The sequence below is a fragment of the Coptis chinensis genome, chromosome 3, assembly GCF_015680905.1.
Source record: "Coptis chinensis isolate HL-2020 chromosome 3, ASM1568090v1, whole genome shotgun sequence".
NCBI classification, from domain to species: Eukaryota; Viridiplantae; Streptophyta; class Magnoliopsida; order Ranunculales; family Ranunculaceae; genus Coptis; species Coptis chinensis.
The window spans coordinates 16,798,685-16,869,626 of NC_141458.1; the positions used below are offsets into that span (position 1 = coordinate 16,798,685).

Sequence of the window (70,942 nt, forward strand, 5' to 3'; positions counted from 1 at the left end):
AAAGTTTGGTTCCTCATTTACACTGAAGGTCATACTTTTTCCAAAGTTCACATGAAGCCTGGATACCGCTTCAAACCACATTAGAATTGCCCTCAAGTTCAATAATTGCTCATCCTTTGCATCAATGAAGATTAGAGTATCGTCTGCATATTGGAGGATTGGAATCGGAGAGCTAGAAGGTGATGCACTGATACCTGAGATCAAGTCCCTATCCTGAGCTCTCAAAACCATTCTAGTAAGAGCTTCAGCCACCAACACAAAGATGAGGGGAGATAGGGGATCACTTTGTCGCAAGCCCTTTGAGCTAGTGAAAAAGCCCACATGACTTCCATTGACGAGTACTGAAAAGTGGGCAGTAGAAAGATAAGCCCTGATCCACCCTCGCAATTTAGGCCCAAACCCATATCTCAGAAAAGATAATCTACAAAAGCCCAACTCACACTATCGAAGGTTTTCACAAAGTCTAGTTTGCAGACTATACCAGACATACCACTTCTTCTTCTAGAGTCGATCAATTCGTTTGCTACCAGGACACCATCTTGAATTTGACGATTTTCAAGTGATGACCCCTGATATTCTCCCACTAAAAGATGCATCACCTGTTTTAATCTGAGTGTTAAAGCTTTTGCCATGGTCTTGTAAATACCACCCAACAAGCTAATAGGACGTAGTCTGATAACGAGGATGCACCATCCATCTATGGGGCCAAAGTGATGTATGTCGTGTTATGCCGTCAATTGATGAATGAGTTGTTTTGCAATTCCTTGACCGCTGCCATGATCTCATCTTTCATGAAGTGCCAACATTTCTTGTAGACAATCATAGGAAAACCATCAAGTCCTGGTGACTTTTCCCCCGCCAATGAATCAAGTTCTGCCTTCACTTCATCTTCCCCTAAGTCCCTTTCCATCCATGTTGACAAATCTGTGCCAATGGTAGGAAATTCCAGTCCATCAAGAGTAGGCCTCTCAGTGTTTGTTTCCTTGTATGAGTTAGTGTAATATTCCACAATATGCTCCTCTATCACATGCTAATTCTTCACCCAGCTCCCATCAATTTTTAACTTAGCAATGAAGTTTTGCATGAAACCATGCATTTTCAATTCTGTGGAAATATGCCGTACATCTCTCCCCATCTTTGGACCATTCAGTCTTGCATCTTCGAAACCAATAATCCTCCTCCAAGTTTAACTGGTCATTCAACTTTGTACGAGTTTCAGCTTTCTTGTTAATCTCTTGTATTGGACAAATCTGTTTGTCCTCTTTATCTTCTAGACCCTTTAGAATTAGCTGGAGCTCTTTAATCTTAACATCAAATCTGCCGAAATGCATTTTGTTCCTATCCTTGAGTTGATGTTTAAGATGTTGGAGCTTTTTGAAAATAACGTGGCCTGCTCTGCCATTAGTACTTTCCTCATTCCACCAAGTTTCCATCAGACCAAGTAGTTCTTGTTTCTCCGTCCACATTAATTCAATTCAAAACGAAATGGCTGCGGTCCAGCCCCACTATTAACATTTTGTCAGAAAGATTATAACCTAAAGCAGTTTCGACATGATCGTCGAAAAACTCCATCCAAGTAGGTGTGACAAGGAACCTATCGTGGCTGCACACGATGATCTGAGTAAGTAATTTAACCCCATCAAAACAGAAGTTCATCAATCCAAAGCCACTGACAAAATCATCGAATCTAGTTTGTGCCTCTTTGGTTAGCTTGTGTGTGGGCGAAGAATTTTTTAGTTGACGATTTGGTAAAATCTAGTTTTTCTTGTTTGTGGTAATCAACATTTTATATATACATTAATATAGCAAAGATGTTACAAAAGATCTCTCTCTTTCTAATACATCCATTAGCCATGGTGGAGGTCTATCGACCGAGATTGAGTTACCTGTTCTTGACCCCCAATCAAAACTAAAAACATCGTAAGTAGTAAAATATACACCGCATCATCTAGTAATTCCAGGCCATGCTACCCTTATGCTGTTTTAGGTAAGTAATAGCAAACTTTGCATCCATTTGTACTTCTAGTTTGGTGTTACGAATTAGAGATTTTTATTTTATTAACCCCAAGCAGATAATTTGACTTCGTAGGCCTACTTCATTATTTTTTTCTTCAAAATCTACCCTGGGCTAGCCCTCTCCTGGGTCCGCCAGTTGGAAGTGACAGGGAAGCTATTGGAGACAAATAAAGGGGTGGAATTCGAGCTAATCGAGTCACTCCCTGTTTACAAAACGGTATTTTTTTTTATTACTACTTTAACCCCCTGGAACACGGCACCCTTTCCAAACCCTTGTATTATTAAAATAAAACCTTGACTCAGAATCACCGTCAAGTTGATCTTAAATCTTAAATTCTGTTAGTGTATTTTTTGCTCATATTACCAAAGAAATGAGTGACACTGAGGATGAGTATATTTGTATGAAAAATGACTCTGATTCCCTTTCGTGGTACGAAGTTGATCCACATAAATATTCATTCGGGGACGATGCGGCTACTTGCGTTATGCCGACAATACGTGAATGTGGTTTCCCAATGGGATATGATTATGTGGTTTTAGGTACAAAGATTTATATTATTGGTGGTATTCATTCGGGGACGATGCGGCTACTTGTGTGTCTCGGATGCCGACAATACGTGAATGTGGTTTCCCAATGGGATATGATTATGTGGTTTTAGGTACAAAGATTTATATTATTGGTGGTATTGAGAACATTATATGTGATTTCACATCCTCCCTAGTCATGAAACCTCTTCATTTTGTTCCATCTTCTAAAGTATTTGTATATGATATCCGTTTTCCTGAACTTGGTTGGACTTTGGAGGTTCCTATGATAGGTGGAAAGGCTGACCCAATAGTGGCTGCCATTGTTTGGCTCTAGTCATTCTTTTTGCTATACTGTGCACGGTTCGGGTTTTCACACATTTGATGTGAAAGACTATTCATGGACGTGTCACACTGCAGAAGCATAGGTCTGTTTATGAAAGATTTGATTCCTCTTCGACCGTGATTGTTGGAACAGTTGTATATATGTTTTGTGATAAAAGATTGTATGCTTGTCCTGTAGCTGCGTTTATGTCGTTAGACGCGTGTAGTGGAGCCACACGTGAGGTTCATGGTCTGGGGAGTAAAACAATGTCTATTGACGACAACTTCACCAAAGTCTTTCTCCTCCATTTAGGAAAGAAAGAGTTATGTCTTGTTTGGTCTGTGCAAGGTTTCCCTAAGATGAAACGAGTTTGTTGCTTAGCCTTTTGTGTTAGTACAGAGGAGGGTGGAAAATTGCAAGCTAAGGAACAAAAGTTTAGTTCCTATCCCGCTAAGGGTAAAGCACTTGTTGATTGTTTGGCAATGTAAGTGCACCTGTTCTTTTCTGTCTGCATATACATGCTTGTGTTTTTGTTTGCGCACATATGCTAATAATACTACTATATATAAATGGTGGCGATGTCTACTATCAAGCAGCTACTGTGCTCGTTTGCCTTTCACAACTTCCGTCATGTTCAGTGATTACGCTAACATTAGTAGATGTGTCCCATGAGGTAGTTGGGTTCTGTTCAACGGGCCATCACTATTCCTATTACCTAACGGATTTTAAGTTTATGCCAAAAACAATTTCTTACATGTTTTCATCCCTATTTTTTCCATTATTACCATACACATATTATGCCGTCCTCTTGACAGACTTATATGCCACGAAATCTCATATTAAGCCTGGTGTGTGCTGCTTAAGTTTTCTGCTTTGGTAAATTGTGGATCAGATAGTATAAATGGATATTAATAACATAACATTCATCCATATTGGTTTTTTTCGTATGAAAGAATGGTAAAAACTTATCCCTTGTCAATAAAATAAAATTAATTAGAAAATTGAGAGTAGATATTAAACAGAGTTTTTCATTATTCTCTACTACTTTAGATGGATGTTGTGATTTGTAGAATTCTATTGTGGTGTATCATGTATGAATCACAAAATGAGATTGATTATGGAAGTTTTGGAACATCAACATAGGCATTGGTGCATCTGTGCTCTAATGTAGTTTACCCTATGACATATTGGGATAAAAAGATAAAGAATATGAGTACCATATTGAGACATTCATATATTCCTTAAACGCCTGCTTTCATTGATTCTCAATGTATAACTGGTTGCATATGTATATCTTTACAGCAAATGGGCAAGTTGCAACAATGTTGAACCAGTGGGTACTAGCACAATATCTAGCTTTGTTGTTCCAGGTATGGACCAAAAACAACTTCTCTACTCTATCTGAACAAACTTCCTTATATTAGATGGTAATTGTGGGTATTCCTGTTCAATTACATTTTCTTGTACTGCTAGTCCGTTATAATTATTGCAATTTTTCATTCAGCTAAGGACTGTCTTTTGTTGGGTGTTTATGTCAATCGTAATTGGTAATGCTTGTATGTTATTAGTCTTGTGAATGTTGTATTGCATGTTGATCTTAAGACGATTTTTGTTTGTATTAAAAAAAAAAAATTTTACAGCTAACTTTTACAAAGTACAGAAAGGGAAAAATTGATAGGAAGCCCCTGGCTTAGTACAGGCAAATAGAAGCAAATTTAGAAAGTCTTGCCTTCCACTGGACAAGTAAAGGCTTTACATGTTTTCTTTTTTTGGTGCTTGGTTGAAAGCAAAGAAAAAAATTAATAAAAACTGAATGAGAAGGTTAACATTAGAGGTGATCAGGTGAATGATGTAGATTAGGCGAAAGGGGATTTGTGAATTAATGGAAATCTTTGGCAACAACAAAAGTTCTAAGGTGTGCTTTTGTATGCTATCTGGAGATGTAAAATTTGATTTGGGTGGAATGAACATGACGAAGCCGTTGTTTTCAGATTGTTTGGCATTCTGATTTTGGAAATTCAGTGAAAAGAAAGCTTCCTTGTCGTGTTGTGTGCTGTTTGTTCTGCAGTTACCGAATAATTTTCCGACTTTAGGTCGTGTCCTAGGGGCGAAAAAAAATAAAATGACTGTTTAACTACTTTTTTGCTTGTCCCAACTCTCAGCCTTTCTCCTTCCTCTTGTTCTCTCATCCTGAATCCTGCCTTTCCACCGAAAACCAACGGAAACAACCCCCCCTATCCCCCAAGTCTTCCTCTCGATCTCTCTATCCATCTATTTCACCTTCTCCTTCTTTTTCTTCGTCAATTCAAATGTCTTTTGTTATAGGTGCTCGACCTAACCTGGTCTCCATCTCTTTGGGGTCTACTAGTACTTTAATATTGCAATTAAGATTTCCATAGATGAAGGAGAAGACAAACGCCCTGGCTGAGCTTTGAGCATGTAAGATTTCCCTAGTTGGGAAACAAACTCCCTGGCCGAGCTTAGAGAGAGCTAATATGCACTAGATCAATTACTTCAAGAGTCTTTTAAATTTTGAGGGAAAGAGTGAGAGACCGAGAATGAAAAATTAAGTTGGGGCAGTCTTTTGCCATTAAAAAGGGATATAATTTTGCTTTTAAAGTTTTTGCAGAAAACTTTACCCAAAAACACTCACCCATGGAGGGGCCTGCACTGACCTTTATGGTTATTAACCCAACCACAGTAGGCAGCTTTTGTTGACTTATAAACCAAGTGTGATTAAGTTAATCACCCATAGGAAAACTGCACAACTCAAAGGTGTGGATCCATTGATGTTGCCATGTCAGAAGGAGGTAATCTAACTTGGGAGCAATTAGACATGGGAGCTTGTGAACTTGTTTCTGTCTAGGTAGGTTAAAATTTTCAGAAGAATCAAACTTGTAGATTTTGCTTATTTTCTCTTACCTATGAAGTAACTACTGTCATAGTGTCATCATACCAAACATTGTGGCATAACCGCCACTTTCATATAATGAGAGAGACAATTGAGAGTAACATATAGAATGGAGTGTGGTGAAGGTTTGGTTATCGAATGCTTTACCCTGGCGATTTATTTTATCCAACCTACCATTAGGGAGGTCTGTTCACATAGGGGGCACAGCGGGCTTGTTGATCTTGCATTTTCCCTCAAATTGCTCGTTCAAGTTCAAGAAATCAAATCCTCTCTCTCTCTCCCTCCCAAATCTTAAAACTCGGTTTTCCTTCACAAATTTTGCTTGCAGGCAACAATCACATTTGTGCGACTGACTGCCTGCCGGTCACACTGCTTGGATTTACTAGTATATAAATAATTAACAGTAATGAATTTACAATATAATCTAATATCATAATTATACGCACTTGTAGGTTGGTATTTTTTGTATCCAAAATCTTCAGCTAGAAAGGAAGTACAATCTGTTCAGATGCACGAACATTTGACACTTCAAAATAGAAAGACGAACATAAATAGAGGCATGACTGCACTATGACCCCTAGTGTAGATTTACGTTACCAATGGGTTCCAAACCTGAACTACTGTCAGTGTTTTTTGCCTTTAACTGAACTTTTGATGTATGTCTAGTCATCTAACATTTCCCTGGCATATGCAGTTGTGAAGTTCTGTAGTCCGTACTATCTTAAAGCTCCTATGATTTCTCAAACATCTTTAATTGTCTTTGGTTATGTTAAAATTTTGTATATGAGTATGTAAAACCAAATTATGAAGGTGGTATAAATTGGATTGTTAATGTTTAAATAAGTTTTTTGGTTTTCTGATTCCATCATGACGATGTCTTTTTAAATTTCAGGGACAAGACAAAACATGGTCCTATCTCCACAATTTCATTTTGCATTTTCAGACACGAGCCAAGTGATGATCCCGTATAGAACCCTTTTTTTCGATACAGTTAAAACAGGTGCTAATGCCCAAGCAGATTCACGTCTGTAATATGTTGCAGATTACTCATATATTTATTTTAGAACTTTTATCAACCAACACACTATAAGAAACTATTAAGCAATGCACTGATGAAGAGTAAGAAGCTTTTACGCCATATTTAAAATTTGTTTGGCCTCCATTCACGATGCACAAACAATTGAATAGATCTTTATTTGATTTTCGTGTGTCTTTCCAAATTTTTGTACAGGTTACGAGGCATGCACGTCGTGTCTATGTTGGTGACCTTCCTACTGGGGCAGATAGGCAGGTACTTTCCGTTGTTATTTTCCAGCAATTTATTCATGTTGTAAAAAAAAAAATCATGTCATCATATTTGTAAGATAAACTCTGATTGCATTGTTTAAGTTTCTTTGAGGTATGTCTTCTACATTTTTTTTGTTTTTTTTTTTTAAATAAAAAATCTTTAGTTGTAGGATGAGATAGCTACTACTATATGAAACCAAAAAGACATGCGAAATAAAAACAAAGACAATCTAAAGATAAAGCTACAACAAAGTAAGCCCCAATCCGTCCTGCCCTTCAAAGAGTCCACTTAAACACAACACGTTCATTTGGCAATTTCCTATTTTCCTCACAAATCTTTGACCTATGTAACATAAATCCTTCGATTGCAATAATAACCTCCATGAAAGCTAGTGATCTGCCCTCGATCTGTCTCTTGTTCCTTTCCTTCCAGAGACCTCACATAATTGCGAATAGTTTAACGTTCCACATTCTTTTATACTCCAGGGTATGAGCTATGATGATCCAATATGCTAAGAAATTCCTCACTAATTAGGGGGATACTCAAACAACCCCGGGTTGCAGGGGCGGATCCAGGGGGGCGGAGATGTGCTACAACACACCCAACTTTTCCGTCGAAAAAAAAAATAGTTATAATAGTGTATAATTCACCTAAAAAAAATATATTTGTAGTGTATGTTAGTTGTAGCAGCCCCCCTTGAGTAGCAATCTTGGATCCGCCCCTGCCTGGTTGATGGACAAAATAGCAACATACGTGCCAATAACACTTGGACTGAATGAGAGTGTGAATAACTGACTCTCCAAGAATCCATTAGACATACACGAAAGACAAAAATGCACAATGGTTTATTTCCTGTAATTACTTCCAGAAGTAATGTGTCTTGCCATCAATGCTTTCTCTCGGCATGTGCTCTCAGTTGTAACCAATGTCATTGTTTTAAGAGAGTGATGCTTGTAGTTATATGTTTTCTAGGAGAAGGGACAATTTAGCTATATTTATTTGTTTATCTTTTCTTTTTATACTTTAGAACCTGGACAAAGATGGATTTTCAATTACAATTGGGGTTTTTAGACTTTGGTCCTATGCATAGTTGGTTTATTAGACTTTGGTCCAGAAAAGTTTGAATATTAGGATTTAGTCCTAGTTCTATCAGTTAACGTGGTCAATATGCTTTTCTGACTGAGTTGACTGACAGTCAACTAACAGAACTAGGACTAAACCCTAATATTCAAACTTTTATGGACCAAAGTCTAATAAACCAATTATACATAGGACCAAAGTCTAAAAACCCCATTACAATTTCATTTGGAGCAACCTATTGTCGAACATTCTTATTAAGTGCCTGTCATTCTATATTTTAGAAACTGTAATTGAATTTGAAATGTTAATAATTTGGAAATATTATTAAGTTTTGGGACTGTCACGGTTAGAAAATAGTGTTAGTTCAAAAGAAAAATTGACTTGTCAAGAAATGTTGGAACGGTACTGGTTATATATATATAAATACAAGATTTGGAGTTGACCCGAAGAAGCCTTAATTTTAACCTTCTCTTGTTTTCCTTTTCTAAGACATTGATCTTCAAATTTATTTAGTCTATTTAATTAATCCTCTTTTTAAGCAGAAAATCGTATTCTTTTTCTGCGGTGTTATATCTGATATTGGGGCAGTTACAAATCCAGGTTTGTTAACATTCTCGTTGCATATTCTTTTATGGCCTACTGATGCGTTTAAACTTTCTTTTTGAAATAATCTTTTAATTGTATGTGTAGATCTTGCTGTAGTCGACATCCACATCAATCGAGAGAAGAACTTTGCTATTTTGGAAATGATATCCATGGCTCTAGCAATCAACATGATGGCGCTCGATGGCATTATCTTTAAGGTAAGCATAAAAAATTTTGTTACTTGACACATTATTTATCATGATTTCTTATGTTCTTTGCTTTATAATTCGCGTGTGACAGGTTGAGTGGGTTATGTAATTGCAAATATATCTGTAGAAGGAAATAAGATACTGATAGTGGATACAAAAGCGTTACAACCAAACTAAGAGCATCTCTAGGTGGTGGTAGCATACTCTTCAAATTTGAAGAATGCTACCACAGAATCTGATAGTAAATTTCGACCAACTCTAGGTGGTCGCAAATTCGTGGTCGCAAAATTCATTGGGGACCCACCTGCGCGACATTACCACTGTCGCCCCCAAATTCAAAAAAAAACTCACGCGCCAGTACTAATGTCGCACCATATTGAAAAAATTAAAAAAAATAACTTTGGCTGACGACATTAGTAGTAGTGGCCTACGCCATCAATCGGCTGGTGTTAGTCTAGTCAAAGTCAAAAAAAAACTTGGGGCGACATTTGCAATGGCGCGCGACATTACTAATGTCGCTCCGCATCCGCATCCAAATTGCCAAATTTGCGAACAAGAATGCGAACAAGCAGGTGATGCGACCACAAATGCGACCACCTAGAGTTGAAATTCCGGGAAATTCCGACGCATTTCTTCAAATTTGAAGAATGCGACTACGGATACGTCCACCTAGAGATGTTCTAACTAGTTTTCCCATTACCTTTTATTGTTGGAAATATATATATGTATTTGACTAGCAAATAGTAGACTTTGTTTCCCGGGTATGGATATGGGTACCAACTCTGGTACAAAGAGACGGGTATACGACTCTTTATTTCATTCATCTTTTAGTAGCTACAAGCCTACAACTTTATTCTTGTAATGCCTTAAAACCCAATTTTCTCGTTGGTGCTTTAGTGCTTAGTTATTTCTATATTTTTATAAGTTGTAAACCCGTAATATCCAAGAGTGCCTTTCTGTAACTGTTCATTTGAGGTGGTCACTTGACACGCATCACCGACTTTTCTGAATAACAATGAATTTAGGAAGAAGTTCAAAAAAAAAAGGAATTTCAATGTCAAAGAAATGAAATGTCTTTTATAAGAGCACAATAAAAGTTGATTAAATTTGGGTTGAGTGAGGAACCACTTCCATTGCTTGTCTTGAACAAGTATGACTAGAAAGACAATAATTTGATTTCCATCTCTTATTATGAAATACATACAACGTATATAGAAATTAAAGTGTGACTAACCAACTCCCAATCAGACAAACACAAAGGACAAAATTTATAATGATTTTCTTTCTTTTGGTAAGTTTGTCTATGGTTAGGATCTTATTTTGACACTTGACTGGGGATTTTCAATTTACAAATAAAAGTGCTAGGAGAATTAGTTAAGGTATCAACTTTCTTGGAAGGAAGGAGATCGGAGCAAAGAGTGAAAAAGACGGATTAGGAGCAGATTTTTCCTTGCCAATATTCCAAAGTTGGCAATCTCTACTAGCATTGTGGATCAAACTCCCTAATGGGGATTCAAGACTCGTAATATCCCATTCTGCCATGGCATTGTGGATGCCAAAATACCTAGGGGTGTGCACAAAACCGACCGAACCGAACCGGTCGGTTTTGGGTCGGTTATGTTTATTAGTCGGGTTTGGTTAAATATATATGAAAACCGACAGTTTAGTCCCAAACCCGACCCGAACCGACCTACCATATATAATATATATTAGAATATACATATTTTATTGATTTTATTTAAAAATATGTGAAACCAGTCGGTTTGGGTTGGTTAATATCGTTGGTTAAATCTTAACCTAGTCGGTTTGGTTCGGTTAGTATAACACATCCGGTTCAGTTCAATTCCAGAAAAGGATAAACCGATAGAGTCGGTTCGGTCGCCGGTTTAGTCCCAAACCCGACCCGAACTGACCCATGCACACCCCTAAAAGTACCAACCAAGATAACCACTATCAACCCACATAAAATCATTAATGGGTCAATTCTAAAAGATTGAGCTGGCAGCCTGGCATAGTCTCGGGAATTCTCAAAACAAAGTTCTATTCACCAACACATATCTTTTCAAAAATTAATCCTAGTACCATTACCTAGCTTAACACTATTTTTAGATTCTGAAACTCCACGAAAACCCTCTTAATATCTTTTCACATTCCAACTCACTATCCAATCCCGTAATGGGCAACCCACCCTAAAAGAATCACCAACTCCATATTCTAACCACTTCAACCCCATAAACATTTTTCCATCAACGCCAAATTTAAATGATGCATCCTCCTCAAGCTTAAATCTTTGTCTCTCTCTTAGACAAACGCACCATCTTCCAGTTAACCGGATGGTATCTATGATTCTCCTCAGAGTCATCCCATAAGAAATTCATCTCAATCTTCTTAGCCACGCTCATTTACATAAGGAAAATAGACTTGTAATAAATTTGGAGGTAAATCCACGAAAACCCTTTAATATCTTTTTTCAATTTTTTCTATCCAAAACACTTTTATGAAAAAAAAGTATTTATTCTAAAACAGTTTTTCCATAAACATGTTTGGTTGTCGAATTTTCATAAACATTTTTTATCAAATCCAAATTTAAATATGTTTCTCATCCTCCTCAAGGCAAAATCACTTTGTCTCATTTGCCTTTTAGACAAAAAGTGTTTCTTCCAAAGTTAACCGGTTTTTATCTAAAAATAAGTTTTACCTAATTATCATCCCAAAAGAAATTTTTGGGACCAAAAAGTCTTTTTAGATGAAAAACTATTTTTTTTTTTAATAGAAACCAAACACATTTATTTTTTCAAAAAAATGTTTTTCAAATAAACATTTGGAAATAAATAGGATCCAAACACCCCTAAGAGTTCTCTCTTAAGGTATATTTAATCCTATTGGAGGTACAATTCATTGTAGAAATGAACTCCATCAAATTTGTCTTCACTAGAAAGTTGCTCGCTGTTGATGTTGTTGTTGTTTCTCCTTTCTATGGTTTCATTGAAAAGTGATTTAATGTACATTGTTGCTCGTTGAGGTTGACCATGGGGGTTTTTGAAACTCTATGCACTTGAGTTTTGGTATGTATTTTGGAGTTGGAAACTTGGAATTCGGGTGTGTTGCTCAGAACTGGTTATAAAATGTCTACTTTAGAAGTAAAAGTCCTTACTTCTTAGTTCTTGAAGCATCATAGTTGATGATCCCGTGCCTGAGGTATGATCGACGACCTTAGAGTTTAATTGTTTTACACAATTGCATGTTCAATCCAACTGAAATGCTTAAGAATTTTGTTTGCATGGTTTGTTATACTTTTATCTGTATCCAATATTATTATGACATGCATGCATTGCATTTGGATGGGGTTCCATGGGTTTATCCATAATTATTGGAGTTGCTTAATGTACCCAAATTTTCATTTGATAAGGGAGCACCCCTAAGGATTCGAAGGCCTGGTGACTACAACCCTGGGCTAGCGGCGAATCTTGAACCTACCCAACCAAGTTGTTATCTCAAACTAGAGATTATCACTCGAAAGAAATTGTAAGTTTTATTTCTAGTTGTGTTATTTTTTTGAAAGGGCATTCAGTTGGTTACAAGTTTGTGACGAAAGAGAGATTTTAAACAGTAATACGAGTGAATGCCAAAAATGGTTTTTTTCTCTCTCTTAAAAAAGTTAGTCGTGTTGAATCTCTTTTATAAAATACTCATGTTGAATATACGTGGAGTTATGACTGCACATCTTAGTTTCTAATCTTCAGTTCAAAGAGATTGAAAGTGAACTAAACAAGTAAACTCAGTTAGCGAAGAAGAAGAGAGCAAATTGAGGGATTTGAAAATTGAATTGGGTACGTATAATATCCTAACCTGTTACATTGAAAAGGATTCTACTTTTTACATTTTACTGTATTCTTTCATGAGGAATAAATGGGTGGTGGTGCTAAGTGTGGTAAGGGATGGTTGAATGGAGGAAGAAGATACACAAGAACTGTTAGATTCACAACTTGGACGACCCGGATGATGACACAAGTTGATTTTTAGTTTCAAATCTTGTTAATCAGATTACGTTCATCTAGGTCCTCCAGATTAGGGCACATCTCTGCTAACTTAAGTGTAATGGACCACAACTTAGTGGCACTTTAGAAATTAAATGGTAAGGGAATTTCCATCAGACTACATAGGAGTCAATAATTAATTCGCTTACGGCAGTGTTAACTGTGGTCGGGTCTCTTTATTTTCAAAACACGAGGTATCTATAAAAAAATTGCGAACAAAGGTATCTTAAATTAAAGGAAAATTGTAATTTCTGGAGAATTATCATATGGCTGTGCTTATAAAAGAGCATCATTTATCTTACAGACATTTTATTTCTTTTTTTAATTGTGAAGTAGTGCGGCAAATGACCAAGATACCATGTTAAGACGGACAATGCAGGTAAATTATTTGATTGCCTTTTTATTTCTAATTCACATTCCATTTGTTTTTTCATACTTACAAGTTTTCTTTTTTAACCCCTAAACCCACTTCTCATACTTTGGCATTCATTGTGCATACTTCTGTTTACGAGACTGGTGACTTGTGATATTGCATGCAGGCATTAGCCTGGGAAGCAAGCATCCCATATTCAAATGGATTGGATGCTGGTCCATCTCGTGTTATCTGCTTGCTTGAGGTATTGTTACCTAAGCTAGAAATTGGTTCGAAACCATATTCACCAGCGTTTTGGTAGAATTTTAAAATGCCGCGTGGCACTTTCTTGTGTGGGGTATTGGGGTGACGAGAATATTTCTTGGTTGGAGCTTAAACTGCTGCAACATCTGAAGGAATTTGTCTCTGTATTTTGTATGCATATTTTGAAATGAATACTAACCTTGAGATATTTCTTTTTTCCACAAAGGCTGTATGTGCAAGTGCTCTGCTGTGTGACGAATACTATCAACATGTAAAGAAATTCTTCCAGGAAAAAGGAGAAAAATACGGTATGCACAACGGTGTCCTTTCAATCTTTTCATTGTTTGCTCTTCTGTTTACTTGTCTCATTGTCTGAGTATATGTCTCTTGTTCCTTTTAATAACTGTTTTATATGTTGGAATTTCAATGCATTTTTTCCTTGAAATGTTTTCAGTTCTGTGGGGCTGGATATATTTTTTTTTTTCTGATTCTGTAGACATTTTGGATTTAACTAATTTTTGTTGGATATTTCCGCCTCCCAAGATTTCTAACCCTGTCTAAAGTAACCTTGATTTATAAGTGAATAGAGACAAATAGACAATGTACGGTTCTTCAATTTGTAAACCAATATCGATTCGGGAGCTGATCAATGTGGTTAGATGATTTTATTCACGTATAATCATTAAATCAGATTGCAGCAAAATGTCTATGCATTTCAAACAACAATGAATATAAGCTTGCGTATAAATATCTGAGGAAACAAATGCCGACCTTTTACACATGCCTGTGTTGTGCATTCTAGCTAGATGTTGAATAAAAATCATGAAATGGCACACAAACCTGTAAAAGCTCGATTGTTGAGAACCCTGATATATGCACCAACAGAAACACTGGCAATTTAACTGGTGAGGGCGTCATATAGTTGCATAGTATGGCAGAAGTGATCATTATATGCATTCTCTTGGACTGAAGAATGTAGCTATTTTACTTTTGATTTATAGCCAACAAAAGATAGAAGTAGTCAAGATGTTATGGATGGGAAGAGAGGTACACCTATTTGGTACCACAAAGCATTGCAACCGTAACACAGGTGAGTTGTAGGAATTGTGGCAATTATTTTTTGTCAAGATTCACTGAACTCTAGACAAGTCGTTTCTACACTTGTGTAAAAAGTACTTCACAAATTGAAATTTCCAAAAGTAATAACATTAGATAAATTTATTAGTTAATACATGCTCAGATAACTAATTACTTAATTCCCCAATCACTATTTGAGCTTTATATGGAACTAAGTGGTTGAATCGGGGTTGATCAAAAAAAGAATATATGAATACTTGCTGATACTATCTAACATTGGTGGCAATGTAAAGTGTATCCGTTTGGTGTAACCAGTTTATGAACTTTACAATAACCAATGCATGTGCTATTGATTTAGTATATAGAAGAGAATCTTCTATCAAATACTTGACGCGGTGGTTCTTGGTACAGCAGTTGGCAAGAGTGATGTTGTCACTGGATCCTAAGTTCAAACCATCCTAAGGACTTCGTATCGATATTACGGCCTAGCTTGTGATTTTCATACGAGTTGGTCGTGAGTTTGAGTCTTATAGGTTCAGTGTTTTCTTTTTTCCTTTTACGAATCCGAAAATAAGGGAATTTCAATTGTTAAAGGGCTGTTGATGAAATGGTGCTGGGATGAGGCCATTCAACCATTTGAAGCAACGGGTCTTCAAATCCTTCCAACCTCACTTAAATTGTAACTGATAGAAGAGTCTACAAAAGCAGTCCCTTCCAACATAAACTCTCTTATCTAGGACCCACTTTTCATTTTAAGCAAACAAAAAATATGGCTGTATTATAAGAAAGAAAGGGCTGTATTGCCATTTTGACTTCACATTGAACCTGTGACCTTATCTGGTTGGAGAATGTTCTCAGGTGCTCTGTTAAAACTTTATGGTGGTCTGAACATTAGTTGGATCAGACAACCCCTTATCGTGGAAGATAATGAGACCAGATGATGATTTGTTTAAACATGCATTTAAATTGCAGTCTTACTACTCCTTTGAACGTCGGCTGTGTTTGAGGCAGTTTCTGGCACTCTGAACTTCAAATAAAAAAAAAACTGTTTGTCTTTTTTATATGTACTAGAACTGATTTATTTTTTTCTCCAGGAACTTTGTTTGTTTATATCCCGCGTCCAATGGGAAAAAAGATCTCGGCTGTTGGAAGGGTGGGTTATAAATTCTTAATGCTCAATCCGTCTTACAATATTCTCATGTTCTTGATTTTCAATAGTAAGTTGTTTTATGCATCTATGGTTAAACGATATCATCCTACATCTTCCCTTCATATGATTATGAAGGAAATTGCCGTGTTGCTCCCACAAATATTGTCATGCTGTTCATTAAAAAAACAAATATTTTCATGCTGCATACGTTGGACCTTAGGCTCAAGGATATGCTTGTGGATTTGGTCGAGGCAATATCAAAATTATGTTTCTAGATGTCAGCTACGTAAAAGGAAGGTATTGATTGGCATGCACATTTTATGGTGGAGGTTCTGTTGGATCATAAAATTATAGTGTAGAGGATGGAATGATTATTTGAGTCAGAAGTCTGAGCTAACGTGCGAGTTCCATAGACCATGTAGAGATTCCTGATTCATGGTAGTTGAGACTTGGGACCAGCCGTTAGATGCACATCATCTTGGATATGAAATATGTTCCCAAATGGCCAAATCAACTATTCTATTGAATCCTCAATAATAAAAGTAACACAGAATTAGAAAAAAAATGCCTAGATTGGTAACGAACTATACCTTTAATTAAACATTGGGGTTCAAACTTTTTTTTGAGCAAGTTTGGGTATCTATGTTTACCATGTTTTGTAACGTTTGGTTCTGTTTCATTTCCGTCCATTTTTTTTTTACATGTGGCATGCTATTTTTCATTTTCTCTAATTATTTTCTTATGTGGCTATGTAAAACTTGCCACATCGTTGCCACATGGCAGGGGGTGTTCATTCGGATCGGGGTCGGGCACTTTGTCGGTTTCGGTTTAGTTTCAGTTTCGGGTAACTTGATTAAAACCCAGTTCTTCAAGACCAAAAAAAAAACATATCTGATAAGAAGGTGGCGGCTTAAATAGTTATTCAAGATCTAAACTCCAAACATTTACCAATACTAACAAATCCAAATCCCAAACACTTAAAAGTTATTTCTTTCTTGATTCCTCTTTTCAAACTTATAGTTTGGACTTTGGAATCGGAAAATGAAAATTGAAAACCCAAATCTCTAATCGGAATCGGAAAAGTTTTGAGTTGATGATTTATTGTGGGTAGTGATAGCTTTTTCTAAACTAATCAACTTTTGTTATCGCCATGTTTTTTCTTTTTTTGATAGTGTATCGCATGTTTTTTCGGAAAATAATAAATTGAAAGCCAAAGATGGTGGGGCAGTTCAAACAATGAAGCCGCCACCTTAAACCGTCGTCAGTTCTCTTTCTGCCATTAGAGAAGCTTGAAGGATCGAAATAATGTTTTTTCTTCCCGAAATATCTACTAGGTTGCTATGGCGATATCTGCCGAATAATCGATATATGCCGATTTTGGAGGATTCTATATGTCTGCATACCACGGGGCAACTTTTACATAGCCACATAGGAAAATAATTTTATATATAAAAAAAAAGGTGTGCCACATGTGAAAAAAAGGAACGAAAGTGAAACAGAACCAAACGTTGCAAAACGTGGTAGACATGGATACCTAAACTTGTTCAAAAAAAAGTTTGAACCCCAATGTTTGATTAAGGATATAGTTCGTTACCCATCGATGCATTTTTTTCCACATAATTATAGATTGTGAGGAAATTGTGTCCCTCAATTCTTTTGGTTGGGAAGGATGATAGTTTCTTTTTTACTTTGTGTGCAGTCTCAGTTATATAAACTTTGATGCTTAACACAGCACTGTTTCAGGTATTCTTGGAGTATTCATCAATTGAGGAATCTGCCAAGGCAATGGAAGGGGTCATCCGGAAGGATTTTGGGTATTATAAGGTCATCCTTGCTTGCTATTATCCTGAAGACAAATATGATGAAAAGGACTTGAATTTTTTGGATGAATACATCAATTTGAAATGTACCTGAATGAGTAAGCTCGGTGGAAGATGGAGAGGCTCTTACATTGTAAATAGCAGTCAAATTGGCATGCCAGATTTTGATATGCGATATTATCTTGGAAGGGGATTGTGAATATCTGTAATTGGGACACCATGCCCCATTGGTCATTGAGAACCATTATCTGCTCTATTTTGCACCTCTTACTTGACAGTCGCAAACTACTAGACTTGCCTGATCATTGTTTACTTTCATTTATAAAGTTGACAAGAAAATCTGCTATTTATAAGGCAACATGGCCGCGTCGTAGTTTATAAAATCAAGGCGTGTGATTGAAATAAAATATTTGGTACCCTGAAGATCACACTATCAATCGGTTTGTCTCGAAGTATCTGTAAGGGTGAAATTCGAGCTAAACAAGCCGAGCTTTACCATGCTCAAGCTCGGCTCGCTAATTACACGAGCTTTAAATTGAGCTCGAGCTTTTATAAAACAAGAGCTCGAGCTCGGCTCAAACGATAGTTAAGCGAGTTATTTTACACTATAAATATGCTATTTAAACTAAACAAGCCGAGCTTCATCAAGCTTAAACGAGCCAGCTCAAGCTAATATAGCGAAAGAAGCTCAAGACACGCCCTCGGTTAAATTTTACACTCAATTATTTTGATAACATATGCTATTTAAACAAAACAAGCCGAATTTTTAATCGGTCAATCGGTTTTATATTATTATATAATTATACAATTATTTGTAGCTTCAAAATATAGAAATATAGAATAGCTTTTATAATTTAATTAGTGTTTGACACCCTACGAACCTACCCAATTGTCCTTTTTTTTACAACAAATTAAATTAAATAGATCCATAAAACAAACGCTCAAATCACAAAATGTGAAAAATAAACAAAGTTATCAGGATGAAGATAGACTTTTATCTCTAAACAAAAAGAATAACACCAGCTTTCATCAAGAACCAAGCAAAAGCAACAACTTCATCATGAGATTTAGTAACCCTCGGATTCACAAATTCCATCCAATCACTTTATCCCTTAAGTATCAATGACTTCTTCAATAGTTCTCAATTATTTTGATATATTACCTTTCATTCTTCTTCTTGTGAAGTAGAGAAGAAAGAAGGTGGACTTTTTGTGTAATAATCCTTTCCCTATGTTTTATTTTTGGATTTATTCTAAAAATGGAAGATTTTACCAATAGTGGAAATTTAAAAATCGGTGTTCTCGGCCGATATCCCCGATAAAGATAAGAAAACCAAAAATTCTCCATAAAAATTAATCACCGAGCTACTTAGGATCAAAAATGGAAACTTAAGTTATCTAAGAAAACCACTCCCCATTTCCACTAAAAACAAACTTCTCCATTAGAGAAAAAGCCCAAAAAAATATCTCTTTTCCTATATTAAACTAGCTTCTAAACCCGTACTACGAACGGGTGTTATTATATTAAATTATTTTAAAATATATTAACAGTTATATTAATATATAGATATTATATTAATCACTTTCCATAAAAAGAAAAGAACATGTACACTCTCGATATAACCTTTCGACACCCTTTTGTTGTTTAATAATAGAAATTTGATTGAAGATTTGTGAGAATGCTCAGTGAAGAGAATATCATAGTGAAATTATTTGAATAACAAAACATTCCCAATCATACGAAAAGAGATATGATACACCATTTTAAAACAAAAATCATACATGTTGAGACATTCCCACTACATATACCTATGTTTCGAGATTAGTTGAATGCATTTGCATTTAGTTTCCGATTTTCTGTTAATTAATCTTTGTGGTTAGTTTAATACAGTTATATCTGGCTTTCGATTTTCTGTTAATTATTTTTTGAGGTTATTCAATGCAGTTGCATCCCGTTTCAAATTTCCTATTCATTATTATTTGAGATAGGTTAATTTAATGAAATTGCACCCAATTTCCAATTTCCCGTTAATTATTCTTTGAGCTTTGTTCATTGCATTTGCATCTATTTTTCGATTTCCCGTTAATTATTTTTTATGGTTAGTTCAATGCAGTTGCATCCAACTTCCAATTTCCCGTTAATTATCATTTATACTTAGTTCAATATAATTGCATCCAGTTTTCGATTTTCCGTTCGTTAATTATTTTTTGAGGTTAATTTAATGAAATTGCATCATTCATTTAAAGATGTATTTGGTTTTCAATAGCCAATCCCAACACTCTAATGAATGAGGTTTCTCTCACCAAATTTTGGCTTTCTCTCCTAGTTTTATCTCGATTATAATTATTCTATATAGCCATTGGCACAAGTCCTTAGTTATTTTGTTTTATTTTTCTCGATTTGTATACTATTCACGTAAAATTTTATACTACCAGTATAACTGCCACCGGAACCGGTTTTTCGGCATAAAACTTGTCCTTAACCGTTATTTTGGATTTTATTTTTTTTTTTACAATGTTGTAAACCAACATACTACTATTTATTTTGATATATAATATCAATTAATATTGAATTAAAACATGAAAATTTATTTTACAGCCCATCCAGACTCCAGATGGAACCATTTTAACAAAAAATCGGTTCGATTACCGGTTCGGTTTTCAAAACATTGATCCAGACTCCAGATGGTGGAATATTCTTATGTTTTGGTACAAATTTAACTAAACCAGATATCAACCGTATTGAAATTCCGAATTGTCCGTAAAATATCATTCCGATATATACCGACATTCAATATTTCGGTCCATACAAAAGAACAGACTTGTCACACTTGTTTTTGGTAACAGCAATGGCAAAATTCCCACTCCGTTTTCTCCCTTCCATTTTTTCCAAATCCCCATTCTCTCACCTCACTCACCACTCCATTTCCTCCACTTCCAACAACCCAAACCCTCAAACCCCAACAAATTACAATTTCACCCCACCCCCACCCCCAAGAACCCGAACCCCACTAGAAAAACAATTCGAAACATGGGTCGACAAATTAAAACCAGGCTTCACCCCAGACGACGTAGACCAAGCATTAAAATCCCAACACGATACTGATCTTGCCCTCGACATATTCCGTTGGACATCACAACAAAGAAATTACAAACACAATCATATAACATACCATACAATAATCCATATGTCTATTCGCAGTAAACGTTTCGGTCACGCCGAAGCGTTAATTGAACAAGTTATAGCGGGTGCTTGTTGTGGTAGTGAACAGCTTTATAATTTAATTATAAAGCATTGTTGTAGGCAGAAAAAGTTATTTAATCGCGCCTTTGATGTGTACAAGAAAATGATTAAATCGCGTGATTGTAAGCCTAGTCTTGAAACTTATACAATGTTGTTAAATGCTGTTTTAAGTAAGTTTAGTAAAGTACCTATTTGTTATGTTTATATGCATGCGGTTAGATCTTTACATAAACAAATGAAGGTGGCGGGTGTTATACCAGATACGTTTGTTTTGAATTTGATTATTAAAGCTTATTCTAAGTGTTTGGATTTGGACGGTGCGATTAGGGTTTTTCGTGAGATGGGGTTGTATGGTTGTGAACCGAATGAGTATTCGTATAGTTATATTGCCAAAGGGTTGTGTGAAAAGGGGAAAGTGGATGATGGATTGAGGTATTATAAGGAAATGATGGAGAAAGGTTTTGTTGGGACGAGTAGTACCTATATGATTCTTGTTTGTAGTCTTTCCATGGAATGGAGATTTGAGGATGCGATTAAGATTATGTTTGATATGTTGGATTGTTCTAAGATTCCTGATTTGTTGACTTATAAGACTGTGTTGGAAGAATTGTGCAGGGCAGGGAGAGGGGATGATGCTTTTGAGCTTCTTGAAGAATTAAGGAGGAGAACGGGTGCAATGGGAGATACAACTTATAACACTTTGTTGGATCGTTTGCATTTTATGAAAGGAGAGTAGATGTTTCTCTGTGTTGAACTCAGCTGCTGTCGGAATATGTCAGTATTTCAATTGGAACCTGAAGCATTGAGGATTAGAATTGATCAGAAATATCTAATTCATTTTGATGTTTCTGAATTACTGGATTTGATAGTCATTATTATGCATTGGTGAGATGAGCTTCTTGTTTCTGTTTACAAGTGAGCACAATTGGAGTGGTAAAATGTGTGATGTTAACTAGAAGAAGTATTGAATGAGGGCACATCTCTTGGGACATGGTTCACATTGTGTCTCTTCTGAATTGAAAGAGAGTCATTTAATGTTTTCATATCAGTTTGGGTTAGATCCAGGTTTCAGGAGGTGATTGGTAGGATTTCTGTAAGTAATGTTGTGGCTTTAGTTCTCTGCTTGTCTTGGCTATAGACTGGTATACTTTGAATCAGAATGTGGTTGATACTTGATAATGCTGATGTTTGAAACTAGTTCCACAGACTAAGCAAGATAAATAGAAAGAATATCAACTGGCAGCAAATCGCCTAGACAATGCTAGTTTGGTGGCCTGCAAACATTATAGATTTTATGTCTTTCCCTCCTATGGGCGAAAGCTGTGCTTTATTTTCAGAAGATTTGGTTGTGGTAAAATTTTTTGTAGGTGCTGAGGAGGATGGTCAGGTCAAGTTTGTCTCTTAATGAGCTGCGTTCACCTGTAACCAAAGATGAGCTTGTGGCCGAGGTATTTCCTTTCTTGATAATTGAGCTCCTTTGTATACAAGGTTACACGAACTGATGTGACCTAAAATTTGTTTCATTTTAGTTCTAAATCTGATAAACTCCATTGATTCTTGATACTTCTTTGGCGTAATAGACAAAACAATCTGTTTGTGCTGGTAGAGCTTTGAAACCTTGAAAAAAAAGAAACCTAGAGGAGTGCTCTACTTTAGTCTTTAAAAACATTTGATTATTACTTTGGTAGGGTCATCAAACCTGTCTTGCCTTACCTTGGCTAGTTCAATGTATAGATCATGTTTTCCAAAGTAATTATGTCTGGAAGATAGAGGAAGGAAAGGAAATGGATCATCTCTTGTATGGTAGTGTAACAGGACATATGTCTTATGACCTTTCATTATTCGGATCATCCTATGAAATTTTAGACTATGAGAATTAGTTCCTGGATCGTTGAGCCTCACACCAAATAAATCATTAACTTCCTACTGTCTTAGACCATACATGCTGGAAACGCTTTGGCTGGATTAATAGTTTGAGAAGCGGGAATGGACTTGTATATCTCGACCATGTATACGATTCAAATTTAATTGCATGCTATCCACTTTCTAAAGAAAATTGTATTGCAACATGCTGCACCTCTTCTCATGTATGAGTGCATGTGAATAATTTGAAATTTGCTCTATGTTGTGTTTCTAGTTGATAACTTATATTTGAATGGAAATACTTAAGCCTTCTCTTGTGCTTTGGAGCTGTTAAAGTATTTAAAACTGCTCACTTTCAGGTGGCTAGACAGCTCCCTGTTAATATCCAGCCAGACAACCTCCATTTACCATCTCCACTGTCTTCTTTTGGGAGAGTTTGAAGTGCCATTACTTTTGTCAAGGTCAATTCCCCTGCCAGATGTAAAACTGAAATGGACTCTTGACATTAAAATCCGCAGAAAGTAATGAGTTGATGTGGTTCTTAAGGCGTCTGCTCAAAAACCATGTGAGACAACAGCACTTTTGGGAAGCTCAAAGTATTCTAGAAAGGATATTTAAGCTGCAGGAACATTTTTTGGAACCATTCTAGTTAATTGCATCTGGATTATTATCAAGTTTAATCAGTGCACGCGTTTGTTTCTTGTATCAATTGCAGAAGCACTATTGGTAGGCATGTTGTTTTTTGTTTTTATTTTTTGATATTTTTATTACTGTACCAATGGCTTCTTCTTGTTAACGGACTTCTCCACTATATACATGTCTGTTAGTATATACTCTGCTCGGGGGTTGGACTGACATTTCTTTTAATTTCCTTTTTAACTTTTCTGCTTAAACCCTAAAACAGAGAATATCTCCAGATGCAATGCGAAATTGTTGTTAAGGTGGTTCAAAACTTTAATCTTGTTGCTGGTTAGAGTGACAATTTTATATAAATCTAAAGCTCCTACTGCTGACAAGAACTGTATCACCGGAATGCACACGCGGATATTATTAAGCGGATTAAAATAACTTGGCCTAGACTCTGCTTTATATGCTGACTGAAAAATAGGTAGACTGGATGTTTCTAATCCCTTGGATGGATAATTTGTGGGCATGTTTTTTAATATGCAAGATTCTGTAGTACATTTGTTCTGCAGCTTCTATTTAGCAACTAGCAAGTGATGGTGGAATTGCAAATAGGCAAGAAAATAACAGAAAGACAAATGTATACTGAGATAAACTTCAGCGATAGAGAACTCCAATCCATTTAGCTATAGTGGCTGTAAAATACAACTCATAAAACCAAATCAAAGAATCAAAACAATAACAATCTAAAATAACAACACCCATCCACATAAATTTTTTTTTTAAAAGAAACTATGAACCCCCTCTGTTCACTACAAAACCACTCTCAACAACAAGCTTCCTAACATAACAAATAAGAGGCTACTTCTCAAACCAGAAACACCACTTGTAGGAGCAACAGCTGGACCTTCAAACCCAATAGGAGAAGGAGAAGGAGATGGAGATGGAGATGGAGCTCGAGCTGGAGAAATGCCCCTGAACTGCCTGAAGGTGTGTACCTCTGACAACACAACAACAATCATCTTCTGGCCTTGTTCGCAATGTCCCTCTGCTCCACTGATGAAATAAAATGGCCCTGATTTATCCAACACAATCATAGTAGTTGCGTTCTTGTATACAACGATGGGGTTCTTTGTACTACAGGAAACATAATGCTTTCTGCTCACTTGCAACACTGAATCCTTCTCTGGATCAAACTTCAACACTACAACAAAATGAAAAACAAGAGAATTTATATTAGTTCACATTATATAAAAATACTGAATACCCATTGTGTACAAATGATTAGAGGTGAGTTTTATAGAAATTTACCGAGTGCATCACCAATCATGAAACGAGCTTTTTCTGCCCATTTGTTCAGTGATTCAGATTGAGATGATGGAATCTTCCATGAATCGGTTTTGCCACCAACCAAAATGTCATTGGCTTGTGAGAAGCCGAAGAAGATGAAAATGAGCACTAGAGAAAAGAGAAGAGAACTTGTTGAAGCCATTAGATGAGTTTGAAAGCTGAGAGTTGTTGAGAGTGAGTGTTGAACAGTCAGTAATAGTTATGTGGCGAAGAGTAAGGCACTCTTATAGCAGAGAAACTAGCCGTTAGCTGAGGTTTGGGATGTAAGGTTTGGAGATTGGTTCGGAGCTCTCAAGCTATAAGAGAGTAGCAACGTGGCATATGACCATTTTGCAAATATACCCTCGTCTTTATTGAACGTTTTAAGGGCTATAAAGTAAAAGTGTTCACTCTTTACTCTTTAGGATGCATGCTTTACTTAGATCACTGAGTCCAATGGCTCGTTATCCCACAATAAGTGGTGGTAAATCGGCCGGTTTTTACCCCTCATCTCAATTTTACTCTCTCTATATAAAGAGTAATTTGAGGACTAGAGAGTTCATTTAGTGCTAGTTGAAGTGCCTCAATATGGCATGTGTCCCCACTACATTTTGTTTTCTCTGTTTTTTTTAAAAGTAATTTCATTCTACGCCGGATGAAGTGGCGCAAGATGTGGTTTGTAGTGTGTGCCATTGCCTCACCTTTTCTTCTCTCTATCTCTAAAACATTGATTTATCCGGTTTTACAGATACAAAATGCCACTACCGCTAAGTACAATGGTCTGCCACTCTCTATCTCTATTCCTCCAAAAAACAGTATTATACGGATAGAGAGTAGGTTTGGTTGAATCAATAGAGTGAACAATCCTACGCCACTTGAATTGGCGTAGTTTGAAACCTAAGTTTTTTTTAATGCCACTTCGACCAACACGGAAAAAAAAAAAATTTAAACCATTTAAAACTTCTTCAAATGGCGTAGAATAGAAACCCATATTTTGCAAAAGACGAAACTGCCCCTGCGCCCTTTTAAACATAATTAGCAAAAAAACGATACATCCGTAATAAAACAAAAATAGAAGGGGTAATGTAGTAATTTGTTGTTCTCATAATTAGCATGTGGTTTGGTGGGGACACTTCGCAAACCACTCTACTTCAAATGGTGTGGTATGAAATTGTATTTTACATTCTACGCCATTTCAAATGACGCCGTTTGGGTTTTCACAAACCACACAATTTCAACTCGCGTTGAATACACTTTTCATTCCTCAATAATACTCTCTGTATATAGAGAGTTATATAGAGATAAAGGGAGAAAACCACCGCAACTCCCACCGATTTTAAGGGAATGCGGAGCCATTGCACCTAGCCTTAGTCCTTATTGTTAGCCAGGGGACGCTACATAGTACGTAGCGGATAGAAAATAAAACAACCTATGTAAACAACCCCAAAGCTAAAACATATTTTTTTGCACATATAGAGTATGTTTTCAATATGTATGTAATAGAATATAAAATCATAAGTAATAAAACTTACTTTCGAAACGTGCTTTATCAAATAATCTCGTTGCTAAGCTTTTTTATTAATCCGTCCAAAGCTCCTTAACAATGTTTCTCCAGGCCAACAATATCTTCTAGTAATCAAGAATTCAAGAGTATCTTGATCTCTCTAATACATTCTTGTTCTCACTTTCTCTTTTGTATTTCAATATTGAATTTCATACTCTATTCACCGAATTGTTTCCCTATTTGTAGACTTGTAGTACAAGAACAAAAACCCCCACGTTTCTCTTCCCATTTCTTTCTCATCCACCACCCACGTAGGTGCATGAAGAAGTTATATAACCCCCCACTTCTTTCAAGAGAAAATAAGAACAAAACTTCTATTCTTTTGTTTCACGCGTGATGGATACAAAATAGTAGGGATAGATAGTGTAGATACGTACATACTCTTTATACTAAATAACATCATATGTCATTTTATTCGGTGAGCCACAACTTATAATAAAAGATAACATCATATGCTATCTATAGGATTGTATAAGAGAATATATTAGAATTGTAACTAGTAGAGCACATCGTCAAATTGCTAAGGGATACTTAATTACAGGCTAATCTTAGGCTAACCGATTGACCAATTAATCAATAAGCTTAGTGCTACGAGTGATGTGAGATAGCCATATCGCAATTGAACTCCCAAATTAAATATTATCTATAACATAGTCGCCCCTTCCACAAAATATTTCTAATTATGAGAATAAATTCCTACCAACCTCAATATCTCTTATAGACTTTTCGGGATTCAAATTACTGTCGAACCCATAGTCTATAGTATGTCATTCGGATTCTCAAAATAATGTTATCAAATGAGAAACTCTTTCTCATAAAAGATTTACCCTATAAGCAAAAACATTTTGATACTTGTAATATTACGTATAATAGTTTTAGAAAACTATTGAAAACTTTTAACCTGCAAGACTATTTGATAATTGATAATATCTATTCATTTCCAAATCATAGATATTCTCCCATTTAGTATGGGCATGATCTCTTGTTGGAGTTTCATTGTTACTCAAACAGCTCATCTATATAAATAAACCATTTAATGCATTCCATGTTTTGATTCAATATGATTTAATCAAGACAATAGACTACTATTTAGTGACTAATAAAATCATCATGTCTAAGGACTTATTGACTAATATTTTGTGTGTGAAAGAAATCTCTCCTTGACAGTAAGTTTCACAAAGACATCTTTCACTTGAATTGCAATCGGTCAGTGTACACTTAAGCACCCACGTGTTGATGAGTGAGTACTCTTACTACATAGGTTGAGATATAACTCTTTTTCAATAATGAGAATCATATGACAACCATATAAATAGGGTGCCCAACTCTATCGAAAGCTATGACACTTTTAGCCATAAGAATCCGATAGGCTAAATCTCCCATGTTAGCTTAATACTAACTACTTAGCCATCCTTTAATATACCTAGGGGCCTTAATGGTATCATATACCTCATTGATCATCTTATGTTCAATGGAAATGGTCATTACCCTTTTAAGAATGATCTAATCAAACAATAACTAAATAATTGTAAGATGTAACACTATTTTATTTATTATAAAACAATTACAAACTAAAATGACTTTTCAGGGCATAAACTCTATCAATCTCCCACTTGCACTCAAAGTCATTCAAGTGTACATATTAGACCACTACTATCTAAGTGACGTACACAAGTTTTTTCAGGCAAAGCTTTTGTCATTGGATCAGCCAAGTTCGTTGTGCTCAGATCTAATCAACATGCACCGGTGAGATGAGCTTCTTGTTTTCGTTTACAAGTGAGCACAATTGTCATTTTGTAAGGCAGGGCTGGCTGCTCTTGGAGTGGTGAAGTGTGTGATCATAACTAGAAGTACTGAATGAGGGCACATCTCTAGGGACATGGTTCACATTGTGTCTCTTCTGAATGGAAAGAGTCGTTTAATGTTTTCATCTCAGTTTGGGTTAGATCCAGGTTTCAAGAGGTGATTGGCAGGATTTCTGTAAGTAATGTTGTGGCTTTAGTTCTCTGCTTGTCTTGGCTATAGACTGGTATACTTTGAATCAGAATGTGGTTGATACTTGATAATGCTGGTGTTTGAAACCCGAGGAAACTAATCTTGGATGTGGATCCGCTTGTACTCAAGACCACCTTTATAACGAATGTAATATCCTTGCAAGTATGTCGGAATGTGGTTGTTAAGTCTTTGAAACACGAGGGAATTACTGATAAAGACTCATTCACCATACAGATTGGCTTCCCGGAGACCTTATTTATGACAGAATATACACTGATTTTCATCTTGTGGCTTGTGCCGGTTCATGTATAGTGGAGAGTGAAATTTGTAATCAACTAAGGTATAAGAACATCATGGAGGAAAAGCCTTGAAGAACTATGAAGGAAATACTACTCTAGTTAAAGTCCTGTCGGATGTTATTGCCTGGAGATGCAACTTGGCAACGCCAAATGCCAAGGAATAAAAATAATGAATGTAAATATCTTTTTCTTGGCCTCGGATGGAAATAATCAAATGCAGTGTTGACTAGCCATATTGGTATTAATCTCCAACAGAGAAATTTCAATTTATGCTCGTAAATAGGCAGGGTGATTGATATGTTCTAAGGTTTTATATAATTACAGGGGACTGGGTGATTGTGGTGACCAAGTGACCATTAGTAATATATGTACTCTCCTTTTTAGCAATTTGTATTTTTTTCTTAAGTTTGTGTTTTTGCAGCTTTGGATTGTTGGCAGTTTAATACTTCCTTCTCGAACTGTGGAATGGAATGGTGCAAGAAAAAAAAAATTGTACTATTGTAGTCACTGTTTAGCTGATATTTCAGACTTATAGCAGCCCCCAAGCTTGAATAAATATAGGGTGAACTAGTGTTACCCCACTAGACGAGCCAATTAAGATTTCCCCCACTAGATGATAAATTAGGGTCTTTCCCCTAAACACACAGTCAACTGGGTTTGACCGTTAACTTTCAAGTCAAACAACTAAAAATGACATAAATGTCCTCATTATTTTTCAAAAATAAAATGTTCATTTTAATTAGGTGGGGGCATTTGCGTTATTTTCAGTTGTTTGACTAGAAAATTAACAGTCAAACCAAATTAAATGTGTTTAGAGAGAGACCCTAATTTCCCATCTAGTTGAGGGGGTAGTTAATACAAGTTAACCCTTATATACCCTAAACTAATGTTTCCCTATCCTATATCCTAAGGAAACATTTATCTTACAGAATGTTGAATGTTGGTTATACATTCTCTTGTTAGAGCAAATCCAATGGAAGGCTATATGGGCTGCTAAAAACAAATATAGCACCCCAACCACAAAAATGTCATTCCAATGAAACTGTTAAAAGGGTCTTAAATTTGGAAGGAGTAAAAAACCCAGCCAAAATTAAGATCTTTGCTAGCAGCTGCTATAATAAGTTCGGGAGACGGATGACATAGTTCTGCCCGTTAGTGTGTTAAAATTTCGAATTTACAATGTAAACTGTCTTGCGTCTATCAAAAAATAATGAACGGATGGCAGAAACTATGCCGTCTGTATCATTTAGCACTTCAAAATAGAAAACACGATTGGATTGGTTTTTTGATTTTGGGGAGCCAAATTTGACTGGAAAAGCTAAAAAGCCTATGTGTCACTTATATAACACTTTTAGTTGCCCAATTTAGCACCTCACCATTTGACTTGCTCTTGTGAAACTCAGAGGAGGATTGCAGGCCCAGGGAGCGGCTGAAAACATCCGACATTATAAGCCACGTGTTATATAATTCACTGACGTGGCGAAGTGAACTCCCAAAAAAAAAAAAAAAAAAAAAAGAAAAGACAGCAAAAAAAACAGGGAAGAAAAAATGGAGAGCAGTAGTAGCAAGAGCAATGGAAGTGTTGGAGGAGGTTTCAGGTCAAAGATGGAACATTACTTATACAGTGGAGACAAGAAACACGTCTTTGTCGGCATCGTAATCATTGGTGCCCTCTTTGCTGTGCCTTGGACACTCATGAATAGAGGTCTTTCTTTTTATTTCTCTTTACTCATTTTCAAATTTAGATACCATTTCTCTTGAATTCAATAGTTTTTATATTTTCAGCTCATCATTTCTTAAATGTCTAATTTTAGGGTTTACCATCTTTATTACATGTTTGTACTGATAAATTAGCTATAACTAATCTAGGCATCTAATAATCATTTCCAACGTTTCATGGAAAACTATTCAATCACTAAGTGCGTAAGTGCCAGAAATTAAATTGTTGATATTTATCCATCATCCATCATTCATACTGTCATCAGTAGTTTTGTATTTTACTAGGACAGGTGAACCCCCCGGCATTGCGTACTAGTCTGCAGTCTTGGCTTTATACAAAGCCGAGTACTGAGTTGTTTCAATGTGTTGGTCTCAGTAGAAGGATGTGCAACTGTCATGTCCCAGGACATTGACAAAGGATATGGGTGTCATTTCTTTTAAGCTAGAGGCTTGTTTGGTTTTCTGTAGTTTATTTAGATGTTACCAAGTGTAAGGCTAGTATCATCTTTTGTTAGGTGAGAAAGCTTATATATGGACAGAAAAAGAAAAGAGAGGCAGCTAAGAAAAAATAGAAGAAACCAGGCTCTTGTTTCAGTGAAACAGATATTAGGCTATGCATTCTTTATTCTTTGAATCAGAGATTATTTCAAATGTTTTGTTTCTGTTAATGTGAACTAGGTTGTGAACTCAGTTACTGTTTGTTTATAGAACTAGCTTTAAAACTCAAGTTAGTTCATAACAGCAACTTGATTTGTAGGGTTGCTAAGTTAAATTGACACGGATATATGTGTCCGACATGGATATGAAGTGTCTAACAGTGCGAAATATAAAAAATTGAGGTGTATATCACATACATACAATATGTGTCCGACACATTTACATGTTCCGACATAGACATGTGGATACATATCCGACAAGGATTATTTTTAAAATATGGTGTGTCGATGTAACATAGGTTAAAAGTAGAATCCAAGATTTTCATTTTGATGCTCAAATTGACACTTCTTTTCATAATTATTCACTAGATGGGAAATCTCCTAAATTTGTATTTAGGCTATAGCCTCAATGGCAGAGTAACCACAGCTCTTATGTGTTTTATCCTGATCAATCTTTGCTGAAATATGTATACCTCTCTTAATTAATGATGTAGGCATGATTCTGGTATCATGTATTGTTCAGTAGGATGCAGTCGGCTATACTAGTTAAAATTGACAAGTCTTCTCTCTGTTTCTGATTTTTTCATGCCTATATGGCACTGAGCATTTATTTACCAGAAAAAGAAAATGAAATGTTTCGGAGCTTAATATCTATCATTAGTATTTTGGATATTCTCAATGGTTTTGACAATGTCTCCATCCATATTTTGTTTTTTAAAATTTTATACAGGATCAAAGCACCAGTCCCATCAGGATTACTTGGAAAAGGCAGATAGAGCAAGAAGTGAAAGGCTGTCTTCAAGTGCATCATCTTCTAAATGATATCAGAATGCTTTTGGTTCAACAGGGTTGTTTGTATTGGGAGTGAAATCTTTTTATGGTCGCTGAAAAGTTTCTCAAGCATCGATGCAGTTATGCTGCCAAACTTTTGTTTCTTAATAATAAATTATTAGATAGGTCCATTTTGAGTTGCTTTTTCGTTCAGATACTATTTTAAGGTCTTGTTAATGACTTACTGGAGAATTCAGATGAATTATTTCTTGGGAGAACTAAGTCTTCTATGTTATCTTCTAAGTTTCAAGTTTTCAAATTGAAATTTTGATAGCAGCATGCATGCCTATACTCTGTGCAGCGCATTTAGTTCTTGTGGCATTTGATTTTCAGTTTTGAGTAGGGATCTTTGAGTTGTCACTCAATACTTTGCAATTGGCATCATTGCGTTTTTACAGATTCTTGTCATCTGTTACTGATCTGAGTGTAACAACTCTGATCAATGGAGACAGAAAGTGATTCGTTATATCATATGCTTCTTCCCTAGAAGTAACTAACTTGTACAGGTTACAGTCTTACGGACAATCCTATGGTTTCTATTGAGGACAACAGCATCTTCAAAACCTCAGGATATATTAATCTTTTGGTTTGGGTCACTCTAGCAATGCCGCAGGGGTGAAGCAAACTGCATTAGAAAGATTCTTAGAGGTTCAGCACGAGGTACAGTAGGATCTTTGGTATGACGAGTTCAGCCATTATATCTACCCTACCTCCTGCTGAACCTTATGAGAAGCTTTCTCCAGTCTCCGTCGCAAAGATGCAAAGTTACTGTTTCATTGGCTGCCCGTTACCTGCATCTTGGACTCAATCCATTGATAAATTGATTGGATTATTGAAGAGGTTTAGGAGATTAGTATAATTCCTAGTTAGGCTTTAATACCACCTGGACCCCTATTGCAGAACCAAGCTAATAAGCAGGAAAGAGCTCTGTACTCTTTAATATTTACTCCACGGACTTTTAGTTTTACTGCGGCAGTGGCCTGGTTGAACTTTATAGCAAGTGACACTAAGTAATAGTCTAAAAGGTTCTGCTTGCCAAAATGCAAGGCATGTGCCTTGACAATCCCACGTGGGAGATGCCACTTGTTGTTAGAATAGTTGTATGAATACAGCAACTAAAGTAGAACAGAAGGAACAGTAGCAATGAAGAAATACAAGGACAACACTAACTGAGAATAACCAAGACGCGGATTAGTCAGTCCTTAAGGAAAGATTTAAGCCCCTTTCAATGGTGCGTGAAAGGCAACAAAGGCGTCTTTCTCACAGATTTAATGGTTAACAAAAGACTGACTTTGCACTAGAAACGGACTACCCTCTAAGCAACGAATATAATAACTCTCTCTCAAGGCGGTTGACGGAAGAAGAAAAGAAGAAAAGGACTGGTTTGAGTTTTCTGTTTTTCTGAGTTGAGTTTCTGATCAAGTCTCACCTCTCTATGGACTCATAGTCCTATTTATAGAGGTTAGGAGGAAGAGAGACCAACTCCTAATAGAACACTGAAACTTGCTACTCAAGAAAAAGGCAAAACAAGTTTAGGCTATTGGTCAAACCACTACCCACAATAGTAAGCCCAAGCCCAAGCCCGAACCCTACCCGATGTGGTGGATAACCAATGTGGGACTATCTACTATGCACTAAAGTGGAAAGAACACCATTTGTTCATCTCCTCCACTTTGTACACACACACTAGTATTTAGAAATACACAAGAGATTCCAACAATCCCCCACTATTTCAAAATACTAATAGTCCCCCACTATTTTGGAATAGGATATTACAAAAGAAATAGGTTAACGAAATGTTAGAGAGAATCGAAAAAACAATGCATAAGATACTGGTGCTTTACGGGCTTGAACCAGTCATAGGGTAACATATCTTATAATACGTGAAAGTGGTGGATTAAAAAAATCTTTGAACCAACATTCCCTTGTAGTAAAATAGAGGACATGCACCCACATTGCTCTTTCATTATATGCCTGTTCTGTGGTGTTGCGCTTTTTGGCCCTTGCGCTGCCTGTGTTCCATGAATGCTCTAGAGTACTTGCCCATATACTCATAAGAACCGACCCAGTTCTACATTCACGTAGGTGGATATCCATCAAGTGTACATTGCAGTTAAAATACACTATCTCATTATAAAATAAAATGGACTATGGATTCCAATAAGAGTAAAATAATTCATCCTTTCTCATTGCAATTCAAGTTATACAAAGTATACAAAAAATGCTATCTAGTCATAGGGTGGGACGTCTCAAAGAAAGACAATAGCATACCGAGGCGGCGAGGTGACTTGTTTTCCCTTTGAACCTAATTCATGGGATCTCCAATCACATAGGTGGAGTTGCCGTCGATGTAAGCCCTCTATCTAGGGCAAAAATCCCATCCCCCTCGACGTATAACCACTTGCCTCCAAAGAAGTGGTGCGGTTAGACATGTGGCCAAACTAAGTCCAACCTAACATAATCTCTAGCAGCTGCTTGATTAAGTTATATCTCAACTTACATGTATTCTTTTCCCATTGCACATAAGATAACATGTCTTAGCTATTGCAATGAGACAGATTTAAAAAGCATATACACATTAGAGGTCAAGTAGAGCCAATGGGAAGATTTGCCAAGAGGTTGCTAACCCACTCAGCATCATCACATGCCTTTTCTAAGGCGATTAGCTTGGATGATATCCAAGACACTCAATTTCCACCAAAGGTAAACATATAAACATTACTGGATCCAATTTATAACATATTATCCTTCTAACAATGATGGAAATCTACTAAATATCAGTCCATAATCAATGGCTCTGCTATAGTACTTGGATAATCTGACAATATACATCAAAGTTCCTTATAAAGACACAATGGGTTATTAGCTCAGTATGCCATTAATGTAGGCAATGTCATGTCTCACATACATTATCCATCAAGTACAATTGGCTACCATTGATATTGACATATTTAGTATGAGAAAACACAAGGAGATTATTTTTCATAAGATGGATATTTGCTACAAAAGGTGTTAACACATGCTTACTATCATAATACCCATACTTTTCAATGAAAAATATTTCTACTATGTGCCATAACACTATAATGAGACCAACATGAGTTTTAATTCCTATATTCACCAGTCACTCAATTCTGTAGTGCCCGAAATTCCCCTATACCATCCGGCCGGTCTGGTTTAAGGTACGCTGTGGCTTTCAACCATATTCAAACGTCAATATCTTGACAACTGAATATAGTAGTTACAGAAATGAGTTTAACAACATAATAAACTATCATTTTCAATGACGGTTTATGATGTGTTTCAAATAGAATTTCTCTCGTCTCATATACATTCTTAATGCTAGCACTCATGATATTAAATCATCTAAACAAAGAGAGATTAACACATATGTCTTGCTTTGCTCTAAAGAAAGTACACATTTTTTTTTTTTTTATCAACAACGGTACTTTGACATCCATATGACACTAATATGTTGTTGAATTGCTCATGCCATTTATAGGCGCTTGAATCAACTCATACAAAGATTTAACTAAATTGTATACCTTCAGCTCATCACCGGTACTACTTGGTATTGTAGTTTAAGCAGACAACTACTCAACTAGAGTCTTTAGAATTCTATAGAAGAAATTTTAGTTATATGAGCAAGGTTTCAAAATAGTATAAATCTTGTCTCGATTGAAACCCCTTGGCTATCATTATTAGCATTGTATTTTGCAATACAACTATCACGTTTTAGTTTTCTCTTGAAGATCCAATTCACCCTACATCCCCCAATAAATCAAGAGTCCGGTTTAGAGGAGTTGTATCCTTCAAAAGGACACTTCTCATAGACATACAACTTCCTTATAGGTTAATGAATCTTCCTCCGAGAAACATATAAACATCATCACCGTGAATGGTGAAAATACTCATTGATAGTCTTCCAAATTTCTTGTGCGAAATAATGGGATTATCTTATGTAGTTCATTATGAACATTCAACCACTCTATGCCAATTTCTAAAAAGCACAACCTCAAATAAAATTAGCATATAAGACATTCAATAATAGTGTGGTATCTACAAAATTGTTATCATCACATGACAACTAAAACAAACATCACTATTATGAGTTTCACCAATGAACATCTACCGATAGTTCTAGGTCTCAAAAAAAATATTTCTTTTAGATTCATTCACAATAGCCTTGGTAAGATACCCCCACATTTTGAAACATTTTTGGATAGGCCCAAGACCTTTCCATACTTTGTAGTTCAGTGTATTTCCAATTATCTTGTGAGATGAACTATGGTAAAACAGTATCATGCATATGGGTCGCCACCCCCCACAGTTCAATGGTTACTCAACCTAATCAAACTTACATGCAAAATACATTATACCGCTACAAACACTAAAAGAAACAACAACAATAATATGCACTCTTATGACAAGAATATACTTTACTCAAGTCTATGATTATGGATCATATAAAACATAGTCATATTATGTTCATGCTATCTATATGAAAGGAAATCCACAAGTGATTCAAATGAATTTTAAAGAATAGAAGAATTAGATGAAAAAAGTTTTACCCAAGATAATATCATTATCATTTTTTTTTTCTTCATCATTCAACATTCCAACTTACATAGAGAGACAATCCACACACTTGTACATCACCTTGACTATTTATTCATAGTCATAGGAGGATAATGCCTAATAAGACAATCCACAAGCGTTACATCTCCTTGTCTAAAATAGTCACTGGAGGATATTGTCTAAAAAGACAAACCATTACCTTACATCTCCTTGACTAAATTAGGTTTAAGAGGATATTGATTGTTTCCCATATTTTTTCCTCTCATAGACAATGATGCTCATTACTTAATATATGACATGGTTAAACTTCATGTCAATGTTAAATAATGCATTCATGCCAAACATGGTAAATATCATATCATAGGTTCAGGAAAAGTAAACTTTAACTGTACCCTCAACAAAAAAAGTATACGATATTTAAGCAAATCTAGCCACTGAATATGCAAAACAACTGAGGACTCCACCTCCTCTTATTACATGAGCTCAAGTAAGATAGAATACCCTATCAACAAGACCTCAAGTACTATCACAACATCTAATGGCTCAACCCATTAATGTCTTCAACTAAAAATTTTTACCAATAAACTATTATCAAGTTTAAAGTAAATCCACGATGATTAATATCCAAAACTAGCATGCTACACAACTTTAACATATGTTATATTGGATGTAAGCTACAAGTTACTTCATCTAACATGTATTTTCACAACAGTATAATTATAACCATCGTCTAACAACACATTCACTCAATAAAGGTAAGCAATTATGCATTGAATACATTATAATTACTATCCAAGATTTGAGTGTAGTTGATATTAACTATCTTAAAGTCTCTCTTAGACCATCTACATACATCTACATATGTACAAAGAAAATTAATATCAAACTACTTCTAGTCAAACCAATTAATTCCTCGGTGATAAACACATATAATTTGTTGACTAGGTTATTAAAGAAGTTTAAGCTTAGGTTAAGCTTAGGGATTTCCCTCCTAAGAAAACTAGCATGCAACTCAAGGCAAGAATATCACCATATAATTAAACCAAAAGAATTGCAAAGAGTGAAAGAATACGATACCTAACCGATTGAAAAACCGGATTACCATATTTTTCTCCTTCTAGAAAAACAGTTAAAAAAAACTGTAATTCTAAACCAGCTCAGGACAAATTGGGTATCAAGCCTTATACCAATGGAAAGCTCTTTGAATCAGCTATCCAACACAAGAAGCGGATTGCAAAACCGAGCTCGAGCTGAAAGTTATAGCAGTTTCCGTAACGAGTGATGCAAAATTGTCAAAAAGACGAACTTTGACGTTTTTCTCGATAGAAATCTCATATTTGACTCCCACAAACGTAGGAGAAAGGTCTACAACCATATAGGGTTTGATAAACCACAAAAGATCAATAAATATTCAATATTTAATTGGTTTCCTACCAAAAAATGAAATTATTAGAAAATTTCTAAAGTCATAACCCAATAACACAAACAATAACTCAAAGTAAAAGACTTATCTTTTGATTGTCGTTATTAAAGCACTCTCCTTTGTTCTACTACAAAACTCTTTCCTTAAGATTGTTAGAATAGTTGTATGAACACGAACTAAAGTATAAACGAAAAAAGAACGATGCAATGAAGAAACAAGGACGCCAAAGAATCGAGAATAACCAAGGCGGATTAGAACATCATTAAGGAAAGATTTCGCCCTTCCAATGGTGCGAAAAATGCAAAATGGCGCCTTTCTCACAGATTCAATGGTTAACGGACTGACTTTTGCACTTTGCACTAGAAACGCACTACCCTCTAGAACAACAATATAACTCTCTACCGGCCGAAGAAGAAGAAGAAGAAGAAAAAGACCGGTTTTAGTTTTTCTTCTCGAGTTGAGTTTCGATCAAGTCTCACCTCTCTATGGACTCACATCCCCTATTTATAGAGGTTAGGAGGAAGAGAGACCAACTCCTAATAGAACACTTTGAAACTTGTTTGCTTTCAAGAAAAAGGCAAAACAAGTTTAGGCTATTGGTCAAACCACTACCCACAACAGTAAGCCCAAGCCCAAGCCCGAACCCTACCCGATGTGGTGGATAACCAATGTGGGACTATCTACTATGCACTAAAGTGGAGAGAACACCATTTGTTCATCTCCTCCACTTTGTACACACTAATATTTAGAAATACACAAGAGATTCCAACACTTGTATCAACACTTAACATCTTAAATGATTTGGAAAACCCAGTCGTCTTACATCCAAAATGAAAATATTTTGAAGTAACCTTCCTGACTGCGAAGGGAAAAAAGGCTGATACTCAATACTGATGTTTATTTGCAGCGCAAGTGGTGGCGTGCTTGGCGAAGTAGCATGACTGGATAAAGGTTTTCACCGGTTTTTCATGGTACTGCTCTGTATTTTTGTACCCTTGAATATGCGAGTACAAGAATTTCTGTCCAAGGTTGACTTGGAATATGTTGATTTTATGTAAAAGTCAACAAACTACAGAAAATGAGAAAAACGAACAACAGAAACTTCATTAACATATCAGTACAGTTGAAACATTGTTGTAGCAGCGTCCGTACTCTATTGAGATCGCCCAATACAAAGTGGACCACCTAAACCTGTGATGCTGAACAAATTTCCTTCTTTCATCTATACGGCAGATTGCCTCAAAAACGCCCATCAAACACCGTCTCATTTTCACTATGGTCTAGACTGTATTGTAGAATGATTATCAAAATACATTTAAATGTTCCACTCATCCAAGTCCAATCCAAATTGTGCTCTACGTTTAGCGGCGCAAACATGATCATTGGATGAGAACTCTCTTTATTCCATTTTCCTATATAAGTTCATTTGACAAAACACATGTACAAAGAATAATAGCAGTAATTTTCTTCCCTTCTTCCATTTAAGTCCATCTACAATGGCATTAGTCTTCTATATCTGAAAAACCATAAGAATGAACAAAAAATTATCACCCCACATACTCCTGTGATTATGAGTACCCAACCGAATGCACTTGGCACATCAAATAATGGAACTGTGAAATTCATCCCAAAGACACCAGCCACCACACCAAAGATTGCAACAACAAAGGTTGCAGTTGTGAGCAGCAGCTCAAATTGAATCAGCTGATTTCGAACATTATCCTGTGACCAATGCAAGGAACCCATTTTAAGACAGGTTCTAACCTGGGAAACTTTTTAAGGTAACCCAATACAAAGCAGGTCTACTAAGCAGCATGCTTATCGTACCCATCAAAAGGGCGAAGGTGGAAACCTTTTTTGGATGGACCCCTTTCAGGAGGTCTACCTGGTAGGCTGGTAGCTACAACTACACTTGGGCAGGTCTATTCTAGAAATGTGCCTTCCAGCTAATATGACAACCCAGAGTACATCAAATTGCAATCATCTATTGAGGCCAATTTTGTCTAACGATCTCCGAGATGGGACCACTGGAGTGGTAACCACTCACTGGTGTATCATGTTCATTGCTACTGTGACAAGCTATTTGAATTCCTTAACTGAAATAACTAGAAATGTTGTCTTATATTTTATTTTAAGATTAGTGGTCACTAACCAGCTGAATGTTGATGAAGTCTTCAGTGTCATCAATGTACTCCTTCAGCTGGAAAGGAGGAAGAGAGAGACAGAAGATGAGAATTTGTACCCAAGATCAATTGAAATGAATAGATAATGTAACATGCTTATACCGATGTCAGCTTGTTCAGAGTACTGTCAATGACCACAAAGTATGCTTCCAGCAACATCTCAAGCTCTTCTATGTTTTCATGAGCAGTCTCTGAACTCTTCATGCTCTCATGCCTGCTCCTTGCAATGCTTAAACACTTCTCAAGCTTCCTGCCATCTGGAGGTGAAGAAACAGGAGAAACTGGAGCCGAAACCGAAATCCCACCCCCAGTGGAGCCATACCCCAGCAAAGATTGATCACCATAAAAAGATGCTTCCATCCGGCTCTTCTTTTCTGTGAGATACATTTCGGCCATATCTCCATCATCATCCATTAGCTGCTCTATCTCATCTCTAACCTACATGAATAAAGTTTTACAGCGTTCGAAGCTGGATAGCATATTCTAGTACGAAAAGAGAAAAGATGGTTTGATAAAATGTAACAGAGATACAAGTTTAAGTCTGCAGACCTTCTGAACTCTACGAGTTAAAGCAACAAGTCTGCTCTTTAACCGACGTACACGCTCCAAGTTTAATGTACTAATCTTTGAAGTCAATTCATCTAATAATGGATACGCTTCAACTTCTAATTCAGAAGCCTGATAAACACAGAGAAGGGTTGGGTTGAGCCACTAAAACAAATTGTTGAAGACTTGGAAATGACTATGCAAAAAAGTAAATTTAGGCAGGAATCTACTTTGTGAAAAAGATAACATGACCAAAATCTAAATATACTAGGCAGGAATCAAGTGTTAGGAATATACAAATAAATTACCAAACTATACAAACAATCAACAGCAAAAACATTTGTGATTTCAACTTAAGATAACATGACCAAAATCTTAAGTCAACAGAATAGTCTTTTTCCCTTTTTCTTTGTCTTTTGCAGGAAAACAAATGCTTGTCGGGAAGGGTTATATGGAAATTAGTTCTTCCATCTGTCGGTGAAATGGTTGGTGCAACAACTAAGGTAAGTGCTGCACACAGGACTAGGCTTTGTTTTAGCTCCTTATAAAATCAATACACAGCAAAATGGTGCTCCAACCTTTTGTGCCTAATGGTTAACAGAACTCTACCTAAGTAGCCCTATAATATCTGGACCTCTGCATACGACTGGAGTAGCAGCGCTTTTGAGATACTAACCAAATACGATCAAGATACAGCTCACTGATTCGCAGAGGTTTTAATGTTTCCCCCACTTGTTCTATGTGTAGCAGTTTCAGTGAATCCATCATGCATCTGTTTTTAGTACGTCCTTTTGCTTTGGAGTGCTGGACTGTTCTTATGCAACCAATTGGGGCCGCTTTCCCAAGAACTGTCCAGATTGATACTGTGGAGGAATGGTTAGTTGCATGGCCAAGACTGAGAAGTAGGGGGTTTGGAGTGAAGATTTGGAGATTGGTGCCCTATGCTGTGATTTGGGCTATATGGAAGGCTAGAAACAATCACATTTTCGGAAGGACACCACCAGACGTGGCGCGTACTTGTATCGAAGTTAAGGCTTTCTTGTGGTATTGGACTTCTAGCTTAAAGGAAAGAGCAAATTACAATTTCAAGGACATTGTTATGTATTGGCATGATATCATCGCTGAGGTGAGGAGCTCAGGGGATTAGTAGTTTAGGGGAGTAGTTTGGGGTGTCCTTTTCTTGTAGGTATATGGTCTTTTGTTTCTGTCAGAACTTGCAGGTCCTGTAAGTGAGGTCCTCTCTCACTGTTCTGCCTGTTTGGCTGATATTTTTGTATCTTTGATACATTTAATAAAATTCTCCTTTCCAAAAAAAAAAAAAAAAGATAAGACCTAGGAAATAATCTACCCAGTATAGCAATAATTAAATAAGAAAACGATGAACGTTGTATCTCTAAGAACAACATAAACTTTCAAGGGAATATTAAATGAAGCACTTTTAGGCGTTTAACTAATATTCATATTATTGTATGTTTAGAGAATTAGAGCATTGCTTAGAAGTTTCGTTCCGCTAAACTTTGTGCTATATTTAGCATTTGTTTTATACAGTTTGGAATAGATGACGGCATTCAGGTCATATAGTCTCTGCTACACCAGAGAATCACCTGTATGGCTATTCCACTAAGTTCCTCAGTTTCCTAGCATATGTAGTAGAGAAACAAGAATTGATGTTTCCTTCTTTGAATTACTTTTTTGGGAACATGCATTACAAAATTATATATAACTCACCTGAGCATCAAGAAATGTACAAGCAGCCTCAAGTGCAACCTCAAGAGCTCTAAACTCAAAAGGCAAATAATCCGGGGACGACGAATTCCCAAACACATTATCAAAACTCCCTCTAGTTCTTTTCCTGATAACATCATTACCGCCATCAGATTGCCAAACTTCCCCAACACCAGCACTAGTCAATCTCCTCTGCAACTCCACCACATACCTTAACACATAACTATCAAGTGAATTCAACAATAAAACCTCATCAGCAGTAATAATACACCTTATCTGTTCCAAATTGACAACAATAGCCTTCTCTCTTCCTAATATAGTAGATGGGTATACAAATAAAGGGTCTAGAAGACGTAAATCACGTGCAGGGAGATCGCAGCGACGCATCATAGTGAACTTATCAACTTCCATGATTTGTGAATTGCCACAAGTATCGACACGTATCCATGATCTTAAACCTTGGCCACGTTTTTTAAGGCCTAGAAAATCAGTGGCATGGAATAAAGGACGTGTTGTTGTTCCTGAGGTGGGGGGGAAACGAGTGGAGTTGTTTTCTCTAAGGTTGATGGAAGATAAGGGTCGGGGTGGAAGTAGTCTTTCTTTGAGGTCTGCCATTATTATTAGTTAGCCATTTGACGGTGGTGGTCTGAATTATTATTAGACTGGGAATGGAATTATCTCATTTCTGTTTTAAGAGTACGGATCAAGGACTAGTGTGAGGGAACGGGTTCGGGTTTGGTCCGTTTTTATATATATACCTTTGATTAGAAGTGGAGTTTTTAATTATCTCCTTTTTGTTACGTAAAATGCACTTAAACCGAATAGTTTTCAAGGTTGGAAACTTGGAATTATTCTAGTTTACCAAAATGAAATACAGTATTTGTGTTGGTGACAAAATCCGTATTTTATAAACTGGCCGTACCAAATGGACTATTGGGCCCGGGTGAGAGAGAATATTTCTCTTTAGAGGAGGAGAGAGAAATCCCTGTATGGCGATCTCTATTTAAGAAGACTTTGATAACAAAACAAACACGTTAGCCTTCTTTTCTTCTTTACCTTCATCACCTTCTTTCCCTTGGCAAAACATATCAACCAATACCACACAAGTATGTCTCTATGCGATTTTGCTAATATGGGAACCAAAAAAAGACGAGGAGGAGCACAAGAGGAAGACATAATAACAACGGAGATCCCACAGGACATCTTCACCAACATCCTTTGCAGGCTACCTGTCAAATCTCTTTTACGATTTAAGTGCGTATGCAAGTCTTGGTACACTCTATTAAACGATCGTGCTTTTATTAAACTGCATCTTAATGAGTCAATGCAATCAAAAGATGGTTTTAATTTTATGTTTCGAAATGTCAAATTCTTTTCGGTGGACTACCTTTTGTCTTCTGCAAGTTTTTCAAAAGCCGTAGAGGTCGACTTTCCATTCAAGTCTCCTTCGGAAACTGTTGCAATTGCCCTTGGTTCATGTCATGGGATTTTCTTGATTGGCATTTATAATCCTTGCCAGGGACCATGGGTCTTTTATCCAAAAAATCAGAAAAAGGGACCATTGACCTGTAGTTTTGTTTTTATGGCATTGTGCCTATGGAATCCATCAACTAAAGAGTACAAAAAGTTACCGGACACTTTGACAAAATTTTCAAGGGATAGAAGCCGAAGTTACACTAGTGTGTATGGGTTTGGTTACAATTCGAAAATAGATGATTATAAAGTGATGAGAATTTTTTACTATTATGACGTTGATGGTGGTGTTGGTGGTTGTAAAAACTGTTATTGTGAATCAGAAGTTCTACTTTACTCACTACAAACAGATACATGCAAAAGGATTCAAGGTGATGTTCCTTATTACATTCATAGCCCAATCCAACGCAAAGACGTAGTTCGAGGGACATTTGTCAATGGTGCAATTCATTGGCTAGGGTATCATGTTATTCCTGATCAGTTTTCTACACAAATAGTTTCTTTTGATATTGCAAACGAGGAGTACAAAAAGATACCGCAGCCTGACTTTGACAATACATCATCTCTAGTAAGCATAGATTTGGGCGTGTTGCAAGGAGGCCTTTGCTTGTACCGCAAGTACCGTTGTAAAAATAAGAGTTATCTTGATATACTCATGATGAAGGAGTACGGCTTGAAGGAATCATGGGAGAAATTGCTCACCATATCACCGTTTATGGAACCAGATTGGGCCTTTAATCCACTATGCATTACTAACAAAGGGGAACTTATTATGCAAAAGAGGTTTACAGAATTATTGAGGTATGATCCAAAACATGGATGCGTCATAGATATAAAGAGAGAGATATATGATTTCCCTGGACAAACATTTGAAGTTGAGAGTTACATTGCGAGCCTTGTGCCCCTCCAGTCAAATATGTATGTGGGACAGTACAATAATTATGGATGTAGGACATGGTGAAGGGTGTGTTTGGAATAATGATTTGGGTCCGATCCTGTTCAACTTCGTATCGTTGGCAAGGTTTGAACACAACTACGGGATTATCACCCAAAAGTTTTCTCAATTAAACTATGTGGCTAGAAAGACTTAGTATTAGAAAGTTTGTAGTTGTTTCTATATTATTTAATACTAGTTTTCAAACCCGTCTTACGAATGGGTACCATTTAATAATATTATTTTAAAAATATAAATTAGAAGTCTTTTATCCATTAAGATTGAGTTGAACTGCTACACATGGTAGCACGCATTTACAGTTTTTGCATACTTATGGTGCATTAATCATGCTTATTGTCATAATCGTTTTTCTATCAGTACTTTCAGAGTTTTTAGAAAGAGAGTGAGTGAGTTTGGATTATTTGTTCTCTGAGTAAGACTATCTATGTCGAACTTTTGGTAACGATCCCGTTTGAAATTCCATCTTTATATTTTTTATAAAAGACATTTGCCATTAGAAGAAATTCACGATACAATTGGAATTTGTGCTATAATTAGCACTTCATGGGTATACAATTCAAACAATAATATTCTTCAAAAAAACATGGTAAAATCATGAGAAAACAAATGAATTAGTGGTTTAGTTTGCTCAAAACTTCAAATGGACAATGTATATGAAAAAGACTTTGATATTTTGGGGCCTTCTTGGTTGGTTGGATACAATAAGCTCGAACCTTAGACATTGTAAATATTATTCAAGCTTCTGATTTCCTGTCTGGTGGGTGCTTTGAGATTGATTCAATTCTTTTGCATCAGGCTTCTGTTTTCCTGTCTCGTGGGTGCTTTGGGATTGATCCAATTTTTCCGTCTCGTGAGTGTTTTGCATCAAGTTTCTGATTTCCCATTGATTAATCAAGGTGATATATAATAGCCAACTGTGTACGTAGATCCTCTTGCAGTGCCTCTGCAAAAAATAACAATAAAAATCAAATTCACAAATGCTTCTATTAGTTATCAAATGATAATATTGTAGTTATGTATGATTTTAACTATTTGGGATCATCAAAAATTTATAAAAATACATTGAAATGACATGTGATGTGATGAGTCATTTCAATAGTCTGATCTGATCCATTAAAACCATCACATAAAAAAAAAAAAAAAAAAAAAAAAAACTTTTAATCACCAACAAAATAAATAAAACTATAGATATTAAGTGGTCAAATCTATATAGCAGTTTTTTTACATATAAATAAACAAAACTTAAAAATAGTGGTTAAGCAAGATAAATATAATAATAAAGTAAATCCAAGGAAAAAATATTTCAAAGGGAGTTAAGACCCCACAAATTTGCCTTTAATCTCATAACTTTACATAACCTTACAAAATACTTGGATTAGAACATACAACTGATTAAGGCTTTGTTTGGCATCGTGAAATTCTGTAGTACCTGACCATGTTTAGGCTATGTATAATTTGTGATGGATACCCCAAAAGTAATCAGTCTGGAGACTATTTGGTCCCTCAGATTTGTCTAGTACTGTTCTTCATTTTTTTTTATTATATTTTTTTTATCAATTCTCCAAATTGAATGAAAATAACATCAAATTTTCCAGAAAAAATAATCACAAATCAATCAAAAGATAACCTGGATTAGTAATTTCAAAATGACAACCAAACTTCAATTCAACATAATCTCCCTATTACTTGAAGCCCAACAAAAAAAAATTGATAATTCAAAAGCACTCCATTAGATTGTGAAGATAGAGAGAAGATTGAAAGTATAAAAAGGAGGAAATTGTGAAGATGGTTCTTATTTGAATACCCAAATTCTATTTGTGGGTAATGTTTTGGTTTTTTATTTTTTCAAATACACAAAAGAAAAGATGGTGGGAGTTAGAACTTAAAACGGAGGAAGTGACAAATATTTGCAGTGGTCGGTTGAGATCGGAATGGAGACGGTGGAGAAGAAGAAGCCACAGAGTGGGTGAAGAAGAAGATTTTCTTATGCAAGTTCTTGTTTTTTTTCCCTCACGTGATTAAGTTGAATGAATATCGTTATCTTACCTTTCCGAAGAGATAACGTAATCCTTGTTATCGGGCCATTTTTGTTCTCCTTATTCATAAGTTGTGGCCCACATTCTGAAAATTGACTGGACCAAACAACTAAACACCTTATAAGGGGCCTTATACATTATACAGGCTACCCAAACCATGCTGCCAAACAGGCCCTAATAGAATTCATAGTTGACAAATCTTAGACTGTATAGAAGCAAATGTGTACTTATTAGATTTTTCTTTTTCACTTTTCTGTAATATTATAACTAAGGTGAATAAGATACCTCATTAATTAACCTATTTAGTCTTGCATAAATTAAAATATTATTTGGCATCACACTCACACCTATCACAAATTACCACCGTGTGCAACACATCCTTCAGCTCTTAATCGTAAAATATCATATAAGTGGCGGTTGAGTTGAAACCCAGTGTCAATGAAATTACTTTGCTAATTATTTCCAAGAAAGGTCACCTATACCAACCTCGGCTTGAAAGAGCAAAAATGACAGAGAATAGAAGTTGTTATAAGTGTAATTGGAATGCTATTGCAGAATGCAGTGTCTCTAAAACTTAAAAAGTGTCACTAAAACTTAAAAACTGAAAAAATAAAAATGTCTTTTGAAAAAAGTGAACTAATAAGAATAGTGTACCATTTAAATCTATAAAAAAAGATCAAACTCGAGTACCCGACTGATAAAACAGGTACCTCACTGAAATGCTATTTGTTTCTCAACAGAACTATCAACATGGATTTTATCTGATTTCAATCCAGTTTGTGATTAATTCAGGGACTTAGAAATTCCATTTCATTTAGTGAACAAAGTAAAGAGGATTAGAAGAAACATCCAGTTAAGAAGTGTCGCAGTATAGATGTGGGAAGAGAGTGCTAGTTAGGAAGATAATGGAAAGAATGTTTTGGCATTTTGTGTAGACTAAAGATTACTTTACAGTTGAATATTTCAACAAAATATTCAATTGGAAAGTGATTACGTCAAAGGCGAGCTTTTATATTGAATTTATTATGCATTGACTCAAGGATTCCAATGGCATGATCATCCTCATAGCTGCACATTTGATCCCGAATCTGGTTTCCTGACTCGGTAATGCATAAATGCTTGCTTCATTTATCTTGGAGCAATTCAAGAAACAGATTTAGAAAACTAAGCCACAACCCTGACATATGAACTTCAAAATTTCAAACTATTTTCAAATAAATAGGCAAAGCAGGATACAACACTGACAGATGAAAATTGCCTCACAAATCATGATACGAAATGAACTAAATAATTAAGACCCGATATACATCTATCTTAATAGGCATAACTCAATACAACAATATGAAATATGGTATGGTTCATAATCAAAACCAAATAAATATTTGTTTCACAGCAAGTGAAAAGACTCTCATAGGCCACATAAACAAATAAGTTCAGCATATCCAAAACTAACAAATATTTGTAAGCTTAAAAAAAAGCACATAAACAGGTAAATCCGAACTACACAAACTGTAATTGCAAACCAGGGCTCAGTACGTTCCCAAACTGTGAATTGACTTGCTTTACCATTTTCTTCTTTCGATTAGTATCTTATGCTGCCCATTCTTCCATCTGCTTTTTTGATAATACTCCCATGTCATCTGGATCATAAAAGCCATGATCATAATCGTAATGTTTATGCTTATAGATGATGGTCATTTTCACAAAAGTGCTAGGCTATTGCAGAGCAAATAGTTTGTTAACTCGATTTCATGAGAAGTACCTCAAAACCCAATAAGCATAATCTCCTTGAGGTCAGAAGGCTTACGCACTCTACGATTTCTATGGTTAGGTCCATGTCTAAATAATACAAATCCAAATTCCACTTGTGGTACTATACTCATCCTTTCATTTGTTTGGGACTTAAGAGTGAGGTTCATTTATTATCTGACCACCGTACCCAATGTGCGTTATAAGCTCGATCGAGATAAGGGAGGGTTAAAGTGTTAAACTAAGAATTTTAACCTAACTTACCATTGGCCTGGATTTTATTTCTAGCGAGAACGTTTGCATCCGAGAATGAAAGGAGGGTGAGAGAATACGTTTAACTCATGGAGTATGCTCCAAAATAGTTATGTTAGATATACATATAACAATGTTAAATTTTAAATTAACTTCCCGTAGAGTTTTGCAACAAAGTAGATTAAAAATTTAAACTTCATAACATCTATAATATACGACAAACATTTGTAATTTCATTAAAACTGACCTGGTTAATTATCTTGGAGCTTCCCCTGTAACCTATTCCAACCACTTCTTGATTAAAGATATTCTCTAAGAATTAAATATATTACAAAAGTATAAGTGTCTATACTTTCCAGTTAGAGCTCGGTGTGGATAGGGTCCTATTTAACGGGTTTAACAATACTAATACCTTAAGTACGAAAGCTAATCCAGAAAGTGAGCATATAAACCTTAAGGATTACTAAATGTTCATCACCTTTTATAAAGGAGATTATGTTATTTTGTGGCTTAGAGTGCAAGTATAGGAATATGAATTTATGAATTGTACCTGTCATAAACATAGCTTTCAGTTCATCCACATTGCTTTCGGTTCATACGGTTAGATCTGAAATGGTAGCACGTATCAAGTTGTTCCTAAACAAATCAGAAACCATACCTAAACTGAAAGTACATAGAAGCCATATGCTAAAAACAATACTGGAGTAGTAAAGAAGAAACTGAAACACAAACCAGAGAATAGGTGTCAATGATATACCTGACTTTTGCCTCCTGGAGAAGTATAAAATTCACCTGCAGCAGCGGAAGATAGTTGAAAATCATTTCGGTGACAACCAATAACATAACAAAGAAAAGATCATAGATTCTAAAGCAATAACATGTTGAGATGGGTTAGAGAATATGAGGGTACGGTCCATGTTTGGGAGGAGAAGGACCATGCTTGGGATGGTTCTGGTCATTCCTATTGGGGTACGAAGCCAGGCAATCCCGCACTTTCTAGTGTTATTTCTACTGCCAGCTACATTGTATATGCCCTAAACCGATACACCACTATCTCCCTACAGTTGACTCCCTGTGAATACTTTGGCATAAATTAGTCCACGCCATTATTTGTACCATTACTAACAATAACAATGCCATCACACCAGCCTATATATGCACAACAAATTGTAGCAAAAATACATTAAATGTCTGTACCATTACTAACAATAACAATGGCATCATACCAACCTAAGTACGAAAAATTGTAGCCAAAATACATAAATGCTTCCCTGTCAAGCCGTCATACACCGAAAAGAAATGAAAAAGAAAAACCTAGGTAATTGACGAAAAAATGAACACCACCACTTGCATATTTGGGAAAATATATTTCTCCACCAGAATGGGGGAATCTCTTTGGTCATGCCTTTCACCTGGTCCTACTTAAGCTCTACAATCATATCATCAAGGCCAAAGCATAAGAAAATTGACATAACATCATGAACATGATATGTCATCACTGAACAACCATTAAAACAACGACAACGACAACAACAACAACAACAAAAATGAATAATTAGAAAAAGAGATGCATACTCACGATAAGATAAAATTAATGAATAAAAGGTTTATGCATGCTTGAGCTAACGACTAAGGTCACATACCACCACTGGAAAAAAAAAATAGCATTTCAAATATGAAAACTCATAAAAATATCTTATATTTAGCATGAAATGATATTTTTTTCATTTTATATGGCTATGCTTGCAATGAAGTGCCATGAAATTCCAGCCATCTGTCCAAATCAATCCTGTGTTAAAGAACAACTCAAACACCACTGTGTGTACCCTACATTATATTTTCGGTCTAGAACGTACTCGGACCATGGATTGGGAGTGCGACCAACGGCGGATTAGTCGGGTGGCTGTCAAATAAACACTTTTGGATCATTTGGTCCTCTAATCCGTCAGAGTTCACAACAGGTCCAGGGCCCATCCGGGTGGCCCAAGTTCATGGATCTAGTCCGTCCGGATGAGTTTGATCCAATAACCCGATCCGCAGAGGCGAGGAATCCTAGTGCAATCCGATAAGATCTTGCACAAGGATAGAATAAAATCTTGGGGAATGATCCTATTTTAGATAGGATTATACTAGGATTCATCGAGGAAGGAAATCTCCGAGAATCACTTTCTTGGCCACTAAGGCAGGAGATTGCTATATATACGGAGGCTTCTGCAGCCTCCAGAACTACGTTTTGAAGAGACTTGATCTCGGATTCCTTACTGGGTACGTAGGCAACCAGAACGTTGGTGCAGTCTCTCTTCTTCCAAAATACCTAATCCCATCTTTTTCAAGCTTTCGGAAGCACCATTACATCGGGAACGTCGGGTTAACTTTTTGCCCCGACATTCTTTGGCGCCGTTTGTGGGGATCGAACCCACAACCACCACAACCACGGCTTGGGCTTGTCCACGGTTCGGTCTTCTATATGAGCGAGCTGAAATTAAAGCGTGTATATCCTCGGCGGCTCTTATTTTTCATAAAATAACCGAAAGCAGCCCTTGTTATCATGGCTGAACAAATTCAATTTAAAGCTTGTGTAATTTAGCGATGGTAAAGCTAACACCGTTAACCACGCCGTGATATCCTCGGCCTTATTTTTCATACGCCTTGTTATCATGGCGAACAAATTGCGATGAAAGTAACACGTAATTTAATCGGCACGTAGCGACTCGGCAGAACATGGAGACTGTTCCAGGCACCACCACAGAGGTGGGGTAGTCGAGCCGTCGTAGATCTTTCTCTCAGAATGGAGGAAACAGACTGTCTGAAGTAGTTCCACACACTCTGGAGCCACTAGGAACTCGGAATCTAATCCCCGTGACCCTCCCCGCGTTGTCTATACGGAGCACAAGAGCTTCTAGAATACACGTCAGGGATGGTTCTGTTGAACCCACACGCAATGCTACTGTGCGACGTCCTGGAAGGGGATGGGGAGGCCGACATGGTAACCCACTCGCCTCCATCAGGAACCCCCAATACCAATCGGATCTAGCTCTTATCTCTCTTTTGATAAGAATAGTTGCGGAAAACGAGATTTTGAGAAATCAACTAGGCAAACGACCCAGAGACCCTGAGGAGCACCAATCGGTCGAGTCCCCTTTGTCTGAACGTAGGCAAAGGCAAAGGGCCGAACCGAGACAACGTGAAGATCCTAACAATGGCCAAAACCTTATTCACAATAATGGTCGCGTTAGAGATCCAAGCCAAAGCCGAACAATCCACCATATCATGTCGGTCCCCACTCATTCACAGTCAAACAATGTCTGGGATCATTTGGGCATAAATCCTCGGACACACTAGTCACAACAATATGGAACGGCAGCAACTGCATTGAGTTTCAGTTCAGAAATGTCAGCATCCATGGAGGTGTTCGGATCAAGATATGAGTCCCAGCGCACAAATCGGAATAAGAGTCTACCACCTGCTAACAGAGTGGCAGGCAGAAGGCAGGGTAGAATCGAACGTCGGCAACGATCGAATCCCAATCAAATCTTATAAGCCCACGGTGAACGGATCTGGAAAGAAGAGAATCAAGATGAAGACAGCTATGAGAATATGAATGAACAAAGGGTTAAGGAATTGATTAACCAAGCTGTGACCAGGCAAACCATCCGAGACGATCCCCTCTTGGAAAGGGCTGTGCGAGGTCCAGAATTTTCACCCTTTGTAAATGACATTAGGGACTGTGTTCATCCCGAGGCATTCAAATAGCCCCTTCTTCCGACTTATGATGATGTGGATGGCTGTCCGAACGAGCACGTCATGAGCTACCAAGCGGCTATGACCTTATGTGAATTTCATGAGTCATTAATGTGACATATTTTTCCAGTAACGTTGAAAGGATACGCACTATCTTGGTTCAACAAGTTGGCGCCGCGTTCAATTGATTCATTTATCAAGCTTAGTGATATGTTCGTTGAATGTTTTCAATACAATATGAAGACGAATAAGAGTCCGAGCACACTGTTCAATCTTGCTATGGAGAAAGGTGAAACAATTAAGAGTTTGGTACGACGGTTCAAGAAGCTTCATGCCAAAGTTCAGGATGTGAATGATGCTTTCGCAATACAGGCATTCTATCAAGCGTTGCATTTCGACAGAGATGGACTTTACAACTCTCTTACTCGAAAGCCGCCTACCACCCTCTCTGATTTATTCACCCGAGTGGAAGGGTACGTTCGAGTGGAAGATGATCAAAAGTCTCGGCAGAGAAAAGATGGCACAGATCCCGCTTCCAAGGACTCTAAAAAGGATAAGTTTACCAATCAAGGTGACAAGAGGAGTACTCAGAATAATACAAAGGCCCCAAATCTAGATGAAAAGGTATTCACCCCTTTGACTCTTAGCCTTGCAGACCTGTATGAAAAAATCAAAACTAAGAAAATGTTACTGCCAGCTCGGCCGCTACCAGAAGATCCTACAGGTAGGTGGGATAAAAATAAAAAATGCAAATATCACAATGATATTAGGCATGAAACAGATCACTGCATATCTTTAAAGAAAGAAGTTTAACGCCTCATTGACGATGGACATCTTACTGAGTTTGTTCAAAATAAAACTCGGTCAGCCCATATCAACTTGGTTGAACACAACGTTATCGATGTATGCCACGCACGTATCGATAGCATCTCCCGCCGTCAGTGAAAGATAGAAACACGCTTGAAACTTCGTCATATACAAGATCATTACCAGGTCAACAATTTCAATTTTGACCAAGGTATCAATACTGAGACCTATGAAGGGCACGAGTTGAAGTTCACTGAGAACGACGAAAAGGGGGTTTATTACCCTCACAATGACGCTGTTGTCATTATTGCATGGATAGGAATCTTTAGGGTGCAGAAGGTTCTTATCGACACAGGAAGCTCAGCTAGCGTGTTATTCACCAGGGATTACTCCAGGATGAAACTGTCAGAGGACCTGATCATAGAATACCGTAATCCAATCATTGGGTTCAACGGAGAACCATCCCATGCTATTGGAAAGGTTCATCTCCTTGTCACAGTTGGGTATCAATCTGTCGAGATAAATTTTCTTCTTGTGGATTGTGGTTCTTGTTATAATACAATTTTTGGTAGGGATTGGATCCATGCCAATCAGGCTGTTGTATCCACCTTCAACCAGGCGTTGAAATTCCCGACGCCAACGGGAGTCTGTAAAATCCGCAGTGACCAGATGATGTCACATCAGTGTCACGATTTGGCACTAGAAGATACCAGGAAATCCGAAGTCCGGGGCAACACGATCCTCCAGGTTTATCATGCCAAATAGCAATTACAGAAATGTTGGGTTTATCAGGTATGAGAAGCCCGATGCTCTGAGAAAGGTCCCTTGATCGATCAGTTGGAAGAAGTTCAGATAAGGGGCCAGAGCCATGAAACTACTTTCATCGCTGTCGGTTTACCCCCAGCCGAAAAAAGAGCTATAATTCACATGTTATGGGATTATCAAGAAATATTTGCCTGGAATATCGACCAAATGCCGGAAATCGACACGGATGTTGCTTGCCACAGGCTTGATATTGACCCAAGATTCAAACCAGTTTAACAAAGACCAAAGAGGATGGCTCCAGAACGAAAACTGAAGGTCAATGACGAGATTGGTAAACTGGGTTCATTAAGCCCGTCGAATACCCTACATGGGTATCCAATATCGTCGCGGTTCCAAAGAAAAATGGGAAGCTCAGGGTTTGCATCAACTTTACCTCGCATCTCAGATCTAGTCGATGCAACCTCGAGATTCGAGTATCTATCGTTCATGGACGCTGTGTCTGGTTATAACCAGATACCTCTGCTTGAGAAAGACCAGGAGCACACGGCGTTCATCACGGACCAAGGCCTGTATTGTTTTACAGTCATGCCATTTGGTTTGAAAAATGCAGGTGCCACCTATCAGAGGATGATGAATACAATGTTTGCCGACCTAATTAGGGCGATCATGGAGGTTTACATAGATGACATGGTAGTCAAATCCAAAGAAACACCCGACCACCTTTAGGATTTACAAGAGGTTTTCAATAGGCTCGTAAGATACAAACTGAAGTTGAACCCTTTGAAATGTTCCTTTGGGTTAGCGTCTGGAAAGTTCTTAGGATTTCTAATGACTCAACGGGGTATTGAGGCAAACCCTTAACAGATCCAGGCCATTCTCGAACTACCCCCACCATCGAATAAAAAAGAAATTTAGTGGCTCGTTGGTCGTTTGGCAGCCCTGAATAGATTGATATCAAAGTATTCGGATCGATACAAGCCATTCTTTCAGACATTGAAAGGTGCGTCAGTTTGGAACGAGGACTGTGATAGGGCTTTTAAAGAAATTAAAGCTTACTTGGTATCACCCCCCGTCGTGGTCAGTCTGCAAACTGGCCAAAACATTGGAATTTATTTGGCAGTTTCTGAGATCGTAGTAAGCGCAGTATTGTTCGTGGAAAACCCGAAGGAGCGCCCAATATACTTCATTAGCAAAATGTTAATTGGATCAGATAGTAGATATTCTAAAATCGTGAAAATCGCGCTTGCCCTAGTGCATGCAGCACGCAGGCTTAAGCCATATTTTAAGGGTCGTATTGTTAAAGTATATAACAAATATCCCCTTCGCAAGGCACTCGGACAAGCTGAAGAGTCTGGCCGCCTCGCTGATTGGTCTAGTTATCTAAGTGCTTACCACATCTTATATGAGCCTCGCACTGCAGAAAAAGGTCATGCATTAGCTTCTCTGATGGCGGATTTCCCGGTAGAAGATATCACGGTTTCTCCCAAGTTATTCGAGGAAGAACAGCTGCAAGATTTTCCCAACCACCAACCTGACTTCGTTGAAGAGAATGTCACCGAAGGTGTGGTGTGGGTTGTGTATACCGATGGTTCTAGTAATAGGAAGGGGTCTAGGATCAGTTGTGTGATAGTCAACCCAAACGGTAGCCGAATCAAATGGTCTGTCCGACTTTGCTTTCCTGCTTCCAACAATAAAGCCGAATATAAAGCCGCAATATTTGGAATGAGGGCGGCGCTCGAAATGGGGCAAAGGAAATCAATATGGTAATGGATTCTAAATTAGTTGCTTGTCAGTTTGGAGGGTCATATCAAGCACGAGATGAACGAATGGCGGCTTATTTAGATGTTATACGCGATCTCGCTGCAAAGTTTAAGTGCATCTCAATTTCGCAAAGACCAAGGAATGATGTTTGGCACGCCGATGCATTAGCCTATCTTTCCGCAGCAATTGATTCAATTGAACTGCGAAATATCAGGGTAGAAGTCCAATTAATGCCTAGCATCGACCTCCCATTGCCAGATATGGCTGACGTCTACGCTGCCGAATGCAAGGCATTCACGTAGATTTACGCAGTCACGACGCGTAGTAAAGCGCGGGACGAGCACCAAGAGCTTCCCATTCAGGATTCTCCTCACGGCCATGAGCAGGACACTGACATCTCCCCCACGATGGATACTGACTCGGCAGCAGTGGAAATTGAGGTTGTAAAGGAGGAAGACTCTGCAGCTGATTCCAAAACAGATCTTGCTGACAATACTCCTAAAATACTAGACGATCAGTTTTCCGACATCGAGTCAATGGAACTTCTACTTCCCGATTGGCGTCAAAATCTAGTTGAATTCTTACAGACTGGAGAACTTCCTGTAAACAAGGCTTTATCAGACAAGTCAAACGGGATGCGTGGTAGTTTGTGTTGTTACCCTCAGAGGAGAGATCCCGCCTTTATAGAAAACCCATGGGTTCAGGCTCACTCTTCTAGTGCCTTACTCCTGAACAGGGACAACATATTTTAAAAGAAATTCACGAAGGCATCTGTGGAAATCATTCGGGTGGTCAGAGTCTCGCTCACAAAGCTCTCACCCAAGGTTACTGGTGGCCATATATGCAGAAGGATGCTTAACGGTTTGTCCAGATCTGTGTACCATGCTAGAAACATGCTCGGATCATTAAGCTTCCTGCGAATGAGCTTCATCCCATACTTAGCCCTTGGCCATTTGCTAAGTGAGGACTCGACATTATGGGTCCTTTACCTAAGACACCATGTAACGTAAGGTTTCTCTTGGTCACAACTGATTACTTCACGAAGTGGGTTGAAGTCGTATCCTTGAGTCAGATTCAATCTTCAGATGTCAAAGAGTTCATCTGGTGCGATATTGTGTCCCGATTCAGTGTTCCAGCTAAAATGGTATCGGACAACGAACGACAGTTTGATTCTACTGAGATCCACATCTTCTGCAAATCCCTGAAGATACGACATAACTTCTCTGCGCCCTATTATCCCCAGGGAAATGGACAGCCGAAGCAACAAACTGTGTCATTCTTGACACGTTGAAGAAAAGACTTGAATCAGCCAAAGGAAACTAGGCAAAACAATTACCAGGGGTGCTTTGGGCTTATAGGACAACCCCCCGTTGTTCAATAGGAATGTCACCCTTTTCATTGGCATATGGAACGGAAGAAGTACTCCCGACTGAAATAATCGCTCCAACAGCACGAACACAGGCCATCTCCACAGAGATTAATGCTAACATCTTGGCTCGTGACAAAGCCATGGTGGAGGAGCTTAGAGATGAAGTCCTGCAGAATCTCATGACTTACCAGGACTCTATGAAGTGCAGTTACGACAAGAAGTTGTGCGCACAAGCTTTCAAACCAGGCGATTGGGTCTTACGTACAAGGCAAAGGAGCAACGAAGAACCCAACAACGGAAACTTGGTGAGAATTGGGAGGGCCCTTTTATCATTGAAAGGCTCGCATTCAAAGGTTCTTATTTTCTCAAGAACTTGACTGGAGATGTCCTAACCAAACCATGGAACGCGTATCATTTGCGTTTATTTCACAAGTAAATTACTTATCATTAATTCCACCAATAAGTTTCACATACATTGTACTTTCCTTCCATTTTTCATCAATAAAATTCATTTCCATTTACGTTATGTTTTAATTTCAAATAGATCACTCAATTTTACACTTATTAAACTCGAGTGACGAAGGCCATCCTCCACTTCAGTTTTGGCTTGCGTAGTGCAGTGGGCCTACGCCTGGTATCATGATTCGACAATGTAAACCTAAGAACGATATTGTATCGTTTTTGGTCTGGGTGCGATTGTTTAGATTACATCAAGCGTATACCCTTGGTGGCGGAGTCTGAACTACACTCAAATTTAAGCCCAACTAATGAGGCACTTCTTGGTTGTCTTTTGGTCTCCACAAATATCGTCTGTGGAGAATCTTTGCAATGGAACTACGCTTGCTCTTCAAGTGACTTAGTTGCATTGACATAGTCGCGACAACAGTAGACCACCGTCTAATAATTTATAAGGATAGTTAGATATTACACATATCCTATTTGTGTTACGTACGCTTTCGAAGGTTTTATGAATTGACCAATTTTAGTTCCTGGTATGGATACGAAAATGTTTTAGTATCACTCTGAGTGTTGACATATACTGAAAATGTGGCCCATCCGAACTGTCAGAGTGTCGATATCATATTTTGGAAATCTGAGTTAATACGGAGCTTTGTTTGGTATCCGAGTTTGGTATCATATTTTGCTTGGGAAAAAAAAAAAAAAAAAAAAAAAAAAAAACAAACAAAAGCACCTTCAAATGATAGCCCACGGCCCCATGCTTATTTACAACGCAAGTACTTGGTTCAATTTTCATTCCAGCCAGTTGAAAAAAAAAAAAAAAAAAAAAAACAAACAAAAAAAAAACCAAGCGCCCCATCCAAGAGGCCCATCAGGTCTTATGCTGACCCTCCACCACTGGCGACCGGCACCGACATTTTTTGGCCGGTTCAGTGTTTTTTCAACCGGTACATGCGTTTTTTTTGGCCGGTTCAGGCATTTTTTCACTCGGTTTAGGCAATTTCCATCTGGTCCCGGTTATATATTTCCATCCAGTTCAGGCAGTTTTCATGCCTGTTTAGGTGTTGGCCAGCTTTTCCATGCGGTTTTTAGGCCAGGTCAGTAGTTTTTTCTTGCCGAGTCAGCAATTTTCTTGCCGGGTCAGCATTTTTATCGCCGGTTCCTCATGTTTTCTTACCGGGTCCAAAGTTTTTACGCCGGGTAAACCTCTTCCATGACCATATCACTCGTCCCCATCCAATTATTACACATTTTTCACCACTCCACCAACCCTTTTTACTTTTATATTTTTAACTTGGTCCCTAATTATCACACTTTTTCACTTAAATCCCTTTTTCACGTTTCCTTAATTCTTCAACATACCACCTTTATCTTCGTTTGCTCCTCTGTTGAAGAGGGGGCAATGTGTGTACCCTATGTTATATTTTCGGTCTAGAACGTACTCGGACCATGGACCGGGAGTGGGACCAGTGGCGGATTAGTCGGGTGGCTGTCAAATAAACACTTTTGGATCATCCGGTCCTCTAATCCGTCAGAGTTCACAACAGGTCCAGGGCCCATCCGGGTGGCCCAAGTTAATGGATCCAGTCTGTCCGGATGAGTCTGATCCAGTAACCCGATCCACAGAGGCGAAGAATCCTAGTGCAATCCGATAAGAACTTGCACAAGGATAGAATGAAATCTTGGGGAATGATCCTATCCCGATCCGCAGGGGTGAGGAATCCTAGTGCAATCTGATAAGATCTTGCACAAGGATAGAATGAAATCTTGGAGAATGATCCTATTTTAGATAGGATTATACTAGGATTCATCGAGGAAGGAAATCTCCGAGAATCACTTTCTTGGCCGCCAAGGCAAGAGATTGCTATATATACGGAGGCTTCTGCAGCCTCCAGAACTACGTTTTGAAGAGACTTGATCCCGGATTCCTTACTGGGTACGTAGGCAACCAAAACGTTGGTGCAGTCTCTCTTCTTCCAAAATACCTAATCCCATCTCTTTCAAGTTTTTGGAAGCACCATTACATCGGGAATGTCGAGTTAACTTTTTGCCCTGACAACCACCAAAATATATATCAGAAAGGTAAACAAAGAAGAAAAAAAAGTGAAGCACCTATAGAATAGTTTGTAGATGATTATAGGAAAACATTGCCAATATAGAAATCAAATATACCCATATCGAAGAATCCAAGATATATAAAAGTAAACAATGAAACCCATGGCCGGAAACTCACATTTGATTGAACTTCAATATCTTCCTAGTGGGTTTCTTGCTTCAGCTTGTTGAAAAAAAATACCAAACTTGTAAATTGTGTTGCTTGAGCCAAGGAGATTACTCTCAAGTCTCAACTGGTTTGTAATGAATATAGTTGATCGGTAGCAAACCTTAAGCACAATTTTAATCAATCAAAAACTTTGAAATTGTAAAATATCTAGGACATTACAACATAACAATCAATCAGTTTCACACCGCCATTGAAGAAACTAACCTTTCAGCCAAATCAGGGAGTTATAGGCTTCTTCCTCACGCTGGTGTTCATCTCTAATTTGATGTACCTCGATCAAAGATTACATGTGCTATACAGGAAGACACCCTGCGAAGTATGAATCATTCCATGCAAGAAATAAAATACAAATTAGATAGCAAACATGAAAAATATTTCACAATAAATTTCAAAGACAAAAAATCTTGAAAAAAAAATCTGGAAACCACTTGAGTTCCTGCTTCTTAATTCAATCCCAAAACCCACTTACCAATCTGAACAACAACATTACTGCTCCAACCGCCACTTTTGATCAGCTCATTCTCCGTACGTATACCAACACAATAGGAAGTGTTAACGGCTTCAGCGGGATAGTTATCTAGTTCTTAGTTCAACTCATCTGTAGATTTTTCGATGGGTTTCTTCTTCCCACGCCGACTCTAGAAACCACCACGCATCCTCCTAAACAAATGATAAATCAGATTGTCAGTATCCATAACAAAAAAATAAAATAAAGATGCGTCAAGTTAACACCTACTAATTCCAAAAGTTTTCCACATAACCTTAAGAGGGATTCTCACAAATAATTCAAAAATATAAATGAGAATAGTGAAAGAATAAATCAACAAACAAAAAAGTCATTATTCCTATTCAATTGAGCATGTAAGAAGATGTCGCTTCAATTTCATTAAAATTGGATATATATGATATTTTTTCTTCCATTTTTAATAAAAAAATATACAAACACTCAATTAAAACATGTTAGAATTAAAAACCCATGACTTGAAACAATCAATCAATGAAATAATACCAATTAACTGTAAACTTAGCTCCACAACCATGGTCGAAAGATAATCACATCAAAGTATCATTTTTTTCAAATGCTTAAAAAGTTATATATATATATATATATTAGTACACCATAATTAACATGGACCAACTTAAAAATGAGTTTTCTACCTGATGAAGTTCTCTCATTGAACCAATGATATTGAACCTGATGAATTCGTTGTCGAAAGGGGAAGAACTTGCCACAACATATAGCAAATTAGTTGAGATCGAGTTTGCATTAAACATCAAAAAGATAAAAGAATAACACTGTTATAAAGAGATTTTTTTTTTTTTTTTTTTTTACTCAATTGAATTGATTGGGTGGAATTTGTTGCAATGAGAGAACTCAATCTAAAGAGAGAATGATGGTTCCGATTATTCTGTTCCTCTCGTTCCTTCAACACTGTCTCCTTTCTAATATGTTTCCTTTTAAACTTCTTAACCAATTTTCTCTTCTCTTTTCTACAACACCCCCCTAATAAATCAATATTAAAGTTTTCCATCATCAAATCGCAACTACCTTCAGCCGTGTTTGCGTCCAACAACGACGACATTATTCTCACCAATCAAAAAGGTATTTGGATCGGTGCAAATTCAATGAAAACATAGTAGGAAAGCAGATGTTTGGAGCTCCACTTTATCAGGCTAAAGTCCACGAAAACAAAGGTGTTGCCGTGCATTCTCAAGTTAGAAGGTAAAATAAGAGTTTCTTCATGAAAAAAAGAGTGCCTACAAATAAATTCCAAGATACACGTTGTAGCTAACCTAAAGCAAAAAATGTATTAAAAATTAAAAAGAGATATAAATTGTTCAAAGTGCAGCAGATTTAAGAATGAAATTCACAGCACCAATGACAATTCTTAAAATCACAATGTACAAAGAGACAGATAGACTGAAAAGAACCTAATAGACAAAAATATTGTAGAAATAACACTTGTTATACCCACCAATTTGTAACAACACTTAAAGGGATGCTTCCATATAGTTGTTCCCAAAGAAAAAGAACATGTAAGTACACATTTACACCGACCAAGCATTAGAAAAACAAATTGAAACAATGGTAATTTTTAAGTTGAACATATTTCAAGTAGGTAATACAATACTCAGCTCACTCACCGTAAATGCAAAGAAGACAAACGCTGATCCCCCCTGCTATACCCAGTATCCAACCTTAGTGCTTCCTCGCACTCTCTAACCGCCTCAGCTAACCTACCTAGCCCTGTCAATGTTGCTGCCCTATTACTTCTACACGCTGCATTGTTCAGTGAGATTGCAATAGCTTTATCATAGAAACATAGGGCCTCCGAAAAATGTCCTTTCTTATATTGTTCATTTCCAACCCTCTCACTATTTCTATATCAAAACTCACTGATGCCCTATTCACCATTACTGATTCACTCACCTCACTACTATTCCCACCACTACTCACACTCCATTTCGCGCAAACAAGACCCCGCACTATACTTCCATGACGATAGTTCCCTGTCCCAGACCCCAAAACATCCTTTCTCATGAAACTTTGTGTCATCATACCGAAATGGACAAATGTTCCCAATTGGTAATGCATTCATAATAGGTGAATTCACCATACCCCCAACACCGACATTTCCACAACCACTCCCACTACTACTAACACTTCCACTTCCACTTCCTCCACCACCTGAATAGATCAATGGTGGTATACTATTTCCGACGGCCGGAATACGCGGATCTTCTATGTCCACCACCCAATTTATTACTACCCCTTGTCATGCCGGATCAAATGTCTTTGTCAACTTTCACATGACCCCGAAAGCTCACCAGAATGATTATTCCCACCATTACTTCCACCTCGATCTATCAGATCTTTACAACACGGGGTGTTTCCAGAGGAGCTAGAAGTAGAATTACTACTACTGTTAATGAATCAAACCCAATATATCTGATACAGGGTTACGTGAATTCGACATTTGTAATGTTTAAAACACCAAAGTTTTGATTTTTATTGTGATAAGATTTGAGAGTTTTTGGGAGGAAGAGTTTTTTTTTTTTAGGAAGTTTGGTTTCTTTCCGATTTTTTGGTCGTTGAATATCTCCGATTTTTTTCGCTGTTTTTTTTCTCCTGATTTATCGTAATTAGTTTAGACACGTACGAGACTCTAGCAACGCTTCCTCAATTGAGGAGGGGAGAGCTATAATATATATAACTAGCTTTCGAACCCGTCCTACGAACGGGTGCCGTTATATTAAATTATTGTAAAAAATATTAACAACTATGCATAGCTATGAGATATGAAAATTATATTAATCAGTCATTCAAATTTCTTGCACCACTCTCTATAAAAAGAAAGCACCAAACCTTGATAAAACTCATCGACTTCTTTTTGTTGTTAGGTTTAATAATAGAAGTTTAATTGAAGTTTTGTGATAATGCCCAATATGACGAAGATAATATTGAAGCTACTTGAATAGCATGACATTCTTAATCATAATAAAAAAAATTATGATAAACACTACTTAAAATGCAAAACTATATTTGTCGAGACATTTATTCCCCCTACATATAATACAAACATGTTTTAGGGTTATTAGTTCAATGCATTTGCATCAAGTTTCTGATTTTCCATTAATTATTCTTTGAGGTTAGTTCAATGTAGTGGTCATTAATTATTCTTTGAGGTTAGTTCAATGCAGCTTTATTAAGTTTCTGATTTCTCGTTAATTATTATTTGAGGTTAGTTCAGTGCAATTGCATCCACTTTATAATTTTCCGTTAGTTATTCATTAAGGTTAATTAAGTACAGTTGCATCCAATTTTTGATGTTTCGTTAATTACTCTTTGTGATTTGTTCAATACATCCGCATCCAGGGTCCTCTGATTTCCGTTAATTGTTTTTCTAGGTTAGTTCGATAGTTTATAATTTCTAGTTATTTATGCTTTGAGGTCAATCTTGATCTGATTACATCCGGCTTCCGATTTCCAGTTCACTATTCTTTGAGGTTATTTCAATGCATTTGCATCCAATTTTTGATTTTCCGTTAGTTAATCTATAATTTAAGTTTAATGCAGTTGCATCCAGTTTATGATTTTCCGTTAATTATTATTTGAGGTTAGTTCAATACAGTTGTATCAAATTTCCGATTTTATGTTAATTGTTTTTTGAGATTAATTCAATGCATTTGCATCAAGTTTCTGATTTCCTGTTAATTATTTTTTAAGGTTAGTTCAATGCATTTAGATCAAATTTATAATTTCCTGTTAATTATTCATTTAGGTTAGTTCAGTGTAGTTTCATCCCTTTTTTTAATGTTTTGTTAATTAGTCTTTGAGATTAGTTCATTGCAATTGCATCTAGTTTCTAATTTTCCGTTAATAATTCTTTAAGGTTAGTTCAATACATCTGCATCTAGTTTCTGATTATTTATGCTTTGAGGTTAGTTTCCTGTTTCTGATTTCGGTTAACTATTCTTTGAGGTTATTTTAATGCATATTTGCATTTAGTTTTACGATTCCCACCAATTATTCTATGAGGTTAGTTCAATGCATTTGCATTCGATTTTTGATTTTCTCATTAATTATTTTTTTGAGTTTAGTTCAATGCATTTGCATACAGTTTATGGTTTCCCATTTATTATTATTTGAGGTTTGTTTGATGTATTTGCATACCGCTTACGATTTTCCGTTAAATATTTTTTAAGGATTTGCATCCAATTTCTAATTTTTCGTTAGTTATTCTCTGATGTTAGTTTAATGCAATTGCATCCAGTTTCCGATTTCTAGTTAATTATTTTTTGAGTTTAGTTTATTGTATTTGCATAAAGTTTTCGATTTCCCGTTAATTACTCTTTGAGTTCAGTTATGTATTTTAATCCAATTTTCGATTTCCTTTTAATTATCCAATGTGGTATGTAATACCAACTTCTACTGATCCATCTGTAGTGTCCTTGCAAACATGACATAAAAAATAAATTATGTTTGATTTACTATGTGGGATCATCAAAGATTATCTAGTTCCTGATTTCCCATTAATTATTCTTTAAATTATGCATGACTCACTATGTGGAATCTGCAAAGATTATCTACGAACGGGTGTTATTATATTAATTATTCTAAAAAATATTTGCAAATATGCATAACTATTATATATTAATATTATATTGATCACTCATCCAAATTTCTTATAATGTGAAAACCTCACTCTCCATTAAAAAAAAAACTCACCTTTGATAAAACCCTTTAACTTCATTTTGTTGTTTAATAATATAAATTTGATTGAAGTTTTGTGAGGTTGCCTAATAAGGCGAAGTTCATATATATTGAAACTACTTGAATAATAAGGAGTTACCAGTCATACGGAAATAGATAAGATAAACACTATTTTAAATGCAAAACTATACTTATTAAGACATTCTCACAACATATAATCTAACTATGTTTTGAGGTTAGTTCAATGCATTTGCATCTAGTTTCTGATTTTCCGTTATTTATATTTTGAGGTTAGTTCAATGCAGTTGAATCGAATTTCTGATTCTCGTTAATTATTCTTTGCAGTTAGTTCAATACATTTGCATCCAATTTCCAATTCTCTATTAATTGTTCTTTGAGGTCAACTCAATGCATTTGCATCCATTTTCTGATTTCTCGTTAATTATTCTGTGAGATTAGTTTAATGCATTTGTATCTGAGTTTTCGATTTCTCGTTTATTATTTGATAAGGTTGCATTTGCATCTAGTTTTCAATTTTCCGTTAATTATTGTTTGTGGTTAGTTCAATGAATTTGCATCCAATTTCCAATTTTCCGTTAATTATTTCTTGAGGTTAGTTCAATGCATTTGCATCTAGTTTATTTTTTAAGATTAGTTCAGTGCAGTTGCATCCGGTTTTCGATTTTCCGTTAATTATTCTTTAAGATTAGTTCCACGATTTGCATCATGTTTCCAATTTATAATTAATTTTTTCTTTGAGGTTAGTTCAATACATTTTGCATCCAAAACCCCATTTCCGACAATTATTTCTTTTATATTAGTTTAATGTATTTGCATCCAAGTTTTGATTTTCCGTTAATTATTCTTTAAGGTTAGTTTAATGCAGTTGTATCCATATTCCGATTTTCTATTAATTACTTTTTAAGATTAGTTTAATGCTTGTATTTGCATCCATTTTCCGATTTCCGGTTAAATATTATTTGAGGTTAGTTCGATGCATTTGAATCTAGTTTTTGGTTCCCCATTAATTGTTCTTTGACATTAGTTTCATTCAGTATTATATATGTTTTGAATGCCGTTATTTTTTTTTTCTATTTTCTATTATATATTTTGTGATGTTAATTTTTGTATAATTTAATATATATATATATTATTTATTTTTTTTTATGTCATAATTATTGTGGTCGTAATTGTGATTTTTTGAATCCTTAACTATGAATAAATGTCTAAATCACACAGTGGATGGCGAATCAAATCGAAAGGGTTTTAGAAAAATCGTTTTCGGTGGAAATTATTGTTTTTAGCAATTTAGTTTTTTGTTTACTATTTTTTTTTTCTTAATTAGCTATATTGTTTAGGAAAAGTTGGAGATTTTGTGAAACTCTAGATGTGATTGTTTTTTCTGTTTAGAAAAAGTTAGAGAATATGTGAAACTCTAGATGAGATTGTTTTTTATTTATATCCTATTTTTTTATATTTAGTAATAGAGTTTAGAAAAAAAAATGTTTTTATATTTAGTAATAGAGTTTAAAAAAAAATTGGAGTCTTTGTGAGGGTATAGTTATAATATATATCTAAGGATAAAGATAAATATTTGTTTCTTATTTTATCTCCTATTTTTTCTTAATTAGTCTTGACACGTGGACACTCTATAAACGCTTCCTCAATTGAAGAGTGTAGAGCTATAATATATATATAAAGAAAAGATAAAATTAGAATTTCCAGTTTGTTTCTTACTTATCAAGTTTGGCTTATCTATATAAAGAGGCATTTATAGGTTATGGATATCAATTTGAATTAATCAAGTCATCAATTATCTTAATTCTCATAGGAATTAGGACTAGGCTTGGAGCCCTTCGAGCAATTTTGCCAATTGCCATGGGAGTAAAAATCTGGAAAAATAAAAATTTAAAAACAAAATGTACGTTTTGCGATATGTACATGGTTGGAGCCAGGAATCTGAGTTGGGGGGGAAGGCTCTTGTAGGGGGCACTAGTTCAAACTCACCAAAAAAAATTGAGGTGGAACCCTTGTAAATTAAAACATTTTTTACATTTCTTAGAATATTTTAACTAATTCTAGTGTATAATTATTATTTTTCCAAAAAATTTATATCCATTGCTGCGTATGTACATTGATTTTTTTGGGTAATTGACAGTATATAGTAATTATAGTTACTAGCAAGATGCACGTGCTATGCATGCGATGTCAAATAAAACTTACCGAAGAGTGTAAACATAATTTGGGTGAGCATACTTACAATTGACATTATGCTTGAACATACGCACTGGCAGCGGTTAAAAATTTGAGTTGAAGTGAACTCTAATCCTATTTGATTTTTAGACATACGTAAACAATAAACTTTTAAGTATAGCTCCAAATCACACGTACTTTGAGCCTCTAATCCTATTTGATTTTTAAACATACGTAAGCAATAAACTTTTAAGTATAGCTCCAAATCATACGTACTTTGAGCCTCTAATCCTAGCAAGTGCACGTTACAAACGACAAAGATAAAAGTTTAGTGCATCAAAAACATTTATGTAACGTTACTTATTGAAATCAGTATCCAAACCTTAGGTAAATAGGTAATATACAACCGTACGTATTGAAATGGAAGAATGGGACATAACCTCCAAAGCTTAGTCATTTGGTTTGTTAATCATTCATCCAAAATGGAGTTACAATGGCATCTGCGGTACAACGGCATACTCAATCTACATAGGATATTACATCAATATAAGAATTAAAGTACAACAATTACATAAAAGAAGTAGGTCGCTATGACCTGTCCTCCACTATAATAGCTGATATGTTACAACCATCTACTCGTAAGCAACTACTCCCATATAGAGTGAGATTGGTGGGGAATCTATGGAAGTACGTTCTTCTTATGAGTGTTCATGCATTGGGCGTTGGCTTGAAACTGGGTCCTAGATACGACCATAAACTCAGCAATTGTTAAAGGGAATGATTCTCGTACACTAACTGCATTATAAAATGGAATGCAACATACTCACATATATGCAAGAAATTATCAAGAATACAACCCATTGAATCCATTGATACTCCAATATTAACCGAGTATGTTTGGAATGAACTTAATTCAGTTAGAAAATATTTCTTTACTCAGTGAAAGAAATAAAATTTCATATTGTTATAGTTATCTAGAATTTTAATTGGATGAACTTTTTATAATTCATTGAATTAGTCTTTCGACCATTATAGTAATTAGTTGGTGTTTGTTTTAAGTGGTGGATGTTAAATGGGGAGGCGGAGTGGCGGACTGCTTAAAAATGTTTGAATGATGAATCAGACGTTCAATGAATTATAAAACATAAATTCTTGCTGAAAGGTTTGCATACTGGATTAAGCAATTATAAGCATATACCACCTAACATTTCAACCAAACGCCTTTGAATTAGCAACCAGATCTAGCAGTCAGCATTTCAAAATTTTGAAACAAACTTGATCCTCAATAACACTCATGATGGACTAATAAATCTCTTGATCCAATTTATATATTGTCATCATCATCAAAATCATTGTTTTAATGTGATTAAGATTGTAGAAAAAGGTATATAGTGATGGAGCCTATGTAGACGACAATCTTCCGTGGTATGTAGACAACAGTTAGAACTACTAAGCACGACAGAATGTGATTAGGAGCGTCAAATGATTATCATGTCATCAACTGGCCCACGCACACTGCTATCATACCGCCTTACCTACTGTCCCGATGGTAAATGCATATATGTTTATGTCCATATCTAATCCCAAGGAGCACATTTGTAATCCCCTAGTATGTATGCTTGAAATTTGTCATCGTCCTTCCATCAATAGGAGAAAGTTTAAGGGAACCAAAATCTTCAACCTAGTGAATTTGAGAGAAACTTGATGAGGATAATGAAGTCAGTGTGTTCCAGAAACTCTGAAGCCAAGGGATCACACCGAAAGGAAGGGTAAAAGTTACTAGTTTTGAAAGTGCGGTATCACTGTAGTAGTTGTGCGCCATTTCAATCAACTCAACAGGTGACAACTATAAACATCTGTGAAATCACAAGAAATAAAAATAATGCTATATGAATATGCTCTAACTAATCGAGACAGTGAAAGTTCTTGTATACAAGTAAAATTTAACTAATAAGTTGAACGGTGTGAATGAACACCTTACGTAATTACTTAGCTACATAATTTACTTAGCTACCACCAACAATTTCATCAGATAAATCAAATAAACGTAAATTCAAGGTAGCAACAGTACACACCTTAAGGTGAAAACCAGTTCTTGAGTCTTTGAGGCTCAAAAGTGCTGCTTCAGGAAGCATCTTCCTCAACATCATTTCCTTCTCTAATTCTTGCTTTTCTAATTCCTTATCATCAATGCTTTCTAATTTTCCACGTGGGTTAGGACCATTAGTGCTCACATTGTCCCTTCCCTGCTCAGCATTAAGGCTCTTTTCATCTGTCTTCTTCTTGATTTCTTTTAAGAGGCCGCCATGCTTCCCAAGACCCTTGACTGCTGGCTCGACTTTTGCTTCTTCAGTTTTTTTCGTGATCGGTCTTCTCTCGGAGCATGATTTTGCAAATGTTGTACCCAACATGCTCCTAGCTCCCATCTAATGGACAATCTTGGATTTGTAGCTTCTTTTGCAACTGCTGCTCGTCTGTAGTACTTTGCTCACCAAAGATCTCGCAGACCATAAATCCTCCAATTCTGAATTTTGTATGCGTTGAACTCCAGTACATGGTTGAGGCGTGGTTGACATATGTAATAGCATTCTCAAGCTGAAAGATTGTTAAGAGTAAGTCATAGTCAATCAATGGGAGACCATAAAGACTGTACACGAAAGCTCTCTTATTGACACTCTTATAGTGATTTTGATAGACGACCTAAGGATTAAGATACATTCTGAAGTCCTATAACCACTCATTAGCTAGACATAAGATGTCCCACACGTACCTATTGACGTTCAAGGCACCCGCTGATCCTCAATGTCAATGTCCTTTGGAAGAGGAGTCCCTTCCTGAACTCTCGCAACTGGAACTCTCATGTTCTTACATTTTAAGTCATGCTTGCCGTTATGTCCTTCAATGGCGGTGTATTCATCGCCGCAGTTTTGGGACATACAGTTGGTTTATTTTTTCGGCACTGCACTTTTCAGGTGAGGAGAGAAGAACAGTGGGGGAAGCATACAACATAAAAGTAAAGCTTTAGTAAGAACTACCAAGTTTTGAATTGTCAGAACCAAAATTGCATGCATTTAAGTTGAAAATATGCTTTTGGATATATTGCTCTTACTTGTCCAACACAACCCAGTTAGCCTGAGCAAGCTTAGCTTCCACATCAACTGCTCCACATGGTGTTTCAGAAACAATCTCGATCTTGATATTTATTTGATGAATAGTACAATTAGAAAAGGAGTTAGTAGCTAACTAAGCACATCTGCACATATACGTATACAAAGTTACCAAACCCCTAACCTTTTTTGGGTCATAAAAATCATGAAAGTGGAGCATCATTTGAGAGCAAGAATCTGTAATATCAATATTTTGGTTTGAATTGGTTCCCAACTTCAACCAATGAGTAAAGTTCTTGGATCAATTCTTGGCGATGGTGTTGCGCCGAGACCAGACCTTTGTATGTGGATATCTCTGGCAAGTCCATGGAAGCAACCACTTGCAATAGATACATTTCAAATATGGAAGGATGTAGGTAACACATCAGCAAGTACAGGAAGAAAAGAGCAACTTACAGCCGCAATAGAAGGGCTAAGTAACATCAGCACCAAAAATAATCATTGGTTTCTCAGAAACAGTTGGCATTCTTATGGAGAGTGCATCTATCAGAACTGTGTT

General features: G+C 36.5%; 7 protein-coding genes and 1 long non-coding RNA gene across 17 annotated transcripts; 5 read left to right on the forward strand and 3 right to left on the reverse strand.

Moving 5' to 3' along the window:
* Positions 1 to 200: 200 nt before the first annotated feature.
* LOC147508291 (uncharacterized) lies at positions 201 to 6,809 on the forward strand. The gene is made up of 4 exons (XM_086597046.1): positions 201 to 1,621; positions 3,065 to 3,350; positions 4,169 to 4,236; positions 6,670 to 6,809. Exons 1-4 carry the CDS (start codon positions 1,552 to 1,554, stop codon positions 6,807 to 6,809), a joined length of 564 nt encoding a protein of 187 aa, XP_086453172.1. The 5' UTR covers positions 201 to 1,551.
* Positions 6,810 to 6,858: 49 nt separating this feature from the next.
* On the forward strand, positions 6,859 to 17,909 carry LOC147508292 (splicing factor U2af large subunit B-like). 4 transcript variants are annotated; one of them, XM_086600856.1, is made up of 9 exons: positions 6,859 to 7,068; positions 8,688 to 8,745; positions 8,836 to 8,948; positions 12,349 to 12,464; positions 13,310 to 13,355; positions 13,516 to 13,593; positions 13,819 to 13,900; positions 15,764 to 15,886; positions 17,563 to 17,736. In XM_086600856.1, the coding sequence occupies exons 1-9, from the start codon at positions 6,946 to 6,948 to the stop codon at positions 17,586 to 17,588; spliced, it is 765 nt and encodes a 254-aa protein (XP_086456982.1). In that variant the 5' UTR covers positions 6,859 to 6,945; the 3' UTR covers positions 17,589 to 17,736. The 4 variants fall into 4 exon arrangements, with proteins under 4 accessions (XP_086456982.1, XP_086456983.1, XP_086456981.1 ...); XM_086600855.1 differs by having other exon boundaries at positions 6,891 to 7,068; positions 13,313 to 13,355; positions 15,764 to 15,822; positions 17,563 to 17,909; XM_086600854.1 differs by having other exon boundaries at positions 6,895 to 7,068; positions 15,764 to 15,822; positions 17,563 to 17,909.
* Positions 17,910 to 20,472: 2,563 nt separating this feature from the next.
* On the forward strand, positions 20,473 to 23,576 carry LOC147508293 (Tetratricopeptide repeat (TPR)-like superfamily protein). Its single transcript, XM_086600853.1, has 2 exons — positions 20,473 to 22,330; positions 23,105 to 23,576. Exon 1 carries the CDS (start codon positions 20,488 to 20,490, stop codon positions 21,616 to 21,618), a length of 1,131 nt encoding a protein of 376 aa, XP_086456979.1. The 5' UTR covers positions 20,473 to 20,487; the 3' UTR covers positions 21,619 to 22,330; positions 23,105 to 23,576.
* A 436-nt stretch (positions 23,577 to 24,012) lies between these two features.
* Positions 24,013 to 24,969, reverse strand: LOC147508294 (early nodulin-like protein 15). The gene is made up of 2 exons (XM_086599119.1): positions 24,681 to 24,969; positions 24,013 to 24,573 (listed from the first exon to the last, which is right to left on the reverse strand). Exons 1-2 carry the CDS (start codon positions 24,859 to 24,861, stop codon positions 24,182 to 24,184), a joined length of 573 nt encoding a protein of 190 aa, XP_086455245.1. The 5' UTR covers positions 24,862 to 24,969; the 3' UTR covers positions 24,013 to 24,181.
* A 5,085-nt stretch (positions 24,970 to 30,054) lies between these two features.
* On the forward strand, positions 30,055 to 32,051 carry LOC147508295 (uncharacterized). Its single transcript, XM_086600858.1, has 2 exons — positions 30,055 to 30,261; positions 31,662 to 32,051. Exons 1-2 carry the CDS (start codon positions 30,105 to 30,107, stop codon positions 31,751 to 31,753), a joined length of 249 nt encoding a protein of 82 aa, XP_086456984.1. The 5' UTR covers positions 30,055 to 30,104; the 3' UTR covers positions 31,754 to 32,051.
* A 6,791-nt stretch (positions 32,052 to 38,842) lies between these two features.
* LOC147508296 (magnesium transporter MRS2-1-like) lies at positions 38,843 to 42,904 on the reverse strand. 2 transcript variants are annotated; one of them, XM_086600860.1, is made up of 5 exons: positions 42,221 to 42,904; positions 40,496 to 40,624; positions 40,049 to 40,384; positions 39,916 to 39,963; positions 38,843 to 39,279 (listed from the first exon to the last, which is right to left on the reverse strand). In XM_086600860.1, the coding sequence occupies exons 1-5, from the start codon at positions 42,830 to 42,832 to the stop codon at positions 39,274 to 39,276; spliced, it is 1,131 nt and encodes a 376-aa protein (XP_086456986.1). In that variant the 5' UTR covers positions 42,833 to 42,904; the 3' UTR covers positions 38,843 to 39,273. The 2 variants fall into 2 exon arrangements, with proteins under 2 accessions (XP_086456986.1, XP_086456985.1); XM_086600859.1 differs by having other exon boundaries at positions 38,843 to 39,485; positions 42,221 to 42,902.
* A 315-nt stretch (positions 42,905 to 43,219) lies between these two features.
* On the forward strand, positions 43,220 to 44,792 carry LOC147508297 (F-box protein CPR1-like). Its single transcript, XM_086600861.1, has one exon. The coding sequence runs from the start codon at positions 43,326 to 43,328 to the stop codon at positions 44,649 to 44,651; it is 1,326 nt and encodes a 441-aa protein (XP_086456987.1). The 5' UTR covers positions 43,220 to 43,325; the 3' UTR covers positions 44,652 to 44,792.
* Positions 44,793 to 48,023: 3,231 nt separating this feature from the next.
* Positions 48,024 to 62,417, reverse strand: LOC147508298 (uncharacterized). Of its 6 annotated transcripts, none has more exons than XR_015218014.1 (7): positions 62,014 to 62,417; positions 60,338 to 60,528; positions 60,073 to 60,177; positions 59,818 to 59,968; positions 49,440 to 49,474; positions 49,233 to 49,289; positions 48,024 to 48,321 (listed from the first exon to the last, which is right to left on the reverse strand). It is a non-coding gene; the product is annotated as an uncharacterized LOC147508298 (long non-coding RNA). The 6 variants fall into 6 exon arrangements; XR_015218013.1 differs by having other exon boundaries at positions 49,233 to 49,318; XR_015218009.1 differs by having other exon boundaries at positions 49,233 to 49,345.
* Positions 62,418 to 70,942: the final 8,525 nt, after the last annotated feature.

Coding starts and splice junctions, on each gene's coding strand:
- LOC147508297 (XM_086600861.1), top strand. CDS start 43,326: ATGTCTCTATGCGATTTTGCTAATATGGGAACCAAAAAAAGACGAGGA.
- LOC147508293 (XM_086600853.1), top strand. CDS start 20,488: ATGGCAAAATTCCCACTCCGTTTTCTCCCTTCCATTTTTTCCAAATCC.
- LOC147508296 (XM_086600859.1), bottom strand. CDS start 42,832: ATGGCAGACCTCAAAGAAAGACTACTTCCACCCCGACCCTTATCTTCC. Junction 40,625..42,220: donor GTACATTTCTTGATGCTCAG/GTGAGTTATATA, acceptor TGTGTTTATCAG/GCTTCTGAATTAGAAGTTGA. Junction 39,486..39,915: donor ACTTCATCAACATTCAGCTG/GTTAGTGACCAC, acceptor CATTGGTCACAG/GATAATGTTCGAAATCAGCT.
- LOC147508291 (XM_086597046.1), top strand. CDS start 1,552: ATGATCGTCGAAAAACTCCATCCAAGTAGGTGTGACAAGGAACCTATC. Junction 3,351..4,168: donor CTTGTTGATTGTTTGGCAAT/GTAAGTGCACCT, acceptor ATATCTTTACAG/CAAATGGGCAAGTTGCAACA. Junction 4,237..6,669: donor ATCTAGCTTTGTTGTTCCAG/GTATGGACCAAA, acceptor TTTAAATTTCAG/GGACAAGACAAAACATGGTC.
- LOC147508294 (XM_086599119.1), bottom strand. CDS start 24,861: ATGGCTTCAACAAGTTCTCTTCTCTTTTCTCTAGTGCTCATTTTCATC. Junction 24,574..24,680: donor CATGATTGGTGATGCACTCG/GTAAATTTCTAT, acceptor ATTTTGTTGTAG/TGTTGAAGTTTGATCCAGAG.
- LOC147508292 (XM_086600854.1), top strand. CDS start 6,946: ATGCACAAACAATTGAATAGATCTTTATTTGATTTTCGTGTGTCTTTC. Junction 8,746..8,835: donor TGGGGCAGTTACAAATCCAG/GTTTGTTAACAT, acceptor TTGTATGTGTAG/ATCTTGCTGTAGTCGACATC. Junction 12,465..13,309: donor ATTATCACTCGAAAGAAATT/GTAAGTTTTATT, acceptor TTAATTGTGAAG/TAGTGCGGCAAATGACCAAG.
- LOC147508295 (XM_086600858.1), top strand. CDS start 30,105: ATGGAGAGCAGTAGTAGCAAGAGCAATGGAAGTGTTGGAGGAGGTTTC. Junction 30,262..31,661: donor TTGGACACTCATGAATAGAG/GTCTTTCTTTTT, acceptor AATTTTATACAG/GATCAAAGCACCAGTCCCAT.